General features: G+C 37.2%; 5 protein-coding genes and 1 long non-coding RNA gene across 9 annotated transcripts; 4 read left to right on the plus strand and 2 right to left on the minus strand.

Annotated features, from left to right (window-relative positions):
* The first annotated feature begins 744 nt into the window (after window positions 1-744).
* On the plus strand, window positions 745-5,807 carry LOC103404959 (uncharacterized). 4 transcript variants are annotated; one of them, XM_070817077.1, is made up of 14 exons: window positions 745-1,020; window positions 1,107-1,744; window positions 1,924-2,087; window positions 2,248-2,308; window positions 2,760-2,825; window positions 3,040-3,125; window positions 3,480-3,543; window positions 3,811-4,023; window positions 4,200-4,265; window positions 4,356-4,435; window positions 4,519-4,645; window positions 4,778-4,831; window positions 5,052-5,115; window positions 5,484-5,807. In XM_070817077.1, exons 1-11 carry the CDS (start codon window positions 879-881, stop codon window positions 4,631-4,633), a joined length of 1,695 nt encoding a protein of 564 aa, XP_070673178.1. In that variant the 5' UTR covers window positions 745-878; the 3' UTR covers window positions 4,634-4,645; window positions 4,778-4,831; window positions 5,052-5,115; window positions 5,484-5,807. The 4 variants fall into 4 exon arrangements, with proteins under 4 accessions (XP_070673178.1, XP_070673179.1, XP_070673180.1 ...); XM_070817078.1 differs by having other exon boundaries at window positions 5,061-5,115; XM_070817079.1 differs by lacking the exon at window positions 5,052-5,115.
* Window positions 5,808-12,200: 6,393 nt separating this feature from the next.
* Window positions 12,201-14,937, minus strand: LOC139193334 (uncharacterized). The gene is made up of 4 exons (XM_070816325.1): window positions 14,812-14,937; window positions 14,241-14,423; window positions 13,471-13,859; window positions 12,201-12,540 (listed from the first exon to the last, which is right to left on the minus strand). Exons 1-4 carry the CDS (start codon window positions 14,935-14,937, stop codon window positions 12,201-12,203), a joined length of 1,038 nt encoding a protein of 345 aa, XP_070672426.1.
* A 5,044-nt stretch (window positions 14,938-19,981) lies between these two features.
* On the plus strand, window positions 19,982-21,756 carry LOC103404960 (1-aminocyclopropane-1-carboxylate oxidase). Its single transcript, XM_008343921.4, has 4 exons — window positions 19,982-20,255; window positions 20,378-20,604; window positions 20,773-21,106; window positions 21,225-21,756. Exons 1-4 carry the CDS (start codon window positions 20,151-20,153, stop codon window positions 21,525-21,527), a joined length of 969 nt encoding a protein of 322 aa, XP_008342143.2. The 5' UTR covers window positions 19,982-20,150; the 3' UTR covers window positions 21,528-21,756.
* A 4,351-nt stretch (window positions 21,757-26,107) lies between these two features.
* On the plus strand, window positions 26,108-27,408 carry LOC114822423 (uncharacterized). The gene is made up of 2 exons (XM_070816326.1): window positions 26,108-26,606; window positions 26,750-27,408. Exons 1-2 carry the CDS (start codon window positions 26,108-26,110, stop codon window positions 27,406-27,408), a joined length of 1,158 nt encoding a protein of 385 aa, XP_070672427.1.
* A 14,413-nt stretch (window positions 27,409-41,821) lies between these two features.
* Window positions 41,822-45,233, minus strand: LOC103417176 (inositol diphosphatase DSP4-like). The gene is made up of 5 exons (XM_008355368.4): window positions 44,844-45,233; window positions 44,461-44,554; window positions 42,480-42,537; window positions 42,342-42,385; window positions 41,822-42,239 (listed from the first exon to the last, which is right to left on the minus strand). Exons 1-5 carry the CDS (start codon window positions 45,110-45,112, stop codon window positions 42,054-42,056), a joined length of 651 nt encoding a protein of 216 aa, XP_008353590.1. The 5' UTR covers window positions 45,113-45,233; the 3' UTR covers window positions 41,822-42,053.
* An 18,290-nt stretch (window positions 45,234-63,523) lies between these two features.
* LOC139193530 (uncharacterized) lies at window positions 63,524-65,615 on the plus strand. Its single transcript, XR_011577730.1, has 4 exons — window positions 63,524-64,552; window positions 64,633-64,705; window positions 65,026-65,121; window positions 65,227-65,615. It is a non-coding gene; the product is annotated as an uncharacterized lncRNA (long non-coding RNA).
* Window positions 65,616-72,089: the final 6,474 nt, after the last annotated feature.

The raw sequence follows: 72,089 nt of genomic DNA on the forward strand, positions 1-72,089 counted from the left end.
TCATGGTACGTAGTTGTCGAATACAAAAAGTTTCAGTCCTCTCCTCGATCTATTGGAGGAAGTTATCATTGTCATTCGATGATCGTTTTAAGTGTTTAAAACAGCATGGTCAATCATTAAATTTAGCAATGCATGTCATATATTGATTTATGCTAAACTTTTTGTAATAAAAATAAATTGTAATACATAGACATCAATTGAACACGTATTTGATAAGGATGCTATCCTCTCCAGACCTTGGTGTCCATAGCATAAGGACCAAAAAATCTGAACGCATTTGGTTTGTGTGAAAGAGAAATCGAAACCCTTAATTTGTTTAAGGTGGGCCAGCGAAATAAATTAATGAGGCCCGTCAGATTCAATTTGAGTGGTCTGACTTGCGTGGTCCTTCGGCTCCGGATGATGAAATTCAGAGTGGATCTTTATCCTCCCTTGTAAACTTTAAACAAAAACTCAATACCACACAATACCACTCATGTTTTTTGTTACTCTTAATTATTTCAATGTATAAGAACGATGATTCAAATTCGAGTATGATGAGTTGGACACATTATTTTTATAATATGGCTTAACTCGCATTTGTCATTGCTTCAATTTATAAAAATGAGAATTCGAATTAATGAACAAGAAGTCGAGCACACTATCATGACGAACTGAATTAATCCAAATTTACCACACATAGGTAATTATTGTGAAACATTTTGGTCACAAGAAACCAAAAAAAGCAAGCCAAATCAAGGAATTGGGAAAAAAAAAGAAACAGTTGTTCAGGTATATTGCGGAGGCCGCCCTTGTTTGGTCTCTAAAACCCTCCTAATACCCCTTTCTTCTTCCACCACGATCAACACACAGTGAGTGAGCTTCACAAATCTCAGAAAATGGTGAACAAACCATGGAAGATCATCCCCCGGCCTTTGCTAGAAACCGTGCTCAACAACCACGCCCAGCACCACCGCGTCCCTCAGCCTCTGATCCTCCACGGCCCCAGAGGCGTCGGCAAAACCACCCTCATCCTCGAACGTAATCACCCTTTTACTATCTCTCTCTCTCTCTCTCTCTCTCTCTCTCTCTCTCTCTCTAGATTCTAACACTTCGTCTTTCTTCAGGTTTGCTTGGGGAGTGGAACAAAGGCCCTCACCTCACCGGCTACGTCGACTTCGCCGAGTCCATCAAAGACCACCATCCGCAGTTCAATCAGTCGTTTCCATGGGCTTCATGGTCCAATTGCCCCCCGCCCACTTTGCCCAATTGCCGAACCAAGCTCGAAAACTGCCTCGAATCCATGGCTCACAAGGGCGTCCAGCTGGGTTCCATCAGCTCCCATCAAATCTTCTCCACTCTCAGCAAATGGCACGGTCTTAACACCGCCCTTCGTCGCGTTATTGCCGGCAATGGTGCTTCCAAGAATGCGGTTTCTGAGAAAGTTTCCGGGTCGGTTTTGTGGGATCGGGCGGTGTTCGCGCTAAGTGCTCGATGTAATGCCCAAGAGATTGATGGGATTTTGGGTTTGACTGAGAAGAAGAAGAATGTACCGTTGGAAGAGGCTTCGTATTATAGGGAGGCCGTTGTGGCATTGAGATTGGCAAAGGAGGTGATTAAGCAGCAGCAAAGTTGGAGGGCTAATGCCATTGCACATTTGAATCGGACCGGTGGGTTTTCGAGGTCTTTGGCAAATTCTAGTACTGATTGGCCTTGTTTGTTGTTGGAGTTGTTGTCACAAGCAGCTGAAATTGATCATTTCCAGGTAATAAAGTTCACATTTTTCGGTAGTGGAATTAATCGTAAGCTATGTTCAGCATACAAGGCTTTGTTCTTAAGTTCTAATCATGCTTCAAATTAGGTGTGTAAATTTGAGGACTTTGATTAGTGTTTTGTGTTTATATGAATCTCCAATTGACTGACGGTTGTTATTATATGGAGCAGCCTAAGCTGGTTATTAACAATGTCGAAGTTTTAAAGAATGCGATTCTGTTGGATGAGAATTCATCAGTCTGTGGATCCATGTACCATGACAGTCTAATATGGAGAATAATTGCTTTAGGTGCAAATGAGAGATGCTTTCCTGTTGTACTCGTGACATCGGATAGGTGAGAATCATTCCTAGCCATTTGTGTTTCTTTAACATCATATCACTTGTACAGTTTGATGTCACAAGTTGATAATTAACCTTTTAAACTTCTGCAACTGCCCACTTATCAAGTTATTTTCTTGCTTGTTTGAATTCTAATTTATGTTGCTTTGTTTCAGTTACTATTCATATCAAGCTTACATGGATTTTGGATTTCCGGACATATTCATCTCTCGTGAGGTATTTAAACTGAGACTCTACATGTGGTTGCATTTGCCTTTACTTCATTGACCAAAAGGAACAAACACTAGTTATTCTTTTCTGCTGTTGACATACTAATACCTTAAGCGTGAAGCATGAAGCATGGGAACATTTGTTGAGTGACTTGCATTGTGTTCAATTCCTTATTTTTTGGGACGTGGTCTTCTAGATTTGAGTTTTTGTTTTTTAAATTGTATCTGCTACATTTTGTGCGTGGGTATGAGTCCGTAGTGTGTTCTTGCCTTGTATGAGCTTATCGTGTGACTGTTCCTCTCACAACCCATTGAAAATGTTGAGCCCCCTGCCAGGCACGACACAACTTAGACTGTCATGTCATTGCGGGGCCTGTTCTAGAAGTGTCATATTCATGTTCGGAATATTGTGAGGATACTGGGGGTTATCATGGGTTTAAACTTGGTTTGTTCTGCAGGCTTTTGGCTGGAGTCCCCAGGAAGCTAAGTTGCATATGGTTAATGATTATTTCAGTAATTCAGAGGTAATACGCTTCTCTAATTTTGAATAAACATACTTTGAAGTACAGTAAAATTGGGCAGTGGCAAATTAAAATCCATAGGGTTTCCTACTAATTCTGAAATTAGGTCCATCAGATTTCCTAATGATTCTTCATTTTCTTGCCATATTTGTTTTCTTTATATCACAAAATGCTGGACATTTTCATGACCTTTAGCATTATTTTTGTCAAAATTCAGTGGTCGGTGATTGCTGAGGTGTTTGGCCCAAACCCACGACACCTATTTGAGCTCTATGCACTCAAGCAGGCCAATTACTATCAACAGTAAGGCTGATATTTATATTTGTTTTTTACCATATCATATCATGTAGATATATGCCACATGTACTAGAAGCTGAATACGTAAGTGATGTGCATCACGTCTTAGATATAACTTCAACTATGTTATCTGTGGATACCTCTTTCATCTTTGACACACATTTTCATCAGTCACAGTTGAAATCAAGTAATATAACTTTGTCATAAAAAGGGAAGTGTAAGGGCAAAGGCAATATCTATGTCTACTTCACCAATCAACCTGTCCCTAATTTTTCCAAGATTGATGCTACATGGTTAATGACTACTATATTTGTATATAGTTTTAAATAGTACATAAATACCGTTTTTGTTCATCTGAAGGTTAGAAGACAACAAAGATAGCACGTTTGAAGACATTGTGGATTCATATTTAGCTTATTTGCAAGTAAGTTTTTTTGGAGCATGATGCATCATACTCATTGTCCTTGTAATTTCATGAACCTTTGTTGTCCTATTTACATTTTGGTTCATTGATAAGTGTATGGAAGTCTCATGATATATTACTTGCAAATTCACCTTGTTGGAATTTCGGTTCACTTCATCATATTCTTGATTTCCTGGACTAATGTACGCACTAACCTGGCCTGTTAACAACTGTGGTTTATTGTGCACCTTGTGCTGCCTTACTTGCTATTCAAGTCTATTCATTTAGATTACTGTAGTGAATCCGGCCATGGACAAAGCTCTGGGGCTCCTTCAAAAGTTTGCTGCTGATGCACGAAGTGGAAAAATTTCAAAAGATAGACTACGCTTTGGGGCACCTTGGAGACATCCTCCACCTAAAAATAATCCCACCATGTGCCTTGAATGGGCAAAGATTCAGCTGATGGATTTTGTGCAGTCTCTAATCAATACAGAATTTGGAGTACGTAGTCCATGGTTTCTTGTTTTATTTATGTCTTGGTAGAACTACTAGTTATGCGCAGTAAAAATTTGTGTTAACCATTTGCTATGTGCTGGGTGCACTCATATTTCTTATGGCTTAGACTTCATTTCTCAGATCTATAATACTGTTTTCAAGAACTTTTTACTTGGGTGCAGATTAATTATCTAGCTGACTGTAGCCTTGAGATCATGGACGATCCTTCTGCTGGTGCATTGGTGGAGGTAGATACGTCTCTTCAATTTCATTCATTTGCAGACAGATAAGCATTGCAATATTAATATTTAGCTCATGCATTTCTTATCATTTCTTAGGTTGGTTTGCTGTATGCTCAACGGGATCCGTCCATCATTCGCCCCATATCTAGAGGCATTCAGCGGTGTATTGTAAGATGGTAAGCTATTTTTCTTGGACTGAAGGTACAAGAACATGATCATGAAGCTCTGTCTGGTCAGTTATGCAGTTATTTGATTTCAGGCTTGTCCAAGAACGGATGCAGATGAGTTTCCCTAAGTTTCTACAATATAAATGGCAGCGTATTATGCGCGGTCGGAGCTATCGCCATTTGATGCTACAAGTAGGCTATAAGTAGAGCATAAGAGAGGTAAACGGTCTAAATACTAAAATTGTTGTTTATTCAAATTCCGTGTCATGGTAAATTTTAGTTTGTCAGCTTTACTACTCAAGGAGATGAGCATAACAAGATTATCTGATTGACTTTTTCGGCTGTCTCTAGGCAAACACACCTTTTAATTTGGGAGTAGCCCCTGCTTCGGGTTCGCATAAATATGTAAGTAATTCCTGATAGGCAGCACAACCACACTTATACACAGGCAGCACCATTTGTTAAACATCGTTGTAGTTAAGCATAGTTTTCTGCATTGTAATCCCTTTGCATAGTCCTGCTGTAATACATTCCTCTATAGTTATATACCTCCATTTCCGGGATTCTTTTGCTTCTTTCGATTCCCCTTTGACAACAAACACATTGAGACTTTGTTTTTCCCAAGTTTTTACAGAGCGCGGACACTGGTAAAATCTTCAAAAGCTGATTTCAAGGAAAGTTGGTGTCTAGTAAGAATCTCTTTCTCATGCTAATCACAACTATTTCTATGTCACTATGATTGAATAATGAAAACAAGTCTAAATGTAATGAATGCACTCATTTGGAAGTGCTTTAAAATGGCTGAAAGCGGTTTTGGTGAAAAAGTTTTTGGAACCAATCCTCAGTAAAAACGCAAGTGAATCCTGAAAAAACACTTGAAGTGCTTTTGGAACCCAAAAACAATTTCTTTTAAAGCGCTTTTAGTTGTTTTAAAAGCATTTCCAAATGAGCCCTTAGGCTTTGTTAGCATAAAACATGGCATAGTCATTCGTTTGCTTGTCTCTCTTTCACAATTCCGTGTCAGCATAACCATAACTCTAAGCTTCTTCATGTGCAGGATATGCTATGGAGCAACCCTTTGTCAAAGATTTAATTTTTGAAGACTACCAACAGAAAATTTTGATATTTGGAGATGCGTAGAGCATAGCTTGAAGTGGAGTATACGGACCAGCATTCTCATGATTCATATTTTTTCAACACAAATTAAATAGCAAAGAATAGATAGAGCTCCAATGTATGTTTTATGTCACACATTCATGAGGAAATTGGTTCTAGTTTTTTATCGAACTCATCATTTACGAGATTCGATCACTTACAAGTGAAGAAGATGTCACTAGATCGTACTACTAAGTAACAATGCAATAATTTATCCTTCTATCTATTCAATGCTTTGGTCCAAAATAACAAGGTCCAACATCTTGTCAGCTCATTGAGTTTTGACCAACGTAGAGACTAACTCATTGAACCCTCATTTTGTATGGGCTTACATTTACGAGAAGTTCTTTGGTGCGGTCGCCTCAGAACAATTGTAAGGGGGTGAGACCTCAGACCCTAGTTGACGAGGTCTCGCTCCCTGCTAAATGTGCTACCTACCACGGCAGCCTCAGCTCAAAATTTCTCTTCATTTACACTTTGGCTAAGATTTCATTTCTTTTATTTATCTCGTCACCAAAATAAATCTTTATACTAAAATCAAAATTCAATTTTACGTGTACATGGGCTCAAGATCAAATTAATGCATAATTTATTTTTTTTTGAAAATTTTATTTGAACCTATTTACCTTGTCTCTACACTTAACTTAACAACTTATTTAGTAAAATTCCAACTTTGCCTGAAATAAATTAAAAAAAAATTAACAATTAGAACTTGTAGATGGCTTCCTCAACCATCGGGGAAACCACAAAGGAATGGTGGTTTTCACGCTACCCACCAAAACAAGACACTCTACTTTTTCCTAGTGAACACAATCGAAGCTCCGACGAATTCAATCAGTCCTCTCATCTCTCTCTCTCTCTCTCTCTCTCTCTCTCTCTCTCTCTCTCTCTGTGCGAACTTGGATCAAATCAATCGGGAAAGAGAGAGGTGGATGTGAATCTCTATATATGAGAGGGCAAAAATGGTGAATCATTCATAATACCAAATTTTGCACTTTCTTTAACCAGTTTTCCAAAATATTAAAATTGATTAGTTAGGGTAAAAATTGATTAGTGTGTGGTTACTGTCATTTGTTATTTTTAATATTTTAATAAAAAAATAGATCCAACAAAAAAAAAGAGATTTATTTGTTGATAACATAAAAGGTCAATTGACACATGTATAAGTGTGTGCGAAGAGGCTAGTTGGTGTTAAAAGGAGAAAGGTACATAGCCATGTTCGATGCCGATGCCTACAAGTATAGTGCTTTATTTTCTTCTTAAGGTCAGAAAAGGAAGGAGGAGAAACGTAAGGAAAAGAATCGAAGGAGCTAACAATTGTCGACGACCACGGGGAATATTTTTGCCGATGTTTGGTTTTGGTTCGCCCGAAATAATGAAAAGGTGCAATTGTGTGGTGGTTTTAGGTTCTTGGATGTGTAGGGAGAAAAACACCCGTCTTTATTTACTTTTTCTCATTTATTAAGGGCAAAATTGAGAGGTTAGTAGAGAAAATTGTTTAGTTGCATGTAGAGAAAAAATAAATGGGTCTAAATAATTTTTTTTAAGACAATATAAGTTCAAATTAAGAACTATTGCATGAGGAAAATTACTAGACCAAACACAAAGCTGATTATAATTTTGTTCTAACATAGCGAAAGTATGTTATATGTAGCTTCTCGAAAAATATCGTTATTAACACATAGAGTTGTTTGTATGTTAAAACTTCATGGAAAGATTTTAGAATCTCATTCAACATATTCCATCTTGAAATTTGATTATGGAAAACGTGACCTTATTACCAGTCATATGTTTGATTAAATCTTGAAGAAAATTCACCAAGGTTTACAAATCAAATATTGTTCATCTAACTCCACCCACATTGTGAATCAATCTCCATCGTCCATTCCCAAGTTCAAACTTTCTTGGCGCATGGGAACTGTTTGGTCCCTCCTAAAATTGAACCTTATTTTGTCCCCATAATGATCCGTGACCATTGGCTAACTAGTCACACATCAAAACCACGACCCAAAAGAGTCAAAGTCATTTGCTTTATTTGATTCTGTCTCAAAATACGTCAATTCAAATACTTAACATGTCACACGAAGTTTGCAGGAAAGCTCCCCAAGAATATATTCGACATTTCTGTGCTTGTCACGTAAACTAATGATCATTTTAAACAAATTGGAATTGAAAGAATTGGGGCAGATACATTGCAGACAGCCACCTTTCCTTCTTTGTGACTAGACAGATATCGATCTAATCAAATCTATGCTTTATGAACCTCACCACAGAAAAATTTCCAGTCTTTGTAAGTTGACCAGCTTCTATATGCAATGCTTGCTTCTTTTTCATTACATATGCCCCGATGATATCAATATGTTCAACGAAAGCCATATATAATTTGGCTTCTTACATCCACATCTTTCACCTTTTATCCACGATCTTGCACCTTTTCTCTCTTTTTTTTAGCCAATTAAAGAAAAATCAAATATTACATAACTAAACAGACGAGGGCAAAAGGTCAAATACTTTTCTTAATGTAATTCACCATGTGATTAAACTATTATTATCATAGATAGGGAAGATAGTCTACACAAATCAGTTAGTATGCCACGATTGCAGTCATGGTTAATACTCAATACCCTAGTTGGTCAAAATTCAATAGTCAAAGCCACCCATTATTTTTCCGTTTTTTCCCTTTTCTTAACCACTAACAAACCAGAAGAACATATATTATATAAGTATATAGCCAATAGCCACCCATGCATATATGAAATACTAGTACAAATAAATAGAAAAATTGACTATTATTGATATCACATGTATCACATTGATGGTATATATTATTGACATCACATGCTCTCACGAACCCTAGAATTTGTTAAGTATGATAACTAGCCCTTCGTATTAGAAAATGTTCTTGTACAATGAATTTTCCTTGGTTGATGCAACATAAGTTACGTATGTAGGTGCAGGGGCATAGTTAAAAAGTTAGATTATCTGGGGCACAACTAAGCAGTGGTCGATGTAGATTCTCGTAGAACCCCAAAAGCAGCAGGCAAAGTGCCAAAAACTTTTTAAAGTTCTTTTAAGTGAGACATTTTATCGAAAACTTGTATAACCAGTACTCATTGTATACTTAACGTACATCCCCATCCTTTTTTGCCATTTTAATTGTATCAATAGATCAATATTGGTATAGTCCACAAAGAGATAAATCATATAGACTTTACTCCAATTTCTTCTTTATGGACTATAACACTATTGATCTAAAGATATAATTAAAATGGCAAAAAGGATTAGGACCGAGTGATACAATTTGTGGTGGTGGTGAGTTTATTATTATTCACCATAATTCGACTCGACGTCATACCAAGCACGGAAGGAATCTGCAATTTAACAGGGCTCCTGCTCAAACCGCTTTTTAAGGACAAAAACACAAGTGGGGCACGTGCCCCGCTGTGGCCCTTATTAAGATTTCCCACATTTGATCGCTATGGAGCTGATAACCTTTTCGTTTATTTGCTGCAACACGCAAGTTTTGTAGAGATTTCCCAACGTGATCACGTTCATAGCTCATGTGAGAGAGTCAGATATACAAATTTAAAGAATTGAAAGTGAGAAGAGAGTGAAAATTTGAGACCTCTTCTAACACCGAAAAGAAAAGCATTGGTAAGTTTCACGAAGAAGAGGAAGACGTGACTAAACAGAGAATGGCTAATTAGGTCAAGCAAAACTACTGCGTAGGGAAAGAGTTTAGCGTGATTGAGTGTGATATGGCGTGACCTTCGGGTTCGAGTTTTTTCGTACATTAATTTACCAGTTAATAGTCAATAGTCATAGTTTTGAACCAGGAATAAGATTCCCAAAATTTCTTACTCCATTTCCAAATGACATAATTAGGTTCAAGTTCAAGTCTGAAACGTCTACTTTTAAACTAGCTAGCTAATTAAAATTTAAATCCCAGAAAAATAGAACTCAAACTTACAGGAGCAGATTAAAGAATGAAAGTGAAAGAAAAAAAATTACATAGGTGTCGAGAATGCTAAATAAAATAAGAATAACCCTAAGAAAATAGCACCGTTGCAATTACTTCTTTGTTATCGATCATCTTGATATGTTATCGATGCTCTAGTTAACATAAATTGAGTATACATATGTTATCGATACTATTTGATAATAACACTACAAGAAAAGTTTTTAATAATTACTAACATTAGTTGTACAAAATGAAATTACTAAAGCATTTAGGGGTGGATAAGCCTTTACCATAATAATACTGTGTATACGTTGTCAATTTTCCGTAAATTTTTTTGCCACTAAAATGATTAATGGTCCAAATGCAAGATGCGATATCTTCTCCATACATGTCCACGTTTTGGTTTAGCTCTTAGGATCTGTCCCCATCCTATTGCAAATTTTTACATGAATTAAAAGAAATCCAATAAGTTGAAAAATCTCATTCCACAAGTAGAAGCTTTCAAATTAATTTCAGTGGACAGGACCTGCAGAAGATGCACAAAGAACTCACGAACAATGTGGTGGGATAGGAGCCACATTTTTCATCAATTAATCGATCATATCACTTGCTGTTGCCACCAATTATCAATATGCATGGCATGTGCAATGCTTTCCAAACGGGCTTGTTTTGTTGTATCCGAATGCGGTTTGACGCAAAACATTACTTTATCCCATTGAGTGCCATAGCATTTACCGACCATTCACGTAGGATTGCTTCCCATAAACTAATACTTTGATTACTTTACACTTTATAAAAGTAGTAAGAGATAATATTATATTTGGATGGTACCATGATCATGGGTGCATTGGATTGTGAAGGGAGCCTAATTAAAGGGACTTCCCAAGCTTACAAGGATCACTCAATCTGTCTTCCACTAGCTATATACCTACTAAGTTTACTTATAAAAAAAAACACATCGAGTGATGAAAAAACCAAAAGAAAAAAGAAGCTATAAATTTATATTTAAAACCGGTGTCAAAGTTGCTTTAGAAACTCAATTTTATAGAAGACGTATTGAATAAAAAATTTACCTCAGAGCCATGCATGACAGATTATGGTTAATATCATGTCTCGTATCCTCACCTCAACTGACTAGCACTTTCTCATTTCTATATTTAAAGCTAGAGAGTCTCAAAGTTAATTAACTTTGATGTGATAAATTGAAGGTTACATTATCTAATGGTTTCATGCAAGATTGGCAGAATTTGATTGGCCGCTGAGGTCAGATCAGGTGAATACTATTATATGCTTTGGAGGTATGGGACTGACTCAACCTGTTGTAACTTGTAATATCTGATCTACCTGAGGAGGATGTCTTCTTGTCATGTACAGTGTAGTTTATTTATCACTTTATTGAATGAAATTTATGCAGTTTCCTAAAAAAAAAAAATTATAGTATTCTGTTGAGTATAACCCAAAGAGAGAACAAGAAGGGAAATATTTTTCTTTTATTGGCTCTTCTTAGTATGCATAGTAAAGTTTTGGGTAAATTACACAAAACTACTTTAATTATGGGTTGAACGACACTATCATGCCTTATCTTTCAAAATTGACAATGTCATACCTCATCTTTAGAATTTGTTCAATGTTATACCTCTGTTAGCTTGTCTGTGAATTTCTCAGTTAAATGCTGACGTAGTTTGATCCAGGGCCCAGTTCCTTGCCCAGATGAATTCCACGTGGCACCACACCTAATGTTTTCCTGCTAAAATGGCATCCACGTTAGAAAATATATTTGATTTTTTTGTTTGTTGGTAATTTGAATTTCAAAATTTGAAATTTGAAATTCACTTTCCCGCCAAAATGTGAGAAAAAGGTCAGGAACCATTTTAAGCACAGACTATCATCCTTGACCTCAAATTTGAAAAATCTCACCCAAAAATAATGATATAACCACAACAAAACAAGTATATTCAAGCACAAACTACTCATCATTTCCGAAGAAAAATATGAAATAGACCAAATTATGCATAAAACCTGCTTAATTATCCATAAATTAATAAACCTGTTAAAAAAACTAATTGAATTCATCTAACATCTCCAACCAACATTACGAAACCTACTGAATTCATAAAAACCTGCTACATCATCCATTCAATTCACAAAAGACGTACTAGATGCATAAAGCCTATTCTAACTTTAGAATTCCTTTACAAAAAACAATCATCTGTGCAAAAAACTGTTGGCTGGATTGGTTGGTATTTATGTGCTTGGTGCCTTTGGATGATTCATTTATTGGTTTGCTTGGTCTTTATATGCTTGGTGCTTCTAGGTGATTTAGCTACTGATTGTGAAGCCTAAATCCAAAGTTCATTAAGAGACAAAGCAAGCTTTTAACTAAATCCAAATGTTTTACAACTAAGGAAATGGTTAAGTTTTTACCTGTGTTTTCCTTGTCCTCTTTTTAGGTGTAGATGTGGATGGTGATTGTCCTTGTGAGCAGATATGGATGCCTACAAAGCAATTTAAAGGATTAAGAGTCTGATATGATGTTAAAGGATTTAAAAAACCACATAAAGTAGAAAATGTTACCTGTTTGTCCTTTGGATGAAGATGTCTATCATGGGTTCTTGCATTATGACATTCCTTTTTGCATATGGTACATTTCAAACTACCTTACCCTTTCCTTCCTAGCTTAAGTGGCTGAGGAGGACCTTGAAGATTATTGGTTGGGTTTGTGAGAGTTTGTTCACCCTCATTGTCCTTCTCAGCAGCTTCCTTGTTTCTTCTCCTCCTCAGCCTTCCAGGTTGCCTTGTATATGTAGGAGGCAATATTAGTGGGTTTTCAGTTTCCTCCCACAAAGACATCCCATTCATCAACATTACTAAATGAGAATACACCTCCAAGTACCGTGCCTTCGAATAATAAGCATCGACATAGTCCATCGGTTTTTTTTTCTTGAAATTTATGGCCGCTATTGCATGGTTGCATGGGATTCGTGTCAAGCCATACTTTCTGCAAGAACATGTTTTCTTAACCAAGTCAACCACATATTGCTTCCCTTTCCAACATCTAGGGGTGGGCACTTAGAACCGAAAACCGAAACAGAAACACGAACCAAATCGAACCGCACCGAACGGTTTGGTTTTGCGGTTTTGAAACGGTTTCGGTTTTGAAACCAAACTGCAACATAGAAAACGGTTTGGTTTTGGTTTTGGCTTTTGAAAACCGCACCGAAACTAAACCACACCGCAAATATTAATAAACATTTAATTAAATGTCCATATTATATTTCATGTTTTAATTGGTTGTTTGTTAGAATCCATACACTTAGTATGAGACTCAACCACACTAGAATATCATCATTCATCACTTTCTTTCGTTCATTAACTTGAAGGACCTATATTATTTTATACCATCACACATACATATATGTACAAGGGTGGACTAATCTTGTTATCAAGAGTTGAACAATGATCTAATGAAGTCCACTTATTTGAAGCATGATATCACATATTCTAGTATCAAAGTTTCGCTCACGTTTAATGAATTCAAATTTATTCAACTTGTTTTATGATAAACATGGTGAGGGACACCCTTTTGTTGCACAAACATGTTTTAACATCACAACTGCATGCAACATGTTAATTGTTTACATAACAAATGTCTTTTTCTTATTGCTATTGGGAAATGCTTATTAATATGTTAAATTGCAAATTGTACATTTTTTCTTAAAAACCAAACCGAAACCATTTGAAACCGCACCGAACCGAACCAAACGGTTTGGTTTCATTTTGGTTTTGGCTTCAAAACCGCACCAAACCGAACCGCAAAACAATTCGGTTTCGGTTTTGGTTTCACTTAAAACCGCACCAAACCAAACCGTGCCCACCCCTACCAGCATCAACTTGAAATTTAGCGCCCCCTAACCATTGTGCAATGCACCTGCCACTTTGAATTTTGGCTTCCTCCAACTTCTTCTTGATTTTAGGACAGAGATCTCCAACCTTGTTCACCATTATATCCCTTCTCATCTGAATTCTCTTCATCAAAAGTATGTGAATAAGGAGTAGCATGGTGACAATAGGTTTTTGTCTTGGCACAAGTATGACAACATTGAAACTTTCACAGAGATTATTCAGCAACATGTCACACTTGAGATATGTTTCAAAATGGGACTTGCTCCAATGATGTGCAGGCTTCTTCACCAACCAATTGTAGGCCTTTTCATCTGGCTTCTTCATATCCTCCATTGCCTTTTGAAGCGGGGAACTGTTGTTGTTCTGACCATTGACCATAAAGCATCCTTCAAAGTTTTCCCCTTGAACATATTTCTGAAGTTGGTATACAAATGTTTCACACAAAATCTGTGGTGGGAATTAGGGAGGACTTTTTTAAAGGCTGGAATTAACCCCTTTTGTTGATCACTGATAAATGTCCATCCCTGTTGATTGACAAATCCCAACATTAACGGCCGGTAACTCTAAGAACCAAATCCAATTAGATTTATTCTCAATTTCTACCACTGCATAAGCTATAACTCATGTTTCATCATTTGGATCAATCCCAACATCACAAAATAGCTAACCTCCACGTACACTCTTTAAATGGCACTCATCTAATCCTATCAATGGTCTGCACCCTGACTTAAACCCTTCTTTGCAAGCCCCTAAGCACACATATATCCTTTGGAACCTTTGCCTATCCAACTTCACCTTCACAGTGCTTCCAGGGTTAGTCTTCTTCACTTCCTTAGCAAAATCCCACAACTTTGTGTATTGCTCTGCATGTTTTCCCTCAATGATCTTCAAAGCCCTATCTAAAGCCTTGTAAGCCTTCCTCTTTGTACAACCATGATTCCACTCTGATTCGACAGTTGCTAAAAAGAAATCCACATGCTATGTGGGATTAAGTTTTATCCTGTCCATGTACAAATCCGTCAGCAAAGAGGACTTCAAGTTCTTGTTTGCCCAAGTTCTCCCACAGGTTTGTTCATCAAATATGGTATTGATCCGTATGCTGTTTGAACTATACATTTTTCCAACACAACACTTCCAAGGGCAGCCTTTTGCACACTTTACTATGACTTTCAACTTCTCATTCCTAAGAAAGTGGATTTCCCCATATCCATTCACTAGGGAGTACATGATAACAGCTCGCTTGAATTGCACATGATCCTTGAAAACAAGCCCTAGTGTAAGAGTGGGATTTTTCATGTTTGTTTTCTGATTGAACTATGGAAAACACTTATGTTTTTTTGCGTCCTTCATCATCTAAAGAGTGTACACTCTTAAGGGCATCAGAGTTATAGTCTGAATCATCAACCACATTTTGTTCCAGAGTTGCAGTATCAAATTCTTCTTCCCGTTGCTCTTCTTCTTTTTCCCTAGTGTAAAGGTCATAAGTTACCATGATGCAATTTAATAGATAATAGTTCTGGATATACTGAAATTCACAAAAACAAACCCTAATTAAAAGCCAACAATAAACAAAAGAAATTGCATTTTAACCTAATCAGAAGCCAACAAAAACCAAAGCACAACATTCTTCACAAAAGAAAGCACATGACTAAGAAAAGCCAAATCATACACACTATATGCAATTAACCATTTCTTGACAAGAATAAACAAAGCAATAAAGCAACAAACCACAACAAATAACCTTATCTTGACAAGAATAAACAAAGCAACAAGGCAACAAACCACCTTATATCGACAAGAATAAACAAAGCAACAAACCTATTGCCCAACAACTCAATAACCATTTCGAATTAAGAAAGCATAAAACCACCTTTTCAAACAAGAATAAACAAAGCTACAAACCCATTATCTGACACCTTAGGAACTATTTCGAATTAACAAAGAATAAATCCACCTTTTCAAACAAGAATAAACAAAGCTACAAACCATTTATCCTACACCTCAGGTACATTTCGATTTCACAAAGCATAAATCCACATTTTCAAACAAGAATAAACAAAACCCACATTCAACCTATTCCAATAAATAAGTTCAGTATGCATTTGGAATCATCAAAAGCACAAAAAAAACTTACAATAGGTAGGCATCGTTTCGTCAGGATCCTCGTGCACGTACCACCCCATGTCGAACCCTTCGATTTTTCTTCGAAGCTAATGGAACTCAGATGAAACCCCTTCCAACACCAACAAAGTCAGGGAAGTGAGTCGACAAGATGATTTGGGTTTTTCGTTGAATTTCTAATCTGATTGTTCGAGATTTGGAGTTGCTGGTATGAGAACTAGGGTTAGGGTTCTTCTTTTTCTGGAATTGGGAATGAAATTAGATCGACAAGGTTTGGGTGTACCGGGGGGAAAACCAATTCGAATGGCACACTTTACAACGTACCCTTACTTTTTAAATTTTAATGGAATATCCACGTGTCATCCGATGAGAAAGCCACGTGTATTGGGAATGTTAGATGGATACCATTTGGCGAGAAAACATTGGGTGTGGTGCCACGTGGAATCCATTTGGGCAAGGAACTGGGCCCCGGATAAATCAACGTCAGCATTTAACTGAGAAATTCACGGACAAACTAACAGAGGTATAACATTGGAACAAATTCTAAAGATGAGGTATGATATTGTAAAATTTAAAAGATGAGATATGATAGTGTCGTGCGACTAATAGTTGAGGTAGTTTTTTGTCATTTACCCTAAAGTTTTTCGTATTCACATTCTGTAGTCCCCTACAACATGAACGAAAATTATCTACTTTGTTTGATTTCTATAAAAAAAATAAATGATTGTCTTAATCATGTAGTAGGTTTTTACAGAGTTTTTTTTTTAATTTTTTTATAACTTTTATTTGTATACTATTAGTTTTTTTTTTCTTTCAAAACTTCTTTTAATAGTTTAAAACACTTAAATTCTCGATTTGAAGAAAAGCACTCCTAAATCAAATTGTTATATTGTATACTAAACTATTATTGCATTACAGGTTCAATTTTTACCAAGGAAGAATTTGAACTATATTATTACTAGTTCATTGTAAGGCTTAACCCACTCCCCCATCATTTTAGTGTAAATAATATAGTTTGTTCAGAAAAAAAAATTCTTTGAATATTTTTCACTAACATTATCATCAATTGTCCAAGTGCTTACATTTAGTATTTTTTAATTTATTTATATAGCTTTAATTTAGATTAGAATAAGAAGTTCACTTTTAGTATCTATGGGAAAAAGGGGTTGAAAACAAAACATGACCGCGTGCAATAGAATCGCATTCAGTGTTGTCTTATTATTAGTCCATATTTTGCAAAACGCTAAAGATTTTATTTATTTATTTATTTTTGGAACCAAAAAAAGCTTAAGATTTTACAAACAAAAGAAAAGAAAAAGTGGAGAGAGAAACCCCAAGGAATTGGTATTTAATTTGCACTTTGATTCATCTTTAAATCAAACTCATCAATTTTCTTAGTTCAATGATGAGGCGAAAGTTTTCGACGTCAAAATTCTAATGAAGAATAACGTGAACTAAATCTAGTGGTTTTCTCCCCAAGATTCGTCCAAAAGCAAGTAACTGACATAATTAATTAACAACATTAATATACAATCGATTATCCTTGTAGACCTCTTGCCCTTTTCTCATCATGGGCGGATGAATTATGAGGAATGATCTGTAATGTCCTTATGTCATTGAGGAGGTGGATTTGAACAAGGAATATTAATTACAAAATATTTTTTTTTATTATTAATTAACCATTTAAGTTAGAATATCTTCAAATGAGATGTCAAGTTTTAAACATAAAATTTAAATTTGAAAGCTTATGTGGCACGTTGATCTTTGTTAAAATTTTGTTTCACAGCAACCATATTTGCTGGCAATTAACGTCATGCCACATAAGAATTGACATTTTAGTTGGAAAACCATCATGTTGTCTTTTTACTGGTGTTTCTAATATGGATTTTTTAACATCTTCTTTGGAGGTGCTTTTATAAGTTTATATATTCAAATATGTCTCTAGGTCACACAATCGTTGCGCAAAAATAATAGAAGAAAGTATGAAGAATATAATGCTGGTGTATATTGCAGGTGTGTTGGTGGAGTAGCCTTTTAAAGGCATCGAAGATCATATGTAATTTCCTCAAATTAAATCAAAATTTAATCCATTAAATCTGAAGATAAAACCTGATAAATGAATATAATTTTTTAAAAAGGCTTATTATATTGACATCCAACAAATTGTTGAATAAACCTCACATACTTAATACACCCCACATTTGCTTTTTGAATGAAAACTTATCTTAATACACCCCACTTACTTCCCCATAATACCCTCACACCTCACATTCTCAATATACACCTTGCATTTTCTACATACACCCCGTATGTTCTATATACCCCACATTTCTCAAATCTTATAAAGCTTTTAATTTGGACAAAAAATGCCGACTGAAATTTTGACAAAATATGCCCCCTCGGATTTAAAGCATATGTGGGTTGTTTTCAATTCCACCATTAAAATTCATGTCATCTGTTTTTAATATTTGGTGGTAATTTTAGATGTTTAATTCTTCATGTAATCCCTGTGATCACTAGAAGATGAATACGAACATAGAAACTTGAATAATGCAGCAAAAGCAAGATTAAATAATTATCGATGTCACTAAAACAATAAAAATATGAAGTCTTACCTCATTTGAAGCTTCCGAAAAATCGATTTCGTGTTTCATTCGTCAAAAATAACTTCTCAATCAACATGTTCGTAGTTTCATTGGTTAGAGTTTTGTTCAACAATGGAGGGTTGGAGAGATTTTGATAGGTGAAGAAGATACATAATACGTTAAAAATGATTTGGGGTGTATTTAGAATTTTTTTTAAACCTAATAATGTCAAAATTATCATTGCATAGTAGGATAAATAAATCATTTAATATTAAATTTTAATGTGAGATGCATTCAACATTTTGTGGGATGCTAATATAAAAAGCCTTTTAAGAATTTATGGGAGGAATCTAACATATCTTTATCGTATACATTTCATAATGAAAACTGTTATTTTATTATTTGAAGGTCATCCTTATATATATATATATATCATTTGATTTTGAGATTGTTTAGTCATCTAAATGTATCAAATAAATAGACAGTTCATCACGAATATTTACTTAGCATTCACACCGTTGATTTGTTCCACACGTTTGAATGATTAAATGATCTCTAATTAGAATAATTTTGTACAAAGATGATTTCCAAATGAAAATTAAAAAATTGAATGATTCCGATTATAAAATGAATAATGCTTGTGTTCCCTCAATAAAAAACCTACTTACACATTTTTACCATACAAACATTATGGAAACCTGCTTAACAGACTCTATCCGATTTCATAGTTAATGCAGGATATATATTAGATTGGCATATTATTATTTTTAAAAGTTAAAACTATACGATCCAAGAAAATTCTATTAGATTTCGATGCTAACTTAAGCATGGAAGCAGCCCACGTGAATGCATGACGTCCGTCAGTAGATTTGGTTTGTTAAATATTGGTTGTTGATTTGAGGTGAGAAGTCTTCGATTCCCATTCTGTTTTAAACTGCTCATGATATCTCCAAATGGTAATTAACTAAACATTCCAAATACGGAAACTTTTTTTTACCTGAAACACAAAGCACGTCATTCATAATTTTATATATTAAAATAATAATATTAATTAAAATATTAATTTTTCTATTATCATTTAAAAGAAGTAATAACACTACGTAGCTAACTTCTGATATATACTGGAACTTGCTCCACAAACACACACAAAAAAATATCCATGTCTTAATAAGTAAATAAATCAAACTTGAAACAATTTTGGAAAATGCAAGAGCAACAGCTAAGCATCTTTCCTTCCATATCATTTTCAGGGCAAACTCCAAACAGATAGGAAGTTTTGACGAAAATAAAGAATGAAAGTTATAGTGGGGGCCATCTATGCACGCAACTGGAAACGTGGGCCAGCCAGCAACCATGGGCGGGTTGGTCAAAGTCACTGAAAGACTCAAACAGGAGAGAGAGAATGTTTTCTTTTACTTTTCCATTTGGTTAGTGCAAAACGAAGACGGAGTATTTTCGCTCAACATCATAAGGGATGATAATACTTAGTATTTTGTTTATTATTATTAGATAAATTTAAATTTTGAAAATTTTGTAGTAGATAAACACGAATGTTAAAATTTAAACTAATTTGATGATAATAAATAAAATAATGAGCATTACTACTATTTGAAAACAGTGAAAATAATGTACAAGAGAAGATAAAGTAGAACAAAGCAAAATGATTGTAGCCCATGATTGGTCCAAACAAAGATGGTGGGGTTACATAGTTTATCCTATTTAGGATTTTTTTTTAAAAATCTTTTTCCTTTTAGAATATTAATTTCCTTGTAAAAATTCCTCAAGTAGAAATTAAATAACCTGGCCCTCCACTGTCACAAATATATGCATGTGTTTAATTACTGCCATGTTATTTTGTACGTTTTGGGTCGTTGCTAGCTCTATAAATAGCGCGCGCACACACACCAAACTCCGCACCACAAGAACAAATTAACCAAACACTTGTTGAGAGAGAGAGAGAGAGAGAGAGGAGATATAGTTTAGAGAGAGAAATAGAGAAATGGAGAACTTCCCAGTTATCAACTTGGAGAGCCTCAATGGTGAGGGAAGAAAAGCTACAATGGAGAAAATCAAAGATGCCTGTGAGAACTGGGGTTTCTTTGAGGTAACCATAATTAATTACGTTTCGTAATTAGCTTCTTAATTTCCATATGTTCAGTTCATCTTTCTTTCTCTTAAAAATTTCACATTATAATTAACTTTTTGTGTTTTTCACAAATACTGCAGCTGGTGAGTCATGGGATTCCAACTGAGTTTTTGGACACAGTGGAGAGGCTGACAAAAGAGCACTACCGGCAGTGTATGGAGCAAAGGTTCAAGGAGTTGGTGGCCAGCAAAGGCCTTGATGCCGTTCAGACAGAAGTCAACGATATGGATTGGGAAAGCACTTTCTACTTGCGCCATCTTCCTCAATCCAACATCTCTGAAGTCCCAGATCTCAAGGATGAGTACAGGTATAGCAATCACACAGTAGCACTCCCCTTTTATCCCCTATACTCGGGGAAGTAAAAAACGAGCGTGTGAAAATCATTATCGTTACCCTGAAATTAGTTGGTTTTCGAGTTTGAGGCATAATATGCGATTTCTGATGAGGAATTGTGATGAGTAATTTATATGTGCAGGAATGTGATGAAGGAGTTTGCATTGAAACTGGAGAAATTAGCAGAGCAGCTGCTGGGCTTGTTGTGTGAGAATCTTGGACTGGAACAAGGGTACCTTACGAAGGCATTTTATGGAACAAATGGACCAACTTTTGGCACCAAGGTTAGCAACTACCCTCCATGTCCCAACAATGACAAGATCAAGGGTCTCCGGGCCCACACCGATGCCGGCGGCCTCATCTTGCTCTTCCAGGATGACAAGGTCAGTGGCCTCCAGCTCCTCAAGGACGGAGAGTGGGTTGATGTGCCTCCCATGCGCCACTCCCTTGTTATCAACCTTGGTGACCAACTTGAGGTAATTAAAAGTTAAACCAATTAACTCAACAACTTTGATCTCCAGTGCGGTTAACTGCACTTCATAAAGTTCTTCGATTTTACTTACATATATAAACATACAACTTGAACTCCTATAGGTGATCACCAATGGAAAGTACAAGAGTGTGGAGCACAGAGTGATTGCCCAAACAGATGGAACCAGAATGTCAATAGCTTCATTCTACAACCCAAGCAGTGATGCAGTGATCTACCCAGCACCAACCCTAGTGGAGAAAAAGGCAGTGGAGAAGAATCAAGTGTACCCGAAATTCGTGTTTGAAGACTACATGAAGCACTATGTTGGTGTCAAGTTCCAGGCCAAGGAACCCAGATTTGAAGCTATGAAAGCAGTGGAAGTTAAGGCCAGTTTTGGTTTGAGTCCAGTTAAAACTACTGCTTGAGAGTGATTAAGTATTTATACTAGAAGCTGCTGGAAAAAGGGTATTTAGCTTAAAGTACGGGCGTGTGTGAAAAAAATATTTGGTTGAACTAGACTTCAAGATCTCTGTCAAAAGAGACAAGTTTATTTACTATTAATGTGGAAATCGTTGTAGAATGTAACCAAAGTCATCACTACTTTAGTGACTTGAAGATTTGTTGGTAATTAAATAAACATTATATTATCTGTTTTGCATCGTATTTTATATAGAACCAGTCATTTTACGTTGTAGTTAACTGCATTTGTAGATAATGCATCGACAACATATTGATATTATACGTGTTTGCAGTATCAACGAGATAAACGATAGCGAAGTTATAAATGCAGACATGCCATCAACGTTTAAAATTTATAGTTAACCACAACGAAGAAAAAACTTTATATAGAACAATACTGAAAAGAGAACGCATGGAGCTAAGACTTAAGAGTGTATATCTAATGTGCAGATCCATTAGCAGTAGCATTCAAAGCCAGCTGTGCTTTAACTAAATAGTCAGCAGAATCTGTTAATTTATCACTTGTTGATGTTTTCACCGTAGAAAAGGACTCTAAATTCAGTGGGAAAAGGGATGAAAGAGGCCGAGGGGATAAGGCAGCAGCCATGCCGACATGGTGAACTCAAGCTATAAAGTTTTCTAATTAAAAGCAAGAGCAAGATATTTTTAAAATCATAAGCTACAATATAAAACAATACAGGAGCTTTCAGGATGGGAAAAAAGGGATTGAGGTCCACTCCTTCATCTCTATGTCCCGGAAACGCACAGTGAGAGATCCGAACCACTCAACTTCAATTCTATGGCTTCTATTAGCACATCTTATTGACCCACTTCACAACAATTTAAAAACTTGAATGGCTCGATCTCTTTCTCTCTCTTAAACAGTTTGAATCTCTCAGTCCTCTGGCCACAAAGTTTTAGAGTGGATATCATTCTGGAAAAAAAGTGTCACGATTTACACTTGGTTTATGATTGAACAACTAATTTAGGGTAAAGACCTTCCCATTAGTGCCAATCATATCAGGGATTCAGAATTGCAATGGAAAATAAGTGCTTTTGAATTTATTGAAGCCTGGAATTGCACTACACATTTTGATACATGGAGAGAAACTGTGTTCTATAGAATGATATCCTCCTAAACAACCAATCAGTTAGATTTGAGTTTAGTGTAAAGTTCTGCAATTCACTGCAAAGTTCTGAATCTTGAAGACAAGGTTATGCAATTCACTGCAAAGTTCTGAATCTTTTGCATCATGTTCAGCATCCTTAATTATAGTGGTAAACATATAGGTCTGTTGAACCGGTATCAAACTATATGGACAAAGATACTCAAAGGAGATGAGTGTCTTAGTTGTAAAAATGGTTTGGCTGTTTGTGCGTTAAACTCTTAATATAATAGTAACCAATCATAAAATACCCCACTTTGCCAAGAATGCTCATAAAGTGACCTATTTTGGTAAGGAATCAAAGACTTTTCCCTGCAGAGACTTGAGATAAATAGCCAGTCACATGCTTAATAAGAATACCCATCTATCCAGTCGGTCAAAACTTCTACCCTACGCTTCGGTTCCGTCTATCTAGTTAGTCACCTTCACTGGTTGCATTGGACAACCCCGTCTATCTAGTTGGTCGTCGTCTGTAGGTTGCCAACCCAAACTCGTCTATTCAGTTGGAATTTGTGCTGACGGTTAGTGAATCAGTTAGTTTTCACAAAAGAGTGTGAAAGAGTTTCGCATAGAGCAGTTGATTTGTGTTGAGTTGAAGGTCCTCTTTACATTGCCAGTCCTCTTGTATTTATTAGGAATAAATTGCTTGATGCCCAAGATTGTCAAGTTGTAGAGTTCCGATAGTATTGCAACTTCTCAGCATATTATGTGAATACACTTGGTATTATCTTTACAAATCCTTTCCCATTGAAACTCCATCACTACCCAACCTCAGTTCTTCAACTCGAACTACGATTCTAAACCTAGACTTATATATGATTAATTCAACTTCACCAGAAGGCCAATCCTGATCTAGATCAATCCTAATCTTCGAGCAATCCTACTCTAGTTAGGACTCGATCACATCAGAAACCAACCCTGATCTTTAAGATCTTACTCCGCCAAGGGCTCGGCCATCCAACAATAATACATTACTGGGCCGAGACTCACATCCTCCTTTCTGGATTGAAATCAATTCAGGCCGAACTAAAAGTTCATGCTCAAACAGTGTCATTCTGTTTCACATATTTGTGGAGCCAAAAATAATTACAAGACGACACGTGGATTTTTGGATAAAGAAGACAAAAATACCCTTGAGGAATAACAGGATTCCTACGCATGAGTAGCGGGTGGACATCTTTCAACCGAGTCAAAAATGCTCCAAAAAATGTAACAATTCAAAATCCATCTCATCAAACCTTTTACAAGGTAAATCCCAAAACCTAATTTATTCCATATATCTTATATTTCATTATTTAGCTAATCAATTAGCTAAATAATATATTCCTTTCATATTTCCTAAAATCTTTAAAATCATAATAATTGACTAATTAAGGGATTAATTACCTAACAATCCCCTAATTATCAATTAAAACACCCATTCAACCCCAAAAACAAGTTAAAGGCCAGCCATCCCTATTAAAAAAGAAGTCCACCATACTTTCTACCCTTTTTTATCATTTCCCCCTTTTAATTACACTAATTAGCTAGCCAATTAATTTCATAACCACCAAAACATTCCCTTTATGTTTAATTAGCCAATTAATCATAATAAATTGGCTAATTAAACCAAAAGTAAACCCAAAAACCTTACCTAATGGCCGGCCACTCCTTCAAAGAGGACCGGCCTATCCCTATAAATAGTCTCCCATTTTCACCAAAAGATCATTCCAACACACTTGCAAAATTCCCAATACTCTCTAAACACTTTTTCTTCCTAAATTCTAACTTTGGCATTGGAGGTTTTTCGGCCTAAGCCCCCCCATTCATTGTGGGCGTGTGAGGCTCTTGGCCTTAACTCTAAGGTGTTAATTGTTTTGTAGGTGCAATTTTGTCCAAGATCAAGGAGGAAGAAATTTGCATCCACAAATTGGTGCTTTCATTGAGAGGTGAAATCCATACTCATAGAAGACTCTCGCATAAAAAGGTTTTTCTCTATTTTCTAGTCCATTTGAATATTTTTCGTACATTCTTATTATTAGAATTTTTTACTTGCAAAGGTTCTTTGATAAAACGTATAAGAAAAATATAATGGCTAGAAATTTAGAAAATTCCATAAGTGAAAATTCCAATACTCAAGAGATGGGATCACGGAGATCCACGAGGAAAAATGCGGTTGTAAGCAGAGTGACACCACCACTACAAGTTTCCACCATGGCCCAAGCCATGCCATCCAAGCTTGCACGGGCTCGAGCCCAAGCCTCGCATTCGCATGCACCACGTATTGAGCAGCTTGATCCCGTAGCCCAGCCTGTTCCTGTGACCCAGCCTGCTCTTGTGATCCAGCCTACTCCTGCAGCCTAGCCTGCTCTTATGGCTTCCCAAGCAGCCCAAGCCGGCCCGAGACTATCTCACCCATCTGAACCAATTGTCGAGCCGATGGCATTTACACCGTATTTCTCCACGGATCTGACATTTCCCAATTCAAATCTCTTACCCGAAGTTTACTACCCTTCCATTGCTCAAAGATGTACTTTCCATCCAAGCTCTTCCAATCCAAATGGCGAACAACATTTGTCTCGACAAGTCGTATAGTTGACGAGCGCTTTTGCACAACAAACAACCTTGGTGAATCAACTTTTGCAACTTACCGAGATCCAACGTGCCCTAGATGAGGGGTCCCGAAGTAGGATAAGGGCAGACGAGGAACCTCTCAAGCAGCATCCTAGGAAGCAGCCACTCAACTAACCACAAACCAAGCATTCAGGCAGTGCACACTCTTGATTGGGCCTCTGAGATACCGTATACCCCCGTCTTAATGCGCGGAGGAGCGTGCACTCTCGACTAAGCCCACAGGAAAGTATACTTTCATGGTTGGGGCCACGCTTCGATAATCAACATAAGTAGCCTTCTAGGCAAAGCGTTCATTCTCGGTTAGGCCTGCAAGGAGCATCATCCATATCATATTGAAGCATGCAGCCTGACGAACGGAAGGAAGCAGTCATTCAATCCGGCTCTAGTTCAACTGGTAGCCAGCAAAGAAATCCCTCGCCTGCTAGGAACCTATCTCATACACCGCAACCACGACATAGATGAGCCGAGCGTGTAGAAGAGCAGCCTAGACCGACAGGTCAAGACCAGAGGCAGCCGAGAACTCCGTTACCCCAACAAAAGCAAATCTAAGAAGAGGTAGAAAGACTTTTTAATGAATGGATACATGATTTCCGACGCAACGAAATGGCTGATGAAGCACTAAGGTGGGATATGACCAACATAAGTAGGTCATTTTTCATGGACGAGATCGAACAGGCAGAGCCTCTAGCAAGTTTAGCATGCTGCACTTCATATCTTTCAAAAGAGATGGAGATCCAGAAAGGCACTTGAAGCACTATTGAAGCGCGATGGTCCTTTATTGGAACAATGACGCCCTTATGTGCAAAATATTCGCCATCACTCTACAAGGCGAGGCACAAGATTGGTTTCATACCTTGCCATCGCAATCCATCCAGAATTTTGATGATCTTTCCTTGGTTTTCACCAAAGAATACTCATCTTATCGTTCGATCAAGAAAAAGTCTGATCACTTGTTCAACGTAAAGAAAAACCCAAATGAGTCACTTTGCAACTACGTGAAGAGATTCAAAGCAGAGAAGGCAAATATCGTCTGGTGCGATAACTCGATAACAAATGCAGCTTTCCAAAAAGGACTCCCAGTAGACCACCCACTGTTCAGAGAAATGATCATGAAAGAAGACCTAACTCTAGCATATTCCTTTGCCTTGGCAGAGAAGCATGCACTTTGGGACGAGGCTCAACAAGCAGAAAATGCGCCCGAGCAGCCTCGAAAAGAGTCGATAGCTGTTCAAAGGAAAGAGACGGGAAGCAACCCAACAAGGGCAGGCAGAAAGTTAAGCGTAGGGACCGACCTACGACCAAAGAAGGCCTGATAACCAAGAATTATTCTAAGTTCTCAATTTCAATTCATCAAATCCTTCATGACATCAAGAACGAACCATGGTTCAAGTTGCCGAAATAATCAAAAGGAGATACTTCCAAGTTGGACCACACCAAGTATTGCGCATTCCACCGAGGTCCTGGTCACACAACCTACGACTGCTACACTTGGAAGAACTACCTAGAGAAGCTCGTGAAAGAAGGCAAAGTCGATAGATACTTGGACAAGCCAGCTGTGCAACCAAGAAGGAATGCAGATGGTGATGAAGAGCCGTCAACCAAGATGATTCGAATCAATGACATTTTCGTCGAATCCGAGCACTTGAGGGCCACTAATAACTCCAAAAAGAGGAAAATTCAACAGGCTTTACTAATCTCACAAGTCCAATCAGTCGATACCCAACCTGGACCCATTATTGGCTTCACTGAGCAGGATGCAGAAGGCGTCGATTTCCCACATGACGATGCACTAGTAGTATCTGTCCAATTAGCCCATGCTATAGTCGACAAGATGATGGTTGACAATGGAAGTGCAGTTAACTTAATTCAACTCTTAGTCATTCAGAAGATGGGCCTGGAAAGCACAATCATACGTCGAGCAAAGGTACTTACCGAATTCAACGGATACACCTCAACTATCATCGGCCACATCACACTTTATGTGAAAACACCGCCTGTCGTCTCAAAGAAAACGTTCACGATTGTAAGCGATCCATCTCCCTACAATGGGATTCTTAGGAGACCTTAGTTGATCAAGCTGGATGTTGTCACTTCTGTCAAGTATCAAAAAATCTGATTTCGTATCCGGGAAGGAGGAGTTGGAGAGATCAAGTTTGACCAGGCTTCATCTCGATGATGCACTGTGCAAATGTTAAAAGAATCAAAGAATAAAACATTTACCCCCGTAAAGGCTACCGAAGTCTAAAAGGACAAAGAGGCTACCAAATAGCAATTACAGCAGATGGATTGAGAAGATGACGCCCAAGTAGACGAGATAGGATGGAAACCTGAAGAGGATGTCGAATACATCATTCTTGATCCCCAGCAGCCGGAAAATACGGCTAAAATTGGCTCACGACTAAGCCCAGACAAAAAGGAAGAACTCATGACTTTTTTTAGAGAAAACCGAGACGTCTTCGCATGGTCACCATTCGACATACCCGACATTTACCCCAAGGTCGCTTGCCACAAGCTGCACGTCAACCCTACAGCCAAACCGGTAATCCAAAAGAGAAGACATTTCGCACCCGAACGAGTAGCGATCATTGAGGCGGAAATCGACAAGCTATTGGAGGTCGGATTCATAGAAGAAGTAGCACACTCGGCATGGCTTGCCAATGTCGTACTAGTCATGAAGAAAGAGAAAGGAAAATGGAGGGTTTGCATAGACTACACCGACCTCAACAAAGCATGCCCAAAGACCCCTATCATGTCCCCCGAATCGATCTATTAGTAGATTCAACTTCTAAGAACCAGTTGCTTAGTTTCTTAGACCCATACTCTAGCTACAAGGCTATAACCAAATAGCCATGTACGAGCTCGACAAGGAGAAAACCGAGTTCGTGATAGAGTGGGGCACCTACTGCTACAAGGTCATGCCCTTTGGCCTCAAGAACGCAGGAGCCACTAACCAAAGACTAGTAAATGTGATGTTTAAGAAGCAAATTGGGGTAACCATGAAGGTCTATGTTGACGATATCATGGTAAATGGCAAACAGCGATCAGATCACATTCACAATTTGGCAAAAACTTTAAATATCCTTAGAAAGTACAAGATGAAACTCAACCCTACCAAATGCACGTTTGGAGTATCTTCAGGCCGATTCCTAGGGTACTTAGTAATCCAACGAGGAATTGAAGCATATCCTAAGCAAATCCGAGCAATCATAGAGATGAAGTCTCCTACTACCTTGAAGGAGATCCAAAACTTGACTGGACGAGCAACTGCCTTCAACCGCTTCCTCTCACGATCCATCGATCGATGCAAGCCTTTTTTCAAAACTATCAAGACGGCATAAAGAGACAAATGGGATGAAGAGTGCGAAAAAAGCTTTCCAAGACTTGAACAAGTATTTCACATCACCTCCGTTACTATCCAAGCCGGAAGCAACGGAGGATTTATACATTTACTTAGCAGTCTCCGAAGTCGCAGTGAGCTCTGCCCTTATACGAGAAGAGATAGGGGCCCAACTACCGATATTCTACACTTCTAAAGCTCTTCTTGATGCGGAAACAAGATATCCAAAGATCGAAAAATTAATTTTAGCATTAGTTGTTGCGGCTCGAAATCTCATACCATACTTTCAAGCTCATACAATCATTGTTATGACTCAGTATCCTCTACGATCAATCTTACATGGTCTGAACGCTTCTCAACGAGTGATGAAATGGGCATTGAAACTTGGCCAATATGGTTTAGTTTTTCGACCTCGCACAACGATAAAGGCCCAAGCCTTAATAGATTTCATAACAGAATTTGCACCTAGCCTAGGTGATGCAACAGAGCAGCCTAGCAATACTTCAGAAGCCAAACACACCTTAGCCATGCTTACACCTCAAGCGAAGATTTCTGGCATTTGCATGTTGACGGCGCATCCAACAACAAAGGTTCAGGAGCAGGCATGGTCCTTGTTACTCCAGATGGCTCAATGCTCGAGCAGGTGATCACTTTAAGCTTCAAATCATCCAATAACGAAGCAGAGTACGATACCTTACCAGCAGGCCTCCGAATGGCAAAAGACTTGGTGGTTAAGAAGCTCGCAATTCATTCTAATTCCCAACTAATCACTAGCCAGGCTACTGGGGAATACATGACAAAACACCCAAGGATGACACAATACCTAGAGAAAAGATGCCAGCAGCTTGAGGCATTTTAGACTTACACTCTCACTCAAGTTCTGCGGGCAGACAACGCCCATACAGATGCGCTAGCTGGTTTAGGCTCCGCATTTGACCACCAATTTAAACGTTTCATTCCGGTGGAATATCTAGACAAGCAAGCATAGAGATGGAGTCGACAGCCGAAGTGTCACAGGTTAGTGTAATTCCCAACTGACAAAGTTATATTATAAACTACTTGGTCAGCGACACACTACCCATAGAAAGATTGAAGTCAAGAAAGCTCTAAATCAAGGCGGCGCGCTACTATATATGGAATGGCATTCTCGTCCGAAGATCTTACATCGAACCGCATCTCCGCTGCCTAGCACCTCCTAATGACTTGAAGGTTCTAAGCTCAATCCATGAAGGCGTTTGTGGGAATCACTCCGGAGACTGATCCTTAGCACATAAGGCTCTTAACGCAATCTACTACTGGCCTACCATGCACCAAGATGCTATGGAGTTAGTACAAAAGTGCAATCGCTGCCAACGTTACAAACCGGTACCAGCACTGCCTGCCAGCAAGCTACTCCCGCAGATGAGTTTTTGGCCATTCATGCAATGGGCAATTGACTTGGTAGGGCCTATGCCGCCTGCTATTGGGGGCAAATGCATGATGATCGTGGCAACCGACTACTTCACCAAATGGATAGACACAGAACCCATGACGACCACGACTCAGACGGACATAGAGCTCTTCATATGGAGGAACATCATTTGCTGATTTGGCATCTCTCAGTCCATTGTCACCAACAACGGCCCGCAATTTGTGGGAAAAGATTTGGCAAAGTTCTTCCAAAAGTACGGCATCAAACAACACATATCCACACCAAGATATCCTCAAGGCAATGGGTAGGCCAAAACATCAACAAGACGATCCTCGACTGCCTCAAGAAATCCATCACTGACAAAAAGGGAAAATGACCAGATAAGCTCCTCAAATGTTTATGGGCATATTGCACCACCAACAAATGAGCGACTGGTGAGACTCCTTTCTTTTTGGCATTTGGTTCGGAAGAAATCATTTTTCCCAACATCATCGTGCCCAACATCAACACTCTATTGCCAAGCATTGAGCAAAACAGTAAAGAGATGGCCACAAACTTGGATCTGGCAGAAGGACCATTGCAGGAATTGCACCCCCTGAAGGACCAACCATGCTCTCCAAAGTGGGAGGATAAACTCAACACTCTGAATATCCAGACGTGGATGAGCCTGGCTGCCCTAGTATAACTAGATGCACGATGGCTTGCGCTGGTATTCTTAAAAGTAGCCACAATGGTCTTTTTCAAGGCTTAGCTAGTTGAAGGATTTTGGGTCTCTTGGCCTAATTCGCAGGGAACTGGGCCCTAGAGACATAAAGGGCACATTACGTAGTACACCCTATGGGTGGCTGCTTTGGAAACCTAAAACTGCTACGAAGTGCACTAAGGCAGCCTACGGATTTTTAGAAGACTGCCTACGGCTTGCCCTTCAAGCAGTAAAACCACGCTAGGCTTATACAATCTCACATTCTTGTGAAAGGTTAAACAAGCTAGCATGCATATACGAAACTTTATCCATTGCCGACATGTTACGTAGTCGATAAGCTTCACCTCTGCCTGAAGGAAAAATTTTGTCCTAGCTAAGAACAAGTATGAACATTTGAATACATATGCAAGCTATTAACACTTTAAAGTAGACATGCATCCAAAAACAATTCATAAAACCCATGACTTTCAAAGCCTAGTATATGGTGAACCAAAATAAACTCTTTAACAACATTAAAGAGAAGTAAAGATTTAGAATTTCTTTACCCTTGAAGCTCATCCTTGTTTACACAAGGGATTCACCCAAGTGGAGGGCCTTCAAGTCACCTCCAAGCTCCTTGAATCCTCCTTGTGTTTTCCTCCCTTTAGTGTTCCTTTGATGATTTGAGGAAAAAGGATTTGTTCTCCAAAACACCAAAAGCTTGATGTCTCTAAGTCTCTTCACCAAGGTTGTATCTTGTGAAGATGATATGGATGACTTAGAGAGATTTTAGATGCTAGTAAAAATCCTCTAAGTGGCCGGCCTCTATGTAGAAAATGAGAGAAAAATGTTTCACCCAATTTCTATTAGAAAACCCTAATGAGAAACAAAGCTATAAAGATGACTTTATACTTCATCTCTTAGGTTAGTGGCAAACTTGCAATTAAGCAAAATTTCCCACTACCCTTGCTATGGCCGGCCTCCTTTTGTTATTGGGCTAAATGCCCATATTTGTTTTAGTTGTCATACAACTTAAACATAATGGGCCTAGTGGACCAAAACAATTTTGGACCCCGAAGCCCAAACTAACTTAAAAGCCCAATACGAACCTTTCGTATAATTAATTAACTAATTAATTAACTTTGACCATTCTTCAATTAAACCATTTAATTGCTTATCCATTTCATATAATTTCTTCACTAACATCCTTATGTGGTGTGCGATCTATTAGGTTCCAATTAGCGAGGCAGTGGGCGATGTTACTCTTAACGATCGATTGTGAATTGAAACCACATTTCAATTCTCCCTTAAGATTAGTGTTTGCTAATCTTCAGGGCTTCCACAAACCATGAGTGACACCTAGCAGCATATCATGGTTACCCAAGCTAAGTAGAATTGATTGGAGAACCTATCCAGTTACAACTACAATGCAATACGGTCCTTCTCTAATACAATACTCTTAATCACATTGTTTAAGTGATAGTTTGTTTCATGTCTACTATCCAATGTGATACTTTCCTATATGATTCATTTGAATATGATTTGGAACAAACTTCCTAAGTCATATTCATTTGCTTTGGCCAAAGACTTTAGAATCATATCTTAGAGTATTCTCCCTCCACCATGGAAGGTTAGAGATCCCTTGTTGTGCATTCATATGCCTACATGACTAGATAGCTTGACCCCAACAATGCCGTGGACAATCCAAAGGAATGCCATTGACATGATCAAAGATCAAGGACCTAACCATTAGACATCTATGATGCCTCAGGTCAAAGGACTACTTTGCATATTGTAACTTTAGAGTTCATACATGACATGTATGTTCGAACTCTCTTTTGATCGTCGTTCAGTGTACTCGATTACCTTTTTCGAGCACCTATGTGTTTGTTTTAGTGTCCAACACCAAATGACTTGAGACTAGTTCATACTCACGTTTGAGTCAACATAACACATACTAACCTTAGCAGATTGTCAATGCCCAATTGGCAATCCTATGGCTAGGAACGTTTTAGGAATGAACATAAGAGAATGGTCTCGATAATCTAACTCACTTAGATCACTTGTCTCTTAGATCAAATACATCCCTTGGATTCCCTTATTGCTTAAACACATGATACAATAAATAGTGATTAACAATAAGCTTTGCCCTTCATTAAACATATAAAAGTTTAATACAATAAGTATTCCAAAAGCTATTACATCAAATGAGTGGCTTTGTGGGCATACTTCCAACACTGCCAAGCACAGAACAACTTACACCAAGTCCTAAAGTGTTGTGATACTTGTTACACAACCTACGAAATTGGAAAGAGCCAAGGTTAACAAACTAGTAGTTACGCGGATTCGTCTGCTTCTGTAAGTAAGGCATCCGGCTGCCAACCCTATGGCTAACAACTCTGCAAGAGTTATACACCAACACCTACGGCTGAGTAGGCTATGCAGACCTATCTGCTTATAGAAAAGTAGCACGCTTGCCACTGGTCTATAAGGTCTAAAGGTTAGGGCATGAACAAAGAGAAGCGAAGATGGAGAAAAGCAAAGGAAGCAAGTTTATTAAATTTTCTAGCAAAATTGATAAACAACTAGCAAACATCGAATGAGTTCAAGCAAAAGCAACAAAGGCAAACAAAGAAAATCCTAAAGGCTACCTAGAAGACTACTCTTCAAATAGCTTGGACATCACACGATTACTCGGTTACCACATCTTCAGCAGCCTTGATGTTTTCAGCAACGGCATTCTCCGGCACTTTACCCTCTGCTGCCCTAGCCTGGGCACCAACTTTTCCAACTACTTCACCGATAGAAGACTCAAAAGTAAAAGAGAGCAAGTCTTCTTGAGAAATAGAGAAGGTATCGAAGTTTTTACTGGAAAACTCAAAGTCAGACGGTCGCCCATAAAAATGATCTATATAACCCAGCTTGTAGAAATCAGCTTGACTATAACTAAGTAAAGCCTTGAACCCAACATTCTCACCCTTCAACTGCTCATTCTCCTCAAGCAGGTAAACACGAACCCTTGCAGCTCCTCAATTTCTTTCTTCAGATTGTCGTTGATCTTCAAAGCACTTTGAAGTTCTAACACTTGAGGCTCAAGCCTATCGACAACCTTTTTGAAATGGATCACTTGGTTGTAAGCAGCGATCAATTCTTCATCCTTTGCATAAGCAGCGGAGCGGAATTCAGTAATGGAACGCTCAAGATCTTGAATTTGAGGTATGTAACCCTCGATTTCCTTCTCTGCACTTTCGTACTTTACTTGGATCGCATCAAGCCTAGTCTTCAAAACCATGATCTCTTGGTAAGTCGCCTCAAGCTGCAGAGAAGTGGGGGCAGAAATGTTAGATCCCTTCAAAGTAGCATGCTCAGATTCCAATTTCCTGATTTTTTTCGACCGATGAGTAAACTTCGGTAGCCATGGTTCTTACCATCTCTTTAGCAGCCTTGGTATCTTTTTGCTCGAGGAACATAGACTCGGTTACCAGAATTGTTGTTTTCTACATCATGGCTAGCAGAGCAGTTTTCCTATACTCGGATGTATGCTTCGCGAAAAGACTTAGACCAACAATCGACGGCATCAACAAACTTGGCACATATATCCATGTCTTCCTATACTCGGATATGCTGCTTTTTTTTTTTTGTTGAAAACAACTCTTTAACAAATCCCACTTGTGTTTTTTTTTTTTTTTTGTAGAATTTCCATGCATGTCTTCCTCGAGCCATAAAAATGATGATGATGTGTCGCCGTTGTACCATCAAGGTGGGTCTTTGAGCAAGGTTGGCAACTTCAAAGCTGCTCACTTCAAGATTAGCTCCGATGATTTGTTTAGAGATTTTCTTGAGGCGTACTGGCATGCCATTCCATCGGGAGTACGTATGAAGCAAGTTAAGGATGGTAACAGCCGGGAACCATGCAGTGGAACTCGAAGAGCCATCAAGTTCCACTCTTACTATTTTGTGTTAGGGTTTACTTTCCCAATGCCGTATTTTTTCCAAGAAGTGCTTTGCTCCATGAGATGTGCCCTCGCCCAATGTTCCTCGAACGCAGTCCATATGATGGTGGGATTCCACAATCTAAGCCAATTCTTTGACTTAAATCTAACTGTCAACGAATTTTGGTACTTCTTCGACATAAGTCACATTGACGGAGTTTGGCAACTGCGATCTCGCCATAAGTTTTTTGATAACTCGAGCAAGGGAGAACATGACTGGCTAAAGAAACTTTGGAGATAAGTGGAGAATGAGAGTCTGATTCTTCCCAGAGCTGCGTGTACCAACGGTCTTCATATCTGGTAAGTAGGCTGCTTAATCTTCTCGGCTGCTTTGCTTTAGTGCCAAGTTACTCTTCAATTTTCTGATTGTCTCCCATTGTTTTTTGTAGATTCGAAATTCGGATCAACACCTAAGGTTTTTCCAGACATGAAGAAAGTACATGTCGTTCTGGGTATCCCTTCCGAATATCGTGAGTGGCGTTGGCTGCTTAGTCCTATTCGTATAGAAAAAGTGGGCTGCCACCAAAAGAGGAGATAAAAAGGATCAAGGTTGATGCGATGGCTTGTCATATCATAATGATGGAGCCCACTATCAATGAAGGTGGGAAAAAGAAACATTCCCCGCCTGCTCAAGAGATGCCTGTTGAAAGGAAACCGAAGACTGCTCGCAGAGATTCTCCAGCTGCTCAAGAAATACCTGTTGAGAAAAAACCGAAGATTGCTTCCAAAGGATTCTCAGTTTCCTTCTTATCAGTAGACGAATTGGTTGCAGCAGTGGAGAAAGCAAGTTTTGGCGCCACTTTAGCAGGCAGGGGCACCTTGTCACTTTTCATAGTAGCAAGCCTCTCTAAATGTGAGCTAGACTTAGCTCCAGACGAACACTTTGGAACAAACTTCAGCACCGGAGGCATGGAGGAACTTTTGCACTGGGCAATCCTTTCAGCAATCGAGCTAGCAGCCTTTGGAGCAATAGGCGTTACCGGCACAAATCTAGCAGTTCTTTCTTTCTCGCCCTTAGAGGAAGTCAAGTCAATTACAAACTTAGGAATAGTTGATGAACCCTCACGAGCAGCGGAAGCAATCTTCAATTTTTTCTGAACAGGTATTTCTTGAGCAGTCGGAGAATCCCTGCGAGCAGTCTTCGGTTTCCCTTCAGCAGGCATCTCTTGAGCAGGCGGGGAATGTTTCTTTTTCCCACCTTCATTGATAGCAGGCTTCATCATAGTGATAGGACGAGCCATCGCATCTACCTTGATCCGTTTTATATCCTCTTTTGGGGGCATCCCACTTTTTTCCTTACGAAGATGACTAAGTAGCCAACTCCACTCATGATATTTGAAAGGGATACCCAGAGCGACATGTACTTTCTTCATGTCTGGAGAAACCTTAGGAGTTGATCCGAATTCCGAATCTACAAAAAACAACGGAAGACAATCAGAAAATTGAAGAGTAACTTGGCACTAAAGCAAAGCAGCCGAGAAGATTAAGCAGCCTGCTTACCAGATATGAAGACTGTTGGTACACGCAGCTCGGGGGAAGAATCAGACTCCCATTCTCCACTTATCTCCAAAGTCTCTTTAGCCCAATCATGATCTCCCTTGCTCAAGTTATCAAAAAACTTATGGCGAGATCGCAATTGCCCAACTCCGTCAATGTGACCTATGTCGAAGAAGTACCAAAATTCGTTGACAGTTAGATCTAAGTCAAAGAATTGGCTTAGATTGTGGAATCCCACCATCACACGGACCGCGTTCGGGGAACATTGGGCGATGGCACATCTCATGAAGCAAATCATTTCTTGGAAAAAACGCTGCATAGGGAAAGTAAACCCTAACACAAAATAGTAAGGGTGGAACTTGATGGCTCTCCGAGTTCCACTGCATGGTTCCTGGCTGCTACCATCCTTAACTTGCTTCACACGCACTCTCGACGGAATGACATGCCAGTATGCCTCAAGAAAATCTCTAAACAAATCATCGGAGTTAATCTTGAAGTGAGCAGCTTTAAAGTAGCCAACCTTGCTCAAAGACCCGCCTTGACGGTACAACTGTGGCACACCATCATCATTTTTGTGGCTCGAGGAAGACATGCTTGAAAATTCTACAAAAAAAAAAAAAAAAGGCTTAAAAGCCTAGCCGCAAAACCCAAAAGGGCATAAAGCCCTTCAGTTCTTTCCTAGGGCACGGGCCCAAAAAAAAAAAGGTGAAAGAAGCTCTCGGCCCAAATTGACCAAAACATAGGCTTTTTTTCCTTTTTCTCCCTGCACCAAACACGGGCCCATGCCCAGCCTCACGGCCTAGCAAAATTGCCAAGCCTCACGGCTTGGTCTATTCCCCAGATTTGATCAACAGGGCACCCACGGCAGCCTCTGTTATAAGCTCTCCAAGCGACTTCGACACCCCGTCGAGCCATTCTCAAGCCTCGAGGCTTCCAAAAAAAATCAAGAAGACAAGAAAATTAAATTTTTCTTACCTAGAAGCAACGAGAAGACGAAGCAAGCAACGAAAAATGATCTTTTGCACGGGCAAGATATAGAAAATTGCTAGAGGAAGGGAAATAAATATCCTCTAAGCTCTCTCTCTTATAGGGTAGAATAAGTTTCTCTCTAAAAGTTGATTTAATAATCCGCTTAAGGTGGACTTAAATAAGCTTTGAGAGGAATTTATTTCATTTTCCTAGAATGATCTAATTTCCTATTAAAATAGAGAATCACCGTCAAAATAGGAAACAATTCAAAGTTTCCCAAGACAAGAAAATCTCTACACCTATTGCCCTTTTTTTTGCGAGCAGCCCAACATGTGTGGGGGCATTTGTGGAGCCAAAAATAATCACAAGGTAACACGTGGATTTTTGGATAAGAAGACAAAAATACCCTTGAGGAACAACGGAATTCTTACGCGCGAGTAGCGGGCGGACATCTTTCAACCAAGTAAAAAATGCTCGAAAAAAGGTAACAATTCAAAATCCGTCTTATCAAAACCCTTTTACAAGGTAAATCCCAAAACCTAATTTATTTCATATATTTTCTATTTCATTATTTAGCTAATCAATTAGCTAAATAATATATTCCTTTCATATTTCCTAAAATCTTCCTTTAAAATCATAATAATTGACTAATTAAGGGATTAATTACCTAATCAATCCCCTAATTGTCAATTAAAACACCCATTCAACCCCAAAAACAAGTTAAAGGCCGGCCATCCCCATTCAAAAAGAAGTCCACCATACTTTCTACCATTTTTTATCATTTCTCCCTTTTAATTACATTAATTAGCTAGCCAATTAATTTCATAACCACCAAAACATTCCCTTTATGTTTATGTTGACCCTAGAAACTACAAAGCCTACGTGGCGCGCAGGCCGAGTAATTAATGAGCTAACTACGTCCTTCGGTGAATGCGGGGCGTGCCAACTCGTCGGCCGAGCTCGGCCGAGGAGTAAATTTGTTGATGTTGCGTTGGGTCGCGCTACTGACTTCTGCGTCTTGCGATTGCGGCCGAGAAAGGAACACGTCTCGGCCTCTTGGGCTCTCGAACCTGAAGACAAGGTTACTATTCTTACGAAGTTCAATATCAAATTCGGCTTTCAATGTGCCGAATGTAATAACTGTAACACCTCACTTCGCCGAAAAGGCTGATGAGATGACCTCGACCAATAAGGATTTAGAAACCCTTCTCGACCGAGACTTGGATAGGTAATCAATCGTTCTCGCCGCAGTGCTGTTGATGCCAACGGAAGATACTGCGAGACCGACTGACTCTACAGTGACAGAGCTATCTATGCCGACTTAAGATATCACCGGTTGCTTCCACAGTGCTGTTGATGCCAACGGAAGATGTGTCAGCGAAAAAGGAAAAAGAAAAATCACAAGTTGTGAGAATTTGCGCAGGGCAATTTTGTGTGTTGAATTGGAGCCCTTCTCTGTTGCTGAATGTCTTGTATTTATAGTAGCAGAACATCGAGCCCGAGTTCCAATCCTATTCGGACTAGGTTTCCTTCTCCGGATTAACATCCCCTCGATCAGTCCTATCTCCGCTAGGACTACGAATCTAGTCCTTAACTGAGCCGGATTCGCTTTCTAGATTATTGATCTCGTCGAGAGTCCCTATTGTATAAAGACTCGACTTGCGTTCTGATTTAACCGACTTAGGCTTGGAAGCCCATGAGCTGAACGCTCCATGACCCTTTCGCCGCACGGCTTCTCGGGCCGAGAGTGATTCTACCCTCGGCCCAAACTATTATTTTGGGCCCAAACAGTTTAATTAGCCAATTAATCATAATAAATTGGCTAATTAAACCAAAATTAAACCCAAAATCCCTACCTAATGGCCGGCCACTCCTCCAAAGAGGACCGACCTATCCCTATAAATAGTCTCCTATTTTCACCAAAAGATCATTCCAACATACTTGCAAAATTCTCAATACTCTCTAAACACTTTTTCTCTCTAAATTCTAACTTTAGCATCGGAGGCTCTTCGGCCAAAGCCCTCCCCATTCATCGTGGGCGCGTGAGGCTCTTGGCCTTGACCATAAGGTGTTAATTGTTTTGTAGGTGCAATTTTGTCCAAGATCAAGGAGAAATAAATTTGCATCCACAATATTTTTTTTCCAGACATTTCTTCACACATTTCATTCCCGTTTAAAATAGCATGCTTTTCGTCTATCTTTAACACCATATAAATATAAAAATAAAAAACTCAACATAATGAGAAGTTTCTTTTGAAACAAGAAAATTATCACCAAGAGTACGTTAAAATATAAACCAATGCCCTGTTTGGATAATGACGATATGTAGTCCAACATGTCTATAATATATATGTTATGACTCCACTGAGTTGCCCTCTAAGTTGATACCGATGAAGAAATCACCGTGGTTGATCTGCACTTTCCTTTCGAAGAGAGAGAACTAATTTCATTACTTGAACTGGATTAATTCCAGCTACATATATATATATATATATATATATATGTATATGTATATATATATATATGTATATGTATATATATATATATATATATATATATATATATATATATCAACTAATGCAGCTTATGGCCTCAAGTTCCACGCCGAGGAACCAAGATTTGAAACCATGAAAGCAGCAGCTTAAACAAAGTTTTTGGTTCGACTAAGATTTGACGGTCTCTCCTAATTTGTAGAGAGTAACCAAAGTAATCACTACTAATTTATAGTAATATAATATGACTTCAAGACCTGTAAAAATAGAGAGACGAAAGAAGTTGAGGCCACAAGGCAGCAGCCGTGCTGACATATGCTGAGCAGCTTAAGTTTTTGGAAAGCAGGAATAGGGGATGATTAGAAGCATGAGCCAAATATAAAACAATTAGAAGGGTGCTTTCAAGATGGAAAATGGGTATCATGATGTACACTTGGTTTAAGGCTAAACTAGTTTAATTAACAGCATAAAGACCTTTCTATTTGTGTCAATGTTTCCAGGATATGTGACAAAGTTAAAGTAAGTGCTTTTGGCTTAACTGAAGCCGGGAATGGCAGCTCAAACTACTTTCGGGGCATGGAGAGAAAAAGTGTTTTATGATATTCTTCTTTCGTAACGAGTTAATGATAATTTTACAAGATACAAACACTGTAAAACACGAAACACTATTAAGTCTATTATATTTCACATTTAGCTTTCATTTACGCTAATCATCGATTGCTTTAACATTCAATTAATTATTGTCCATACATTTGGCACAATTGTTTGTAGCAAGATCATAGGAAAGGCTTCAACTTATGGAAGTGGAACAAGAATCTAATAAGTATCAAGTACAAGTAGAACCTCAAAAAATATAGTTTAAAATCAAAGCTGTTTTTTTAGGTTTTAATCATGGTTGGAAACCTGAAAGCATTCAGAATCTAAGAAAGATCAACACCGCAAAACAATAAAAAAGGGCACTTTTCTGATAATTGTGTAGTCTAAAGTGAAGTTTATTGAACCAAACATTCATATAAAGTAGAAGTTTTGTACTAATTTTATGTCATTAGACTTGATTTTTACACCTTTAACCTTAAAAAATAACAGCCAACTTGAACTTTTTTTTAGTTTCCTTCAAAAGTCCTTCAACAGTAAAGCGCTTTTTTTTCTTTTTCCTTTTAAAAAAGCGACTTTGTTTATTTCACTAACAAAATCACTTTTGTTGCATAAGGACAAGCCCTCGTTGACAATCTAAAAGCACTTTCAAGGGGATTCGTTTGCATTTACTTGAAGGTGGAGGGAGACTCAGAGATCCTTATTGATATATTGTTAATGTGAGTATAATATTCATAAGCTTGTGGATGTCACTCTTCTCCCACAAATTCACCTAATGATGCGAACCTTCGTAATTTTAACTGTGTGAGAAGATTTTGTTTGTAACTTTTTCCCTTTCTTAAGATGTTTTATTTACTTTACATTCTGAGTAAAAGAAACTTGAAATCAAGACTTGTTCCTTCCTCGATCTTCTTTGTCATTTGTTTTAGAAGGACTTGATTATTTTGATCATCGATGTTGCTATTCTGCTTGAACTATATACATCTTTGCACATACCACTAATAAACTAACTCGTTTGGGTGCGGTTTTAAAATGACTGAAACCATTTTTGATGAAATTGTTTTTGAGTTACCAAAGCACTTGAAGTGCTTTTCCAGTATTCCCTCGCATTTTTACCAATGATTTATTCTAAAAACACTTCCATAAAAAGTGCGTTCAATCATTTTAAAACGAGCCTTAATGTATGCATTGTATTTTATACAAACGTTTTTACTAATAACAACTTTAAAGTTAAAGATCAATCAAGTAAGTTGCTGGATAACAGAACATGAATACGCAGACATTGTTTTGATCAAAGATTTTAGTTCTAATCATTCGAAGGAACAGCTCGAGAGGAGAAATTAAAACTGAAATCTTGATTTGCATTGGCAAGACGTATTCGATGTCAAATTAAACCTCTAAATCGAGCTAACTACAAGTTTTCGAGAAGAAATCCGGATGCATCTGCTGCCATAAATTGTTGAATAAATATACCAAAAACACGGCAGAAGAAAAGATCATGAAAAAGTTGAGTATCAAAGCACACAAAGTGAAAGTGATATTTTATATAAGGATGCTTATTATTTTGAATTTAAGGAAAAATGAAGAAAAAATTCCTTTTCCGCTGAAATGCATACCAGGAACTCATCACCTTTCCCTATTTTATTTATTCCATAGTAGCTAGGAGATTGGGACCTACGATTGATTCTCTTCTTCGACTAAAAGAAGAAGCAAAAGCCGTTCAATAATACGGGGCGACTTTACCTCTTGGAACATGAAAATGTCATCGGCAGATGTTTCAAACTGGAAACATCAAACATCTCCATAAACCTCTGATCCGCAACTCTCGCTTTCGCAGCTGCAAACCGCTGGTATTCGTCAAAAACAGACGTGAGGCACCATCTCTGCAATTTTCTCAAGCACCCCACCAGACAACCCGTTCGATGCTGAAAAAATACGACCAAAGTAAGCAACCATCTACAACGTATAATGCCATTGATTACTCAAAATCAGGGTGTGAACGTATAAGAATCCAGTAGTGTACATACCTTCCCTCGTTTACAATGAATTAAGACAGGGTGGTTCCTTACATCTGCATTGCAGACAAGTAAACTAATGTAAGCCACATTGCTGTAATTCTGGTTCGGTAAGAAATTAAGTGAAATATTGTCAATTCTGTGTCGTACCGAGGACAACTTTTAGTGCTTCACGGATTGTATCATCCGGGATGTTTACAAAAGGCTCCTGAATGCACAATTCAATTTTGAAGATCAGTTCGTATATTGTTGAATAATTCATGTTAATAAGGAACTTTATCAACAATCAAACAAAGAAGTAATTAAAGATTTAAATCCGTTTCATCATGTAACGAAAATTAAAACGAAGACTGCCACTCGGACCAAATGACATTGAGAGAAGAAATGTTTATATATTTCAACAAAGATTCTCAACTTAAGCACATAACTTGGTGTATAAAAATTACTGCACGCCAATCCAACCATTGTCCTAGAGTGAGATGGTACCAACTCCTAGAGCGAGAAGTACTTTCATACATCCCGATGATTTATTGCAACTACATTGGCAAAAACACAAACTCCCAAAGATGTATTAGAACACTGATACTAGAAACCATTTGAAAAAATTGTCCAGAGTGCATTTTAAACTTCACCTCAGAGAATGATACTCAAAGTAAGCATACTTGAATTTAAAACAATTGGGATGAGATAAAAATCAATCTAGTGTTCCGATATGGTTTCTGCAAAGCTTCTTGCAATTAGAACTGTAAGTATCTCCAATACAGAAGTTCATTAGAACAGTTCAGTGTCAACAGACGGTATCAACGAAAGGAAATGATTTTCACCCTCCCATGTTCTCCTCATTCACTCCCCTACTCGTTTCTATCCGTTGATTTCCCATTGATTATTCAATCCTATGGCTAAAAACAAGAGGGAGGACAAGGGGATAAAAGAGAGAGTACGGATATCATTTCTCTTGACGAAATACACATCATATGTTTCCTTCAATACCAAAAAGGGGCAAAACATTAATCAGTTTAGATAATTCATCCATTAAACAATGGAAAGAATAAACTCATGTGATTAGTGTACATCCCACAAACATAAGGTAGGATTCCATGAAAGAGTGTTTCAGTCTATGTGATAGAAACTCGTGGCCCTCTAGTTAGATATATGCCAAAACAATAACTGTCATCCCATCCAAAACCAAAACCAACAAACAATACCCCACACAAATAAAATAAAAAATCGTTATTAACAAAATTATGTAAAATATATATATATATAAGTTTTTTTAGCCAAAATAGTCATTGAAATTTGTATAACTCCTCACTTGGTCCTTAAGATTCAAAATCGATATAACTGGTCCTGACTTTGTCCATTGTCAACCATTTTGGTCATTTTGTGAAAAATCTCCGTTAAATAAAGAAAAAATTGACAAAATAGCCCTAATTTTTGTCAAATCAGTTTGGCCCATTGTTTATTACATTGAAGCTATTTTTGTCATTTTAGTCTTTATTTAACAGAATATGAGGAGTTATACCAATCTCAGAGACTATTTTGGCTAAAATTTCTTATATATAATTATTGAAGTTATCAGACAAAAGGAACAACAACAAGAAGGACATCCACAACAAATGGCCATTATGACTCAACTAACAAAGCATCTTGATGAGGATAATGGAGTATTAGTTAAACATAAGGAATATAAGTACGACTGTATGAGCCTCATTCTCTTTGTCACTTGGTGATCAAGGATTTATGGTCACCTATTGTTGGATTCGATATCAAGTGTTGAGATAAAACTTTAAGAATACGTTTATTTATTTTCCATCCTTTATATCAAATTTATGGGTGAGTGACCATACATTCGTCTGTCACCATATAAGTAATTATGTACTACTTGATTGATTTATTCAGCAAATATACACACACGTATATGTACCCCGAAAATCAGGCAACTCACGAGTCTCCGAACCCTACTTCATTGATGAACGGTCCAATCACTTTTCTTATCTCTTGCTATAGGCACCGAGTACAAATCTTTCTCCCGATAGTTTAGATTAAAGACGGTCCATTTACGATGATCAATTTAAGTAGAAAATTAAACATATGCCTAACGAGATCCAGTCGAATTGAGCAATACACATACCTTGTAGCCTTCAATTCCAAACTGAAAAAGCTTAATCCCGTTGGACTTTAAAAACTCCGTATTCGGCTCTGGATACGGCTCAGGACACAAACATCTACATACATGTGTACATAATCACATTAGGATTACATAATTCAAATCCAAAAATTTAGAACAATTGCACATGAAAATTTGGTGTAACGGCGACAGACTCCGCTTTATTAGAGTATGTTATGAGTTCAAAATTCATAGACGACAATTATTAAATAAAAAATAAATATATAACACTTTAAATTAATCATACTTATCTTTTTTTTATTTTCCCGGAAATGAAATTAATCAAACACTTACACACGCATATATATGCACACACATGTACATGAGCAGTAAACGAATTTGCTTACATGATGGAGCGGAGGCCTAGAGTGTGGAGAAAGGAGAAGTTGGCGGGCTCCGGGAAGCCCGACCTGAAAATGCCGTTATCGACCAAGGAGAAGTTGAGCGGCGGAATGAAGAGGTCGTCGGCGCAGTCGTCGGCGCCGGAGGTCTGCTTATCCGGAGAGAGCTGGACGCCTCCACTTCCCGCGACAACTTCGATTGTCCTGCACATCTCGCTCTCGCTGTCGGTCTCTTGATCCTCCGGATGATGAAGATTATTGAGCTCCAGTTTCATGTCAGCTTATCAAAAGAGTAGACGACTGACGAGGAGAGAGAGAGAGGCGTCGTTTTTATAAAGGGCGAAAGTCGGGGCTTTTGGGGATCGTTTCGGATATTCCTTGTAGCCTCTTGCCTTTTTTTTTTTTTTTTAATTTTTTTTTGACAGACAGACAGTTGAAAAATGGGGACCAGGATCCTCTCCTGAGCAGATGGAGAGGATCCTCCTGACCAGGCCCATCGGGCCGTTCATTTTTTATCCAACGGTTACAAACAGGGAGTTCTTCTAAAAGTTATAATAATTATAACCGTTGGATAAAAAATGAACGGCCCAATGGGCCTGGTCAGGAGGATCCTCTCCATCTGCTCAGGAGAGGATCCTGATCCGAAAAATGGATCAGAAAAGGACGGAAGAGAGAAAGTCAGGTGGCGTAGACGAGCAAGAAACAGGTGTACTTTTTCTCGTTAATTTTAAAGTAAAATGTAAAATAAATAGTATTAAAATTGATTTTTAATGTAAAAATGTGATTTTTCGTTAAAATAAAAAATACCAGAAATTTTTCATTAAAATTCTTAAATTTTAAATAGTAGTAATGCTGATCACCTTATTTATTATTAATTTTATATTTAAATTTTTACGTTTATGTCTATCTATGATCAAAATATCAAAATAAAACATAGATTTAGCCATTTAAATTTATCTAACAATGATAAATAGATAGAGAGCACTGAGTACAAATATTCTGATTTATTATTTTTTTGTACACTTGCAAGATTTCGAGAGTTATCTTTACAAACGTAAAGTTCATTTTTTAACTTGGTATTTCTATCATTCTTGTTTTTATTTTATTTTTTGTTCGTGCACTGTACGCTGAGTTAATTTCTTGACCGATCTTAAATTCGGAGTGTGACATCGTATTTGGGCGCCACTCATGGAAAGGGCGCGTAACAACCTTAATTTCCTCTTTTTCCAAATAAATGCAATTATTTTCTTCCTTTTGTTATGAACATCTTAATTATTGAGTAGATAGTCAATTATTGATGTGATCACATGATTTACCTATGGCACATCAAAGAAGAATCGGCCGCTGAAATTTATTTTACTGAGTTTGTAATTTGGTATAAAATTTGTATTTCTTTTTTATTCTAAGTGTGAACAGATATAATAAAACAAACTACGAGAAAATAATTCAGCCTCTTATTTATAAAAGTTTGCTTACTTGATATGTGATATCTCAACAATACAATCAACAAATGTGATTTGAATAATCTTATATGTCGAGTACTCAACTTTGCTTATTGATTTACGTGCACGAAAGAAATTGTTTTTGTTGATGTAGATTGGTTATTTTCTTAATTTAGGACAATATATATGAAATGCAACGAAACACAATTCCTCATAACGTCTTTAACTATATGATTAGTTTTACTGATCACCCCAAATTGGGCATTTCCTTGCATAATTATACCATAAACCTCCAATCATAATGATTCTAATGACTTGTTTAATATTCCAAATGATGATCCAATTGAAGCATCAACCTCCGCCTCACAAACCCAGAAGAATCAAAAGGGTTTTGCCACTTTGAATATTTTAATATCTTATTGAAAAAAATAAAAAAAGAGGGCATGAAAATGGTACATTCTGAGGAATATGCTTACTGCCATGAGTGAGAGACAAGAAGGTGGCATCTTTGTATCATGGTGCCCATGGGAATGAGAGGCCGCGCGCCACGTCCTTTGTATCATGGTGCCCTTGTAAAATCCCACCACCAGAAAAAAAAAAAAATATATATATATATATATATAATAATAATAAAAATTGAACCAGAAGGGCTCGCTCGCGTTCTCTGATTACTCATTGCTGACTTGGTTGCCTTGCTAGGTCTTCGACGTGGCTTTATTAGAGCAAGTCCACCCCTAAAAATGCGTTGTTACTCAACCCATTTAATCTATTCAAATGAATAGTGATTGATCTCAATGAATAATAATTGGTCAAATGAATCTCCACTCCTAAAAAATGCAATGGCACAAAGTCTAAAAAATGACCTGGCACAAATGCATCTCCATCTCTAAAAAATACGCTGGCACCCAGCCCATTAAAATAATATTATTTTTTTTTTGCAAAATAATAAAAAAATTAGTTTTAATTTCTGATAGAATTTTTAACCAATCTTGTCACGCCACGTGTCATTATCCGAAAGTACTATTTTGTGGATAGATTTTCGATAAGATTTTCAACAATCCCGACGCGCCACATGTCACTATCTGTTTAAAATAATTTAGCCAATATTTCGATAAGTTTCCACGTAGCAATTTTTTTCACGTAACAATATATGAAAGCTTTGGTTGAAAGTGTTGAAAATATTGAAATGTGGTGTAAGGTGAAAGATGATGGTTAGGTATTTATAGAAAATAATAATCTTTTTTTTCTGTATTTTTAAACCATTTTTATTAATTTTTATTAAGTTAATTAATATGGACCGTTGGATATGAAAAAGATTCAAATCCAACAGCCCAGATTTGGACACGTGGCCAACTGTCATAATTCTGACTGTTTTTTTTCGTTTTTTGGGATGAAAATCGTGGACCGTTGATCTTGGGATCGGACGGCCCAGAACACGCCACGTCATTAGTCATTGGGTTTGAATTTCATTTTTAAAAAAAAAAACTAGCCGTTGGAAATCCAACAGCTTAGAACAAGCCACGTGGCTTCTCCAGCTCTACTTTAATATGCCTGCAACAGCAGGCCCCGCCGCCTTTTTTCTATTGGGAACGTGAGCCCATGCGCTTATGTTTCCCACGCGCCTAACGCAAAAAAAAAATGGTAGTGCCTTGTGATGTCATGCTGACGCCAACGTGACGTCACATAGGTCGGGACATTGCTCAACACATTTTGGGCCGGCCTACAAGCTGGCTTGGGCTGGGTGCCAACCTATTTGGATCAGCTAGAGGGTTTTTTAGGGAAGCCAACCTATTTTTGAGGCTTTGTGCCAGCCCACCCTAATGGGGTGGAGTTGCTCTTATGGCTAGTTTGAGGTGGCAGTGTTTTTTTTTTTAAACTGCTCCTGTTGCGTTGTAAGAATACTGTGAAATAAAAACAATTAAGTATTTGGTAAACTATAGTGCTAAAAATGCTTTTAGCAAAAAAATAATAATAATAAAGGTAGTATTGTCAATATGAAAGTTTCATTAAAAGTTACCATTCACCTGCCTCTTATGAGATAAACACTTTTTAGAGAAATATAGTTAGAGTTGCTTCTATTTTAGGCCCATGATTTTGAAAAAAAACACTTTTTTTTTTCTTTTACCAAACACAATTTTTACTCCAACTTTTTTAAGAAGCTGCTTTTAAAAAAATTTATACAACTCCAAATTAGGGCTGGGTTCGGTTGGCAAACCGTGCCAAATTCCTTGTGCCACCTAACACCCACATGTACATAATTACCGAAAATCAGTTACCGCTAGCCAATCATCTTCTTGCGGTTGCCAACAATTGGTTCAGCCAAAATTATTGGTTGGTTCGGTTGGTAAATGGCACAACTGGTGGTTTCCACTTTTTCCTCGCTATCTTCTAGTTCCAAGGGCTCAATTTGATTTCCAAATTGGGGTGCTTGTTTGGTTGCATTGTGTGGTTCATTTTGGGTTAATCCATGTTGTGCACTAGCGGTTGATTGGCTAGACTCTATCATCCTAAACATAAGCAATGCATATACATTCAAAATCATATATATGTACGTGTATATATAGTATCAGTAACCATCATGCTATCAATTTTGTTAACAATATTTTCTATATTTATTATGGCATGAATCATATACATCTACATATATTTTTTAAACCCTAAAACTAAGGAGTCATTTATTTTCTAAACCCTAAAACTGAGGAGTCAAGCATGTAAAAAATACCTAAAATATGTAAATAGACAAATAATATATATATATATATATATATATATATATATATATATATTGGTAGGTATGGCATACCGCCGGCATACAAAATCAATTACCAAAGCCATGTCATTAATTGTCGGTTCGGTAAAATGCCAACCGATTATAAAAAAAAATGCCAAAACTATATCATAACATTATGAGCCGACTGGTATGGTTCGGTCGGTAAATCGGTTTATGGCAAAATTTCCCACCCCTACTCCAAATTAGCTCTTAATCTATTCAAATTATAATACTTGTTAAGTCGTGATGATAGTTATTATACATTGACATGTTACGTGGTAATACAGTATTGTGAGTATATGGATTCTATAAGATGACGTTTAGAATCTTGATTAATCATATTTTCTTATAGGTTGGGTGTTGATTTAAGTAATTAAACTCTTAGATACTCAACTAGTTTTGGTAAAATGGGTTAATTGATGACGTTTAGAACTTCACATGGTTTGAGGCTTTTGGAACTTTTTAACTGAATTATTCAAGGGGATTTCTATGTATATGGTCATTGCTGACATTGGACTGAGTTTTTGTGAATTTAAAAGTTAATCCTGTAAAAAAATAAAAATAAAATTTGCTTAACTTTTCAAGCTCCCTTTCAACTTTGGATCAAATAATAGAGGCATGAATATATGAAAGAGTCATGGATCAAGTAGTCTAGCTACTGACGATATCTCATTCGACTAGACCAAATAACTACATGTAAGCATGTACAAACTGAAAGTCTTGATGAATTCTTTAAGTTTTAAGATTGAGCGCTTGTTTGGAACTCATTATGTAAGAAATATTTATATGTTCATAAGTGTTTTGATAAAAGCGTTTCATTATATCACATTGAAATTTTTATTAAAAATTCGCATGGAAGTGTTTCTTAGTATATGGCATGTAATTCTCCAAAAAAAATACTTATACTACCAATAATCACTTCTTACTAAAATGTCAAATGCAGTCATAAAGTGTTTTTAACCTTCTAAAAAGCAATCAGAAACACAAACATACTCTAAGGATACACAATAGCACACAAAGGCATGAGTCTACTATCCTCGATCACTCTTTTATTACCAGAATATTATTACTACACTTTAGAGGCCATAGCGTTTTAGCTCTTTTTTAAACCTTAACTATTGCGTCTAATTGTGCGAGTATTTGATCCACAACTTTACCTAAATAACATTCTATCATACCCGGACCACGTGTCTGTGCTGATAGACACAAAAACACCCTCCCATAGCCACCACCCACCTCCATTGCATATAATGACTCCACCTCTCTCACACCACACCCCCATCGCCCGCCACCTACAGGTACAGCACCCAAGACCTTCTCCCTAATAAGTTAGCCCCTCCAAAAAAGTATGACCAGGACATGACATGGAAATCATCGAAGATGACATATCCCACCAGACCAATAGGGTACATATATATAATTGATTATGGTTATCACACCCTTAATTAGTAGTATGCATGAGTTATCACTGATCATTGGAAGAGTTTTTGTGGATATATTTCCAACCTCTTTCAGCTCCACAAACTTATGTATAATAAATATACAATGATTTTAATCCACCCTATCGTTTTCGAAGAAAGATGCGTTGCGTGCTCAGCCAGCATGATCCAGGATGAATTGTCAAAACTATTGAAAGAAGCAAATGCCCATTGGGACCATCGATGTTATGTTTCCACTTTCCACTAGGGATAAGGTACAACAAAGCGATAGATGTTGTCATTCTTTCTAAGTAAACATCATATTACTTTAAGTTTTTCTCCAAAGTTAGTAAACTCCTGGATAAGTCATGCATCCTTGATAAGTTTGATAAGTCACTCTTATACTTTCCTGTAGTACTGTGTTTATATTGCAAAGTGCTTATAACTCAGCTAGCTATGTACTTGAAGTCTTGATCAGTTCGATTCCTCCCCCCCTTGATATCACTATTGCTTGTATAAAAAATTGCGTTTATATTTACGACGCCATTCTAAAATTTAAAGTTTGTAATAGAAAGATAACTATATGCATAAACATGTAACCACAAATCTATAAGACAATCATGCACTCGAGATTTTATGTTCAACTCTTGACTCGTGCCATTATCACTTTGTATAAAACTATAAGCATGAAATCCAAATTTAATTGTTGGTTAGCGTTAATGGTCCTTTTAATCTTGGACCCTCCCATACGTGCAACTTAAATTTGGCTGGTTTATATTGGACGGTACCATTACCAAACATACTAACTTTTAGGTCGGTTTTGGCACTAGCATAATTAATAACTTGTTTAATGTGATTAGTGCATTTAAGCTTTTGCTCTGGCCAATCTGTTGGTATAATTATGTCCACAAATAATAGTTGCCCTTCAAATAATTATGTCCACAAATAACGGCTACAATAATATTGATCGTCCAAAACATCTTTGTTACTTTTAGTTTATTTTAGAGAATAAATTTTTAGACTATTGTAGACTACATTATTATGTAACGGTTGATGGTTGAACTTATTCTTTAAATCATTAAAAAAAATCCAACAATCAACTACCACATCATGTATTATATAAAAGATGGTATAAAAATTTGGTTTTCCAAACATTTTCCGTTCTCAAATATTGCTAGCTAACTAGACCTCTCCCCATAATTAAGAAAATGTTACATTTCCTTCCGTCGCTATCGTTTACACAGTCAATAAAATAGATTGAATTAGCTCCAAACATGAAAGCTTTGTTTGACATTTAAGATTCAATTATTTTCAAGAGGTAGCTAGGTAGCATACACGAAGTATAATTCATTGGTTCATAAAACAAATTAACCATTATGCTGTCACCCAATTCACTGACTGTTGATAATATATATGTGGAGTAATTATGATGAGAGGGGATCTTGGGTGGGGAAGCCAAATTAGGAACATGTTAGGGGTTTGGACCAAACTGTTGGACAGGTTAATTAGCATAACAAATTAGGAGGTGGTGGGATGTGGAGTGTTGTTTGTGTCAAGGGTCAGACGAATGAGGTGGTTTGGCTTTTGGACCTAAGACTTTCTCCTTTATAAGGGCATGCAAAGTCTCTTACATTTTTGGTATGCAACAACACTCAACATCCTCGCACGCCCCTTACGAATGGCATGCACTTATGGCTATTATGATTGTATTTACGTCCTCATAAGAAGGAATCAAATTATCAATCAATCAAAGTGCAAACGAATAACGCGCATTGAGTGCTAGGGTTTAGGGTTTAATTTGCATCGTATGCACCAAAGAAGATTATGTATGGGAACTACCTTCCTGCTTCAAAGTTCGAACCGCAAGACACGAATCTCGTGCTTGTTAAACGAATCACAATCTGTTTGAACTTTGAACAATACATGTAAATGGAGACCTAAAATATGACAAGAAACAAATAATGCGTGTTTGTCTAAACTCGAACATGTCCATATTTTCTCAGCATGCTAGTCCTCTCGATCAAGCCAACCCTAATTTTTTAATACATACATTACAAGTTCATATAATACAGTTACTAACAAACAACGTTTGAAACTTTGAAAACCCAGAAAATTACGTAAAGGCATGCATGGTTGCGTATGGCATCTCTGCCCACCCATGCTTTTTCAAATGGAGAATTTGTGTTACTTGTACGGACGCCAAGCTGGATAGGTTGACCATGGGAAAAATGGGGATGTGGCTACATTATTTTGTCAAGCAAGCAATAATTGGAGGGTTTGGGTGGTTTTGTGAGAAATGTGACAGGTGACTTTTGAGTCTTGACTATTTGTGTATTACTTCGCCGATCAAGTATTGACTTGTTTGCGGATAAGAAGCACAACCAACAACATTTGGTTGGATGGAGAATATTTTTAATTACTCTCTTTGATTTTTTTATGTTGTAAAACTGTCAATTTAGATTTGGAATCCATGTGGAAAGAATCTTGTGTGAAAGTCAAGTTCTCATGGCAATTCAAGTGGCTATTAGAAACTCATTAGTTACGTATTGTATCAACTATCAAGTGCAAACGAAACATCATAGGAACAAATTCTTGATTATTTCAATTCAATTTTCAATAAGATGAAAATCAATAGAAATTCTCTTGCGTACATTTTTATTCATGAATGAACGATTGAGATTTAACTAATTAAATTTTTTTATTAAATCTCAACCGTTCACATGTAAACAAAATGTGCGACTGAGTAAAGCTCATGAAATTATTGCCTGATTATTGTGGAAAGAGATCCTCTTCGGATCTCTTCCATCAAGGCCATCGGATCAAGTGATCCGGGCCTTTGAAATTTTATTCAACAGCCCATCTGTTTTGATCCTTTAAAAACTATAATAATTTTTTGCCGTTAGATAAAATTTTAAAGGTCCGGATCACTTGATCTAGTGACCTTGGTGGAAGAGATTTAGAGATGATGTCTTTCCGATTATTGTTTCTATCAGGCCCACCTTGGAAGACAGCCTGCACAGATCTTTGGTCTTGTATTGTTGACACTGGCAGGAGCCCATTGCAAACTTGATGGTTTGTCAAATTCCTCACAAACCACGAATAGTTTTTTACATGGAATTATTCATAAACCATGCATCTAGGACCAACTCTAAAAGTTCACCCAATAAGTAGCATGAGGACAGACTCCTCATATTTCCAACCTAAGCATAATGCCATAATGCTAACGTTTTAGGTTTGATTTAAAGATAGTTGGGGTTCCATCATAAAATCAAATGGTAATTTGGGAAGTAGCCTAACCTCTTAGAAGTCCTTACAAGTTCAACCTACTCTGATACCGTGAAGAAAATTGAGTTTTCACTATAAAACCATTTGGTAATATGAGGAGTAGTTCAACTTACTTATAAGCCATCCCTTCTCCCATCAATGTGAGATTCATTCTCGACATAATCATGTCGTTCTTAAATATCGTTAGGAAATTTCTTGATACTACTATTTAGATATAATTTAAAGATTGTCTAGGACTGCTTTTGTTGCAAATATTTTCGCTAAAGAAAATATAGTTTCCATCGGACCCTAGCATTACTCTTCCGCTTATAAGTATTTGAGTTTAAGCATCGAGCTTATGAAAGATATTTTCTTGCAGGAATCCATCATGGACTTATGACTGTTAACTTCTCCCGTAGTTGCCGTTGTTTCTAGGACTCCTAACTAACAACTCACATGCATACACTGTTGTAAAAATCTCTGCCTAGGGTTGCCTAGTGTTAGGCTACTAGCCGCCCCCCCCCCCCCTCTTGATTAGCCTCTAGGTGTTTAAAAATTAAGAAAGTGCACTTAGACCTGCTACCTGCCTAGGCCGCCCAAAACCCTCCTAGGCACCCTTTTAAATCACAACTCTCACTTCAATAGAAAATCGATAACTTTCATTTTGCATTTTATTTTTTCAATAAAATGTAAAAGACTTGTTGAATACTTGGATGGATACTCATTATATGTTTGTTCCCCATGTTTTAAATATTTTCTAATACTTTATAATCTACTTGTAATTTTGTTTTGCAGTTTATGTATCTCAATACAATTATGTGTTTTCTTAAGTAAATAAATAGACACATATTTATACAATATATAATAATTTACTTAAATCATCCTAGTCCGCCTAGGCTTCGCTTAGCCACCTAGGCACTAAACCCCAGCTTGCCACCTGACTAGTGCCTAGTGTTTTCTAGATCCCTGCTTACATACAATTCTAGCTCCACAGATATATAGTATATGGGATTGAATTTGACACAAGAGTACGCTTTTGATTATCTGAGAATACTAAAAGTCCAATCAATGACTGTCTTTGTTCTTTATGATCGCTTAATTTGTTTTTAGTCTAGGTTTTTGTTTTTTTTATTTTTTTGAACAAACGATATTATCTACACTAGGGGATTTGGGAGTAAGCTAAACCTCACAGTGGGCTATCAATAATGTTGTTTAAATTTGTCTTTGGCTAGAATCGAACCTAAGATGTCATGCCCTGATCCCGACATACGTCTAGGATCAACACGTGATGTCACCAAGTACCCGTATATCTAACATACCCCGCCTTTGGGATATGGGCAAAGCACAACTCAAGATTCGGATTGTGTGGTAATTTTTTGTATACTTTATGGCTACATCTAATCTCCTCGTTAGACTGCCTACGTACCCTAAATAGGGATCAAGCCATTCGTAGTTCACCATTTGTTAAACTCTGAACTTTTTGTAAAATACTTTCTTGCAGAAAACATAGAGTACCACATTACACATAAACCATAAGCCAAACAAGAGTTGTCATCATGCCATTCACACACACATGTGCATTCCAACACCATTCCACAATCACATGAATCAATAACACATACAATACACCAAAATGTACGGCTAAAGTGACACAAGTCGGCCAAAGCCTACATCTTTGAAGAATGTGATTTCGAACCATTCAACGAAATCCAACAACATCGGGTTTTGGACCACTCAATGGAACCAAAATACCAAGCGGGATTTCAGACCACTCAATGGAATCCAAACCAGGACACGATTCCTAACCACTCAACGGAATCATAAAGTACAATGGATATTGGACCACTCAACGAAATCCAAGGCAAGATACGATTCCGGTCCACTCAAAGGAATTACGGAGCACAAGGGATTATGGACCACTCAACGGAATGCAGATGGAGCAGGGAACCAGACCACTCAACGGAACCCCAGCAGAACCCAGTTCTGAACCACTCAACGGAACTGAGCGGAAGTCCAAGAAACATAACAACGGCTCGAAGAAACAAAACATGAATCAAGTGCTCAATTTACAAAGGCTTAACGAATTGAAACAAAGCACAAGCACTAAATTTAGAACGGGTCCACGAAGTGAGAAATGAAACAATATCTAAGCAAATAAATCCCCATGACAATGGGTTAACGGTCCACTACTGGCCCTCGTATTTCACAAATATTTCCAATCCACAAATTGAATCACATTTCATAACAATAGATAGATGGCCAAATATAAAAATACATTTTAAAAGAAATCACATTTAAGAAAACCAAGTCATATCCACAAAGAATACTAAATACGAAAACAAGGTAATAACCATATCACATATATTAAAGTCACTCACTAACCAATGTAGGCCCACTAGACTTCACTTAGTCTCTAGTAGTACTAATTTTAGTATTTATAACGATTCGAGACATGTTGACCAAAAGTCAACTCTCAGTCAATGATGAGGTTCACAACCCTACGTAATTCGATCCGAAATATCCATCCATGGATTCCCAATCCGTAATTTCCCAAGAGTCTCATTTATCTTCTAGAACAATATCCTAAAATTTTGGAACGATCCAACGGTCAGATCTTCGCCAATTGCTAGAATTAGGTGGCAGTCAACAATTAGTTTTACAAACTTAAAAATTCAATTCATCAAGATCTATACGTTGGATTCCCGATCTGTCAATTTCTACTGTCCTCAAATTTTACATATAATAACATATTAAAGTTTGGTAACGATCTAACAGTCGGATTGTCGATTGTTATAATGATCAAGTGGCGGCCTCTAACGAAAATATGTTCAAACGACGGGATTTCATCAATTGGATGTCACATATGAAATCGGGGTATCGAATTTAGCTTAGAAAGATAAAGTTGGCCCATTGGTCACACGTCGCCGCATGCAGTGGTTTTCGACAAACGGAAACCCAATTTTCCGACGAACTCCAAAATTTACCAAATTTTACAGGATTGTAAAGCATAACAATGGGAAGAACTATGTGGGCCAAAATCCAATTCGACCGGAAACACCTAAAATCATCCTCGATCCGTCGGAAACCCTAGAAATTGGTGTTCCTTGATTCGTCGAATTCGCAGCTCCGCTACCCCCAAACTTGTTTGGTTTATGTTCTTGGAGTCAAGAGACGCCTGAGGGTGGTGGTGGTCGCGGAAAACCTTTCAGAAATGCCAGATTTTTCGCCTGCACGCACGAAGCCATTGGCTTTGATTTTCACGAAAAGACACAAAATCAACTTGGGTTTTGGATGGAAATGGAAGAATAGTTTATGCTGAATTGCTTCCGGGTGATGGGTGGCTACGAATCGACGGAAAAACCGCCTGAAAAGGCGTCAGAAAACATGGTAAGAGTTGGGTCGCGCAGGAAACAGGTTTAGGTATTTGGTATTTCTTTTTTCTCTCCCTTCCCTCCTTTCTTTGTTTCCTCATTGGGCAGCCCTCTCTCACATTTCCCTCATTTCTCTTCTCTTCTTCCTATCATAGCCACACACATGGCACCACAAATCATTGCTCCAACAAATCTGGATCCTTCCAGATAATGGTTATATCTCATTCTAAGCTTCGTTTGGCGAATGGTTTTCGCCTACGCGCTCGTGAGGTCAAGCTCTGTCCAAATATGTAAATAAAAGTGACAAAACATATAGGAATTAACTACGTCCTCAAAAAGTTTGTTTAGTTCATTAAGGGTGTTTTCCTCCTTTTACTTATTGAAAAAAAAAATTATATGCCGTAATTATAAACATGTCGAAACTAAGAATACGAAATATGTAATTTTAAAGGCTTATTATATTAACACGCCACAAATTGTTGAATAAACCCCACATACTTAATACACCCCACATTTGCTTTTTCACTTAAAAATTATCTTAATACACCCTACATATTTTCCCATAATACCCCCACACCCCCACATTCTCAATATGCATCTTATATTTTGTACATACAGTCCACATCCAAGTAAATGAGAAAATCCATAAAATAATTTAATCTACTAAAGTTAAGATCTTATTCTAATTTGGATTTTTTGAGATCATTCTAAAGCATGGCTTTTTTATTGAGGATTTGGCAGGCGGCTGTTGGCAGAAGAGACCCTGGATCCCCACCCAAAAAGGAACAAAAAAACACATACATTAGGTCATAATTTACTTCTCCAACTCAACATAGTCCAACAAAGCAAGTCCAATGCTATATCTCCAATTTTGTACCCTAAAAGATGAATACGAATATAGAAGTTTAAATAACGTAGCAAACGCAAGATTAAATAATTATCGATGTCATCGAAATCACTAAAACAATGAAAAATATGAAGTCTTACCTCATGTGAAGCTTCCGAAACATTGATTTCGTGTTTCATTCGTCAAAACAATTTTTCTCAATCAACATGTTTGTAGTTTCATTGGTTAGGGTTTTGTTCAACAATGGAGGATGAGAGGGTTTTGATAGTTGAGCAGATAAATAATACGCTAAAAGTGATTTGGGGTGTATTTAGAATTTTTTTTTAAAACCTAATAAGGTTTAAATTGTCATTGCATAATGGGGTAAATAAGTTATTTAATATTAAATTTTAGTATGGGGTACATTCAACATTTTTTGGGGTGTTAATATAAAAAGCCATTTTAAATAGTGAAATCCGGGGACTGGATTTCATATAAGACCTCTCACTCACAAATGAAGAAGAATACTACCAGCCCATAGTACTAAGTGACCCATTATGATTACATAATTGATCATGCTAAGCTCCGTTGAGCACGATATAATATTGAGCTAATTACATTTCATAAACTTCAATTTTGGAGTAATTTTTAAAATGGATAAGGTACGTAGTTTTAATTTTCTCATATGGCTCCATAAGATTTTGAAATCGTATCCAGTTTATGACTGTGTGGTCCTTTATTAAATTGATGACGTACGTGGCGAGTGCGAGCCTCGTTAATGAGAACCAATTGCTACAAATCAAGTCCAAATTGTGTAGGTGAGGCTTCTACGCAACCTAAAACTGTGACATGACTACAATTAACACAAGACAATCAAATAAATAAAATGTATTAAACGATACAATTTTTAAAACCTCAAAAGTGCATTATAAAAAATATTGAAACCTAATCTATTTTGAAAACCAACTCAAACCTAAGAGCAATTCCACCATTGCTTATTGCCTTGGGGATAGGCAACCCATTCCACTCTCCCCCCTCCCCAAAACACTCCAGCCCGCTCGGGCAATTGGACCCAAGGCGAGCCCGATAAAGAAGTCAGGTAATAATCGCGTCCAGTGCCTTGCCTATGTGGCATAAGGCTGACGTCGTCATGATGTCAGTCACAATTTAAATTATTAAAAAATTATAGAAATTATAACAAACTAATTAAAAATATAAAAATTTATAATTTTTTTCTATAAATACCTAACCATATTCTTCCACTTTACACTACATTTCAATATTTTCAAATACTTTTATCTATTCTTTTATTATTATAATATTTTAATATGAATTGTCGAGCTATTCAGTTTAAGGGTAGAGATGTACTTGAGCAGTTATTGTTCATTACAAATGGTTACTGTTTATTTAAGGAAATTGAGTTGCCCATTACCCAGAAGACTTCCTACAGTGTTCTAAAAGATGTATAAATGTAGGTAACCCTAAATATATTTATACCAAAATGTCGTTAATATATAGGAGATAGATATATAGGCCCCCCACAACAATTCATGTGACAACAAAGCATGTGACATAGTATGACGTAAAGGTTTCATGATGATGATCTTCGAGTAATCTTCACGGGTTTGAATCAGATATACACACATACAAGTTGGGTTGGTTAGAGCACTCGAGTATATGAAATAAATAGTTGCAGAAGATCAATCTCTGTAATTATATATTGTACCTCCAGGAATGGCCAGAGATTTGTCAGTAGGCCAATACATATTCACTTGGCCAATGCCCATTTACTGTTAAATTACGTACCTAAACCTGCAGCTAAATTAAATATAAAGAAATTTGACCGTTTCAGCTAAAAAAATCCAAAACCCTAGTTTGAAAGAAGTGTTTTTGGTTTGAAAATGTGTAATAATGTCTGAGCTTGACTTAACAGCAATATCGCAGGAGGGGCCAGTTCTGATGAGAGTGCCGAAGCAGCAAAGGGTATAATAATTACGTGAGACATGAGAATTAGGGTTTTGGGGGTTTTGGTTTTGTGTGATTTTGGAAAGGTTGCAGAGAGGGACAAAAGGCACAGTAAATAAAGTATCGGTTGCTGAAGAGACCCCCATTTGTAGCTAAAAACTCCTTGGGCTTTGTTCATGTTCTTTCTCCATCTGTACCTGTATCAGCAGCAGTGAGAGAGAGAGAGAGAGAGAGAGAGAGAGAGAGAGTTGTAGGTTTGAATTAAACGGCAAAGATTTGCTTGAAATGGTGAGTAAGAGGAGAGAGAGAGAGAGAGAGAGAGAGAGAGATGTAGGTTTGAATTAAACGGCAGAGATTTGCTTGAAATGGTGAGAAGATGTAGGTTTGACTCAAAGCCCACTTTTCTTTGTTTTATGCAGTCAAACTCAAAGCTTCCTCTGCATGCATGTAAATTTGTAATGCAAGGCTAGCTGTGATACAAGTTGCCAACCCCGTAATATAAAAGAAAAACTAATGAAAATAGTTTAAAAATTTTGAGTTTTAACGATAAGAACAAAATAAAGAGTAAAATGAATAGTACTATGATTAATTTTTTAGTGTAAAAATATGGTTTTTCGTTAAAGTAAACAGTACCGAAATTTTTTCGTTAAAGTTCCCTAAAATAAATGCACCAAATTTTTTTAGAAAGATGATTTTCTCACACGCTTTTTTTTTTTTAAATTTTTTTATAAATCAAATATAAACAACAGCTAAAATTAAAATAAAAGTATGTGAAAAGCTAAAAAAGATGCGTGTTTATTATTTTTTTGTTACATGTTCTGATGCAAGACAAGTCAAGAATCTCGAAGAGACGGGAGATAGGTAACCTAGAAATCACTCAACTAGAGGCAAATGACAAGTCAAGGGTCTCGAAGAGACAGAGGATAGGTAACTTGAGAATCACTTAACCAAGGGCAACAAAGCTTGCTCGACACTACTATTGTGAATTCACTCACACGACCAATTTATAAATTCACTAATTGATGACTAATTTTTAGTACATAAGAAGCACTTAGGGTTCCAAAAGCACTTTTTTAGTAGATAACTTACTACTAAGGATTATAGTTACTAGGCATTTAATTAAAACATGACTTTGAAAGATGAAAAGCCACCAAAAACATGTTTAATACAGGAACATATTAACTCTCGTGCACTGCATCATGTTCTTTTACAATTTATCTTCCAAGATCAATTATACTTATATCTCAGTTTTGCAAGAATAATTTTTTTTATTCTGAAAACAACAATTCAGGTGTAGTGATTAACGTTTTTAATTACTTGAGTTGTAACAAAGTCCATTCCAATATAGAGGAAAAGTTTAAGAAGTAAAGAGGTAAAACTAGTAGTTTGACCAAAACAAATTTAGGATGTGGCAGTAGAATTAGTCCTTGAAATCAGTGCAAAATTCTGTTTAGAAACAAAAATACAAGAACAAAAGCACAAAAGAGTCCTTATTCTGGAAATTGATTTGATTTTTGAATCCCAAGAAACAAACTCTCATTATATATGCAAATTGTCTATCCTTGGTTCTTAGCTTGAAAACGACATCACCTTATTCTTCTATTAAAGACCCCAATTATACCCATCAGTTTTTATTCCAGTCTGTGGCCACTCCCTCGATGTAAATATCATCACATCCGTATCCCCATTCTTCATACCATCAGGGCACTGTTCAGCAGTAGTTCTAGTCAACCCTGATACCTCCGTGACTCCGACCCCTTCTACTTCATCCTCTCTATCTATCTCTCTCTCTCTCTCTCTCTCTCTCTCTCTCTAACCATGGCTCAATTGGTGGATGGAACCTTGGTACTACGTTTCATGGTTCTCATGGCTGATCCAGCTGGTGAAGTAGTTGGCAGCATAGCTGAAGAAAAGAGAGTCATGTGGTGGTAGACGTCAGGGCGGTATCTCTCCTGAGCTTATTCTTTTTATGTAATTTTTTTGTTTCTTTAACACTCCACGAAGAATTTTCAAGTTTTCTTGACCTTGCAAGCCCGACAAAGTGGAAGTGCAAGTCAAGATAGCTCAATATGCAAACATCCCATCTCCGCTTCGTGGACCTTCTTCTCCCCCTTCTATCCCTCCTGAGCTATTTATCTCCAACTGCGCGGTCTTGCTTGAGTTGCAAAGATGTTAATGTAATTTCTTTCGTTTTTGTTTCAAATGTATGAAATGCTTTGTCTTGTGAGATAATAAAAGCTTGAACGGTCTTCCATTTCATGTGTAATATTTGTGTGAAACAGTTTAATTTACAGTTTGTTTAATTTAGAAAGTGAGTCTAGCTTTTCTTTGGCCAAATTAGTCAAGTTGTTAGAGGTATGATCTCGATGCTATCGTGCAAAACCTAGTGTAAACTTCAAAATCCTTTTTTTCTCTTGATCTTGTCTAACTTTAACTCCTTAACTAGCGAAATGCTGAGAAAGCAAGTAATAGAAATAGAAATAGAAAAGTCTATCTTCTTTTATTTTTGACAAACGACCCTATGTTTTGGCTTTGTAGTTCATAACTCATATTCAGCCTCCCTCAAAATTTCACTGTGACAGTGTTAGCTTTAAAAACAGGTTCAAGAACGTGAAATAAACTTCCCCATATTTTTAGAAAAAAATTGTGGTTAACTATGAACTATGCCAATTGACACACACTAATATTTCTCTCCGTTTATAAATGGTGTGTTTCAGGTTTGACTCACTTGAATCCAATAGTATTTTTCTCTACTAATTAATATTTTGTTTCCACTTATTATTATTGACCCATTGTATGGCTTAATCCCTACTAAAGTAGAACATTGTTGTTTCAAAGAAAAAAAAAAGGTTACCAAGTTATCTAACTTGGTAACTCATAAAAGTGAAAAATAGGTAGAGAGCTGTATGGGAATCAAATACCATATAATCAAATCTAATTATTAGGTAGCGAATGACAATGGATTGTAATGTTAAGCTCATGTAATTTTTTATTTATTTTTTCATATGTGATGGTAAATGCAAGGGAACTCAAACATGTTCTTTTATAATGTCGATTGTTCACATTTTTTTTTTCTAATCTAACAACATAAATTAAAAAAATAATATATAGTTATCTCCATTTCAAGCTATAGTTACAGTCGATGATCAAGAGGTCATGAATGAGTTACACAAACTACTCTAGACAATTAGACTACTGAATGACGTAAATTGTTCACGTTTCTTTCATTTCAACAAAATACATACAAATTAAGTATACATGACGTTTTCAAGTTTTAATCAATGGTTTTGTCCGTTACGTGCATCGGTCGAATAAAAAATAAACATGAAGAGAAATAAAATATAGTCGTGTTACTGCCTCTTGACACCACAAAATTCGAGTGTCAGGTCTAGATTTACGTGTCACACAAATTCTCTAAGCATCTCAAATGAGATGTGTCCAACTGTCACCACTTTTCACTACTTTGCTCTTTGTCAAAATTACACAATGAAGTCACTTCTTCACATTTCACCGAATTTGACAAAAGAAAATGCAAAATTCATAAACAACAAATATATACTACAGAAATTTCACATCTAGCTATCCCGTTGTGATATGTTATTCATCGCCCTCTAAATCTCACACCGAAAATCTAAGTTATAAATGCCGACAATCCAAGTACCTCTTGATTCGCTAATCTAATCAGTTTATGCTCTTACACATTTTATAGGGCCTTGGAAGAAACAAAGCCTTACTGAGTTTAGGAGGGCCAAGCAATGCATTCCCCTACTAAGATCAGTGATCCGTGCCTTACCAATGTACTTCTTAAGATCAATTCTAAGGCAAGAAACTACAGGTTGAATATCTGATATATATTCTTTAATAAATTACAGACCCTATTGTTTTCTTTTGTTTGTTATTTTTATAGCTTGGAGGAATAAATTCTTTGTTGGCAATGGAGCACTCCTCGCGTGTTCCTTCTACAGTGATTTGGGAATGGATGCCTCTCACGGGTCTCCTGGTTGATCAGATATTCCTTCTGTTGCTGCGGTAATTACAACTTCCAGTTTCTTTTAAAATATCTATCAATCTGTGAATGGTCATTTTGTTTATCCTTCAATTTTTTTTTTTTTTGGAGTTTTGGGTTGTTCGCTCTCAAAGTCGGTCACTTATTTCAAGTTACAGACCAGCTGTTAGGCTGTTAGAACGGTACAATCTCCTAAGCTGGAGATGATTGATGCTATATACAACTATACGAGCCACTGGAAAATGGAAATGATGCTGGTATTATCAGGTATTTAAGCAGGGAATTTAGTATCATAGCAGTACACATCACATATCAAGAAGTATAACTTTAAATGAGACCTGATTCTACACTATATTTTGTGAAGGGTGTGATGTAATTAAGAAGAATTACGGACTTGTGAACTTCATTTATTTGAAGTTCATCACTCACTGCCTAATTCCTGCATAATCCCCGTTCGGCCAAGAGCATTAATGGACTGGAGTGCCGTTTTTTGTTTCTTAATATTGAGACGGTCAGATTTTATTATTACAGGCTTCCCAGCACCATGGGGAGGTTAATGTTAGGTTAATGTTCCAAATGTACTGTGATTATTGAACAGAAGAATCATCACACGAAGCTATTTCAACAGTGTTCCCCAGATAATGTTCCACCTGGTCTGCTACTTTCTGATTTGGTTTAGGTCCACTTTAATCATTTATGTAATTGTTCTGATGCTCTCTCTCTCTCTCTCCAGGGACAGTTGTGGACACAGAGATTGCGCATCCACGGAATTACGACTTCTACATGTGTGCTTAAGGAGGAATATAGTAAGCTTCCCCCTCTGAAAGGAAAAGAAGATAGTATCTAAAATTACACTTCTGCTATCAAATTTCGTTTACCTTTTTAAAAGGAAATCTTTTCGAAAAGAATTCTGTTTACTACTGATTGTGATGGGATGGGATGGAACTCTAAATACTGGATTGACAATGCAAAAACAGGTTTTTGTATAGTAACATAAATGTTCATCAAGCATAGAAGGGTTTTGCAGTATTTATCTTTTTTCAATTTGATCAGAATAATTTGTTTTCCGACTCAAGTTTCTAACTTACAATCATATTCATTATCTTTTGTTTGCATCATATAACAGGGAACTTCGAGGCCAGCACACTATCATGTCTTGGTTGACGAGATTGGATTTTCTCCCGACTGACTTGCAAAACCTCATTCACTCCCTTTCTTATGTGTAAGCTTTTCATTTTCAACCGCTTTCATATGACTTTGTCCAAACAATCTCTTAATTGATATTATCTGTATGTATTAATGTATATTTGCTTATTTGAGGTAGCAGAGGAGTACAACTGTAATCTCCATTGGCAAATTAAGCACACTTAACGACATTTTGCACTGGCGCCCATTTGCTATGCCCACCTTGCTGCAGCACAAGTGGGGCAGTTCATGAAGTTTGAGGATCTGTCGGAAACTTCATCAGGGAAGGGCAGTGCTATTAACCAATGACACATGGCAAGGAGGTGTAAGTCAAGTTAGTTACACAGGTAGTTAGGAATTGAGTTTGTTAAAGAGGATAAGATTGTAATTGAGTAAGGAAGTTAGAGGGTAATATTGTAATTGTAGATTGTGTTGGTTAGTACATATAGCCATTTGATCTTTTCACATTTGGTAAGAAAGCTTTGTAAAAACACTTCATTACGAAGAAATCATAAATACTTTGTTCTTTCATTTTCTTTCTTTCTGCTTGTTCATAATGTTCTTTAGTTCTGTTAATATGGTATCATCGCCGGTCCTGGCTTCTTGCCATTTCCGATCCTGAAGAAATCTTCCGCTGTCATTCAATCAGGGTTTTGGAAGTTTGACGGTCCCAAGAGTGGGTTGTAGCTTCTCTTTCGTTTGGAATCGCACAGTGTTTAGTTTTTGGGTAGATTTGCAAGATCGCAGAGTGGGTTGCAGATTGCAGTTGTGCAAGTTGAAGAGTTTGGGACATTTGCGGTGTGTATCAGGTGAAATCGTTTTTTTGTTCGTATTGTAGTATTGTTTGGGTTTTCTGGAGTTGTGGATGTTATGCATTGTGTGAGATTTGGAATTTGTTTTTCATTCCTAATGTGTTGATTTCAGAAAGTATCATTCTTTCTGTATATCTTGGAGTATCATTCTCTAAGAATTGAAATTTTGTGGTTGAAGAAATTGTTAGTTTTTCTGTGAATCTTAGAGTATTATTCTCTAATAGTTGAGACTTTGAGATTGAAGAAAGTGTTAGTCTTTCTATTTTCTGTGCATCTTGGAGTATCATTCTCCTGAGAAGTAAAAAATTTGTGATTAAAGAGAGTGTTAGTCTTTCTGTGAAATTTGGAGTATCATTCTCCTGAGAAGTCAAGATTTTAATGTTTTCTTATTAAAGTGGTGTACAAGAATGGCATCTTCATCGTTTAAAGTAGAGAATTTACTGGGCATGTTATGTTTACTATAAAGTTGCGGGATGATAATTTTGTCAAATGGGCGTTCCAATTTCAGTCAGTTCTTAAAGGATATAAGCTTTTTGGCTATTTTGATGGTACGATAGGGTGTCCACCAAAGTATGTGGTTAGTACAGAATTAGGGATATCGTCTGAAATTACATTAGGTTATATTGAACATGAGTCTATGAATATGGCACTTTTAAGTTTGTTACTGGCAACCCTTACTGATAAGGCTATGGAGTATTTTTTAGGGTGTCGCACTGCATTTGAGGCATGGAGTAATCTGGTGGATAGGTATGCATCAGTTTCTAAGTCTAGAGTAAATCATCTTAAAACTGAATTGCACACTATTCAAAAGGGCACAGATACAATTGATAAATATCTGTTGCGATTGAAAAGACTATTAGGGATCAATTAACTGCAGCTGGAGAGTTGATTTCTGATAATGTTATTATAATTGCTGGTTTGGCTGGTCTACCTAAGGAGTATTCTGTTATACGAGCTGAGATATTGGCTAGGGAGTCAGCTATTAATTTGAAAGAATTTAGGGCGCAGTTATTGGGTGCTGAAAAGGAAATTGAGGGTGAAATAAATTTGTTGTCTCAAAACATGTCAGCATTATATGTTAATGGTGTGAATTCTTCTGGTATTGGATCTTCTTCTGGTTCTGGTTCTACATCCAATCTTGCAGGACATAGTCATATTCCATCAATTACTGGAGGTACTATAATTCAGTCTCCTTATACTGGAACTGCACAACCGTGTATTCTTGCATCACAACCATACTTATAGCCATTTCCACAACAAAATTCTCAACCATTTCCTCCTGATCCTTCCACATTTTATCCACCATCTTATGGATTTGGTTTTATGGGTCATAATACTGGTTCAAGAAATCAGTTTGGATATAAGACGTTCAATGGTCCAGGCTACAAAGGTAACAACGATTTCAAGTCGAATGGTGGGTTTAAAGGCAAATCTTTTACCTTTGGTAGTTCCTCTGGGTTTCAAGCTAATACAAGGCAGACTGGGTCTACTCCATGGTCCGGGAACATTGATATCAGGACTAATGTGGTTGTTGAGTGTCAGATATGCAATAAAAGGGGTCATACTGCAGTGAACTGTTTTCGAAGAAACACAACTATGCCATCTCCAGGTTTCATTGTTGAGTGTCAGATATGTGGGAAGATGGGTCATTCTGCTTTGGAATGTTATCACAGAGGTAATTATGCTTATCAAGCTCAACCACCACCACCATCCTTCAATGCTATGGCTACACAACATTTAATAGATTTCAATCATAATGATGCTTGGATTGTAGACTCTGGAGCTTCACATCACATCACTGCAGATGTCAATTCTCTCGATTGAGTTACACCTTTCCAAGGTTCTGAAACAATAACTGTTGGCAATGGCACAGGGTTATCCATTGCTAATACTGGTTCCACAATTTTAAAAACTAAATCTAGTGATCTTGTTCTTAATAATGTGTTGCATGTTCCACATATTTCCCGAAGCTTATTATCTGTCCAACAACTATATGCTGATAACCATAGTTGGTTCATATGTGATGAGAGTAAGTTTTTTGTACAGGACAAGAAGACAATGGCGATTCTGTACCAAGGAAAGAGTAAACCCAGGCAACTGTTTCAAATTCATGTAATCAAATGTTCAAAAGAAGTGTAGTCGGTGGTTCAGAATTCATCTAGTTTTCTTGGACAAATGGTAAAATCCAATCTTTGGCATCAAAGGATGGGTCATCCTACAAATGAAATACTTGCTGTGATGTTGAAAAAATCTGGTATATTAGTTGATGTAGATGATAAACATAGTATGTGTAATCATTGTATCAAGGGTAAAATGTCAAGACTTCCCTTTTCTTCTAGGATTGATAAATGTACATCACCTTTTGAAAAGGTTCATACAGACATTTGGGGTCCATCTCCTATAAAGTCCTTAGCAAGACATAGATACTATCTAACCTTCCTTGATGAATACACACGGTACACTTGGATTTTTCCATTGTGTAATAAGTCAGATCTCTTTTCTGTGTTTGTCAGATTTTACAATTTCATTCATACACAGTTTGGAATACCTATAACATGTATACAATCAAATGGATGAGGAGAGTATGTTAGTCACTCTTTTAAAACCTTTCTTGGTGAAAAAAGAATAGCACAGTTGATCTCATGTCCATACACCCCACAACAAAATGGTTTGATTGAAAAGAAGCATAGGCATATAGTAGAGACTGCAATAACTTTACTGGTCACAGCTAACTTACCAATTGAGTTCTGGTATTATGCATGTGCACATTCTGTATTTCTTATAAATAGAATGCCATGCAAGTCTACTTCTATGAAGTCTCCTTACTATAGACTTTATAATAAACAACATGATATCAAGTCCTTAAAGGTGTTTGGTTGTGCTTTGTACCCTTGGTTAAGACCATATAATGCCAATAAATTGCAGTCAAGATCTGAAATGTGTATATTTTTAGGCTATTCAATGGGCTACAAAAGGGTGATTTGTTATAACCCAATAAATAGTAAGTTAATCATTGCAAGACATGTTATTTTTATGAGGCTTTGTTTCCTTCTACGAAAGTTCCAAAATTATCACAAGAAGAACAGTCTGCTACTACCAATTCTCGACCAATGTTAGTGCTTATTCCTGTTCCTATGCTAGTAAGGACTTTAGTTAATGACAGTCTAGTTGAGAACACTGTATCTTCAATGCATCAGTATGAGAATACCTCATTAACATCTTCTACAGTTCAACATCATACATCTAGTCTTCTTTATCAAGGTTCAGATATGCAGGAATTTGAAACACAAGCATCATCAACAACTACTTTTTCCACTCCAATTGGTACAGTTCCCTTGCTTCCTGTCTTAGATTCTGCACAACTACAGGTAATTCTTCCTTTCCCCTCTTCTAATCCCATGGCAAGGAATTGTGATGTCTCAAATGTAACTACTGGTATTCAGACAAGGCTTAAAACAGGGGCTATACCAAGACAGGATTATTCTTCCTTTATTGCAAGATTCCCTGAATTGTAATCGCTCCAAATTAAGCCTTCTTCAGTTTCTCCTACTACAATGGATCATTGTGGTTTCTCTTTCCTTGCTGATATTGGAGAGAGTGAAGAACCAAAACACTTTTGAGATGCATCAAAAGTAACTCAGTGGCAGTAGGCTATGCAGGAGGAATTTGATGCCTTAAAGGCTTAAGGGACTTGGAGACTAGTTTCTCTTCCATCCTATAGAGAAGTTATTGGGAGTAAATGGGTCTATAAAATCAAACGGAATTCCGATGGCACTATATCCAGGTATAAGGCACGATTAGTGGCACAAAGGTTCAGTCAAAATGAGGGCTTGGACTATTCTGAGACATTCAGTCTAGTGGTCAGGCATACTACAGTTAGAATCATTCTTGCTTTGGCAACACAATTTAATTGGAACTTAAGACAATTGGATATCAAGAATGCTTTCCTTCATGGTGATCTTGAGGAAGAAGTATATATGAAGTAGCCATAGGGATTTGTTGATCATACGTATCCAAATCATGTTTGTCGATTAGTTAAGTCTTTGTATGGTCTTAAACAGGAACCAAGGGTCTGGAATTCAAAATTTACAAGCTTTCTTCCTGCACTTGGGTTTAAAACTGCCTTATCAGATTCTAGTTTGTTTGTAATGGTTGATGATGGGGATGTTATTCTACTTCTTCTATATGTAGATGACATAATCCTTACTGGTTCATCCTCCCAAAAGATTCAATATGTTATCACTAGTCTTGCTGAAGTGTTTGATTTAAAGGATATGGGCAAATTAACATATTTCTTGGGATTGCAAATTCATTATCATTCTGATGGTTCATTGATGGTAACACAATCCAAATATGCCAAAGAGCTACTCAAGAAAGCAAGGATGGAGAATTGTAAATCTACATCAACACCATCTAAGCCTCACTCTCAGTTACTTGTGAATTAAGGTAATGCTTTAGCTGATCCTACTCATTATCGAAGTCTTGTGGGAGCCTTTCAGTACCTCACCTTCACTCGCCCAGATATTGCTCATTTCGTTAATGTTGTTTGTCAATATATGACTCATCCAACAGATCTACACATGCACTTGGTGAAACGAATCATGAGATATTTACAGGGAACCTTAAACTGTGGTTTGAAGTATACCAAAACATCTGATTTTCACATTGCTGCATATTTTGATTCTAATTGAACTAGGAGATCTATTACTGGTTTTGTGGTGTTTCTTGGATCTAATCCCGTATCATGGCAGTCAAAGAAACAAGCCACAATATCTCGAAGTTCAACATAAGCTGAATACAAAGCTTTAGCTCACTGTGCAGCTGATATCTACTGGATCAGGTCATTACTCAAAGATGTGCATCAGTTTCTACCAATACCACCTAAACTTCATTGTGATAATCTCTATGCTTTGGCAATGTGCTCCAATCCAGTGTTTCATTCTCGGATCAAACATTTAGATACCGATTTTCATTTTGTTCGAGATAAAGTGCAAAAAGGTGATATCATTGTGCATTATATCTCAACTGAAGAGCAGGTTGCAGATGTATTTACTAAGGGTCTTCACAGTCCGATCTTTGTCAAACATTGTATTAATCTTACTCTGGGACCTTCCAATTCCAACATGCCGGATATTCATCAAGCAATGTTGGAGTTTTCAAGTGCACATACATCCACTGATCACAGCAACTTACAACCATAGCTTGGGGATTCCCCAGCTATGTTTGAGGGGGGAGTATTAACCAATGACACATGGCAAGGAGGTGTAAGTCAAGTTAGTTACAAAGGTAGCTGGGAATTGAGTTTGTTAAAAAGGATAAGATTGTAATTGAGTAAAGAAGTTAGAGGGTAATATTGTAATTGTAGATTGTGATTGGTTAGTACATATAGCCATTTGATCTTTCCACATTTGGTAAGAAAGCTTTGTAAAAACACTTCATTACTAAGAAATTAGAAATACTTTGTTCTTTCATTTTCTTTCTTTCTGCTTGTTCATAGTGTTCTTTAGTTCTGTTAATAAGTGCCACTTCATCAGAGAGCGTCCAGGTTCCAGAACTCCCTAAGTTGCATGAGAATGTCCAGGGATCAATGTTGTTCTACTGAGTCTCTGCGATGCTACTGCTACCTTTTTTTTTGTGAATACTGCTAATCTGGTTTGCTTTTTTACTCTAGTCACTCGGGCGGGTACATGGGTAATACATTTAGGAAAGACAATCCCGGCTTACTGTTAGGAGGGACGAAGAAATGTATATACACACACAGAAATCAACAACCACTTAGTCTGGTTTGTGGACTATTTTTTGCGGATTTATATGTTTCCGGAGGATGTTAATTGAGGTGTGTGTGTTGGTCTCAACAAGTTATTTTGTCTCCCTTGTTCTGGGTTTGACAAGGACTACGTATGCTTTGAATTCCGGATTTCTGACCTGAAAATGCTTTTGGAATTTTACTATATCGAGTCGTCGGGTTAGTAGTGTTTCTAGATATTCATCTCTGTGGAAGAACTATCTTTGAGAATCATTTACTTCTAATACTACTAGCTGGGACCTCTTTTTTATTTTCGTTTTTTATGAAAGGGTAGAGTTACATTACAAATAAAGAACAAGTACAAACATAAGGCCTAGACACAAGGTAAGCACAAAAGAGAAGACCACAAAACACAAAAAGACAAAGCCCACTAAACACATAAAACAA

The sequence above is a fragment of the Malus domestica genome, chromosome 17, assembly GCF_042453785.1.
Source record: "Malus domestica chromosome 17, GDT2T_hap1".
Lineage (NCBI taxonomy): Eukaryota > Viridiplantae > Streptophyta > Magnoliopsida > Rosales > Rosaceae > Malus > Malus domestica.

Bases quoted from the DNA above. Each gene is read 5' to 3' on its own strand.
- LOC103404960 (XM_008343921.4), top strand. From the start codon at position 20,151: ATGGAGAACTTCCCAGTTATCAACTTGGAGAGCCTCAATGGTGAGGGA. The intron at 20,256-20,377 runs GTAACCATAATT...CAAATACTGCAG, and splicing joins AGAACTGGGGTTTCTTTGAG to CTGGTGAGTCATGGGATTCC. The intron at 20,605-20,772 runs GTATAGCAATCA...TTATATGTGCAG, and splicing joins GATCTCAAGGATGAGTACAG to GAATGTGATGAAGGAGTTTG.
- LOC103417176 (XM_008355368.4), bottom strand. From the start codon at position 45,112: ATGAAACTGGAGCTCAATAATCTTCATCATCCGGAGGATCAAGAGACC. The intron at 42,538-44,460 runs GTATGTGTATTG...TTGTGCATTCAG, and splicing joins TTGGAATTGAAGGCTACAAG to GAGCCTTTTGTAAACATCCC. The intron at 42,240-42,341 runs GTATGTACACTA...GTATTTTTTCAG, and splicing joins TTCATTGTAAACGAGGGAAG to CATCGAACGGGTTGTCTGGT.
- LOC114822423 (XM_070816326.1), top strand. From the start codon at position 26,108: ATGGTCCTTTATTGGAACAATGACGCCCTTATGTGCAAAATATTCGCC. The intron at 26,607-26,749 runs GCAGAAAGTTAA...AATAATCAAAAG, and splicing joins AAGCAACCCAACAAGGGCAG to GAGATACTTCCAAGTTGGAC.
- LOC139193334 (XM_070816325.1), bottom strand. From the start codon at position 14,937: ATGGTAACTTATGACCTTTACACTAGGGAAAAAGAAGAAGAGCAACGG. The intron at 14,424-14,811 runs GTACACTCTTTA...AATCCCACATAG, and splicing joins ACTCTGATGCCCTTAAGAGT to CATGTGGATTTCTTTTTAGC. The intron at 12,541-13,470 runs GTGCATTGCACA...ATGTTCTTGCAG, and splicing joins GCCAAAATTCAAAGTGGCAG to AAAGTATGGCTTGACACGAA.
- LOC103404959 (XM_070817077.1), top strand. From the start codon at position 879: ATGGTGAACAAACCATGGAAGATCATCCCCCGGCCTTTGCTAGAAACC. The intron at 1,021-1,106 runs GTAATCACCCTT...GTCTTTCTTCAG, and splicing joins AACCACCCTCATCCTCGAAC to GTTTGCTTGGGGAGTGGAAC. The intron at 3,544-3,810 runs GTAAGTTTTTTT...CTATTCATTTAG, and splicing joins CATATTTAGCTTATTTGCAA to ATTACTGTAGTGAATCCGGC.